Genomic DNA, 72,089 nt, shown 5'->3' on the forward strand with positions numbered 1-72,089 from the left:
TCAAGTCATCGACTTGGATTACGAGCTCGCTTGTTGGAAGATTCTATGGCAATCATCCCAATATTGATACTATTAGAAGATGGATCCTTCTGGTATGAAAACTTGGTGACCATGTAGAGCTTTTTGCGATGTTGAGTAGTTTTTCCTTTCTTTTTTTCTTTGTCCTATTTGGAGGATTGCTCTAGGATCCTTTTAGATGGCCTGTGTTCTCTAGGCATGAATGGTCTTTGTCTTCAAAGTTGATCTCCTAGTTTTAACCCAATGACTAATATATTCAAGTTTCCTATCTACCAAGGCTTTATCTGAATTTCCCATTTGGGTTTGTGTGCCAAGGTTGCCCTTCAAGTGTTGGAATGAAAAGATTTTTATGGTTATTGTCAATTCTTTTGGGCAATATTGTGCTACTAATAAAATCACAAAATTCATGAAACATTTGTTATTCACTATATTTTGTGTTTGTGGGGAAAAAAACCAAGTGCTCCCCACTTGGATTTCCTTCTCTTCAAAATTTAGAGTTTGGGTGCAATAAATTGAATATGAAGACTCTAGTTAATTTCTATTCTTGTGGTACAATAGACCATGCCTCCAGGACTTGCTTGAGAAATAAGAAACGCCACTTTGTTTGAAAGTGAATAGAACAAATGTCAACTTCTATGGAGAAGTGTATTACTTCCCATGAGGAAGTTTGAAATGAAAATTATAAAGAGAATACAATTTGTTTGATGATGGACACCTATTATAAAGCTTCAAGATTGGATAAAGGCTTTGTCGATGATCTTATGATTATCGGTGTCTCAAGAAAAAATAGATTTCAAGAGAAAGATCATGCAACTGGAATAAATCAAAAACCCTTGGAACATTTTTTTTAACCACCATTGGATTTGTAAGGTTTTTTAAGGCTCGTCTTTTGTTGCCTCTTAGTTGTTCCTATTGGTTGTTCTTTGGTGTCTAGTTGTGTTTCATGGTATTTCTTTCTCTTTGTACAAAATTCTAGGCTCTTTCAAAATCCTACTTACCTACTCAAAAACACATAAAACTATTATAACTCAAACAAGGGTCTCAAATATATTCCCTCAAATGTACAAAAAAAAGTGGTTCTTTTATAGAAATTATCTATACAAGTGACATGCTCATGAAAAAATTTATCAATACAAGTTGCCTCAAACTGTAGGTGCCATTCAACATGGTATCCATTGTACAATAAATGGAATGATCAAATCTACAAAATGGATACAAATGCTACAATAGATGGAATTATCAAACTAAGATTGTGGAAGCTAATGTGCTTGTTTGTAATAGTTAAAAATTCATCTTTACAATGGTTCTTTAAGTGCATTCTTGGCTACTAGTCTTTGAATACATTTGTTTTCTATGATGTACTATTATAAACATTATTGAAACTACTCTTCTATAAAGAGTAAAGAAGTGAAGGCATGTGAAAACATAGACTAAATAATCCAGAAGAATGTCTCGTGTAATTATTTCTAATGGTGTTCAAATTGGTGAGTGTTTCTTTCTTGTTAATAATGAAAGAGCAGACATGAATTTCAACTTTACAAATCTTTCTAAAAGTGTTGCGGCCATGAAGTCATGGTTTTCTTTAATACATGTTTGATGTTTATCTCTTCCGCTCATGATAGAGATCCAACTTATAGAGATCTTGCAAATGCATGTTTACTAAACATGTTCATATTTCATTTCAAATGAAACTAAAATTTCATAAAAGCCTTTCATTCTTCAAATAAACTTTCAATATGAATGAATACCTCTAAGATGCTTCTTTGTTGTTTTAAAACAATATCTCATGATTTGAAGCAATGCGTGCTTCAGTACTCATTTCAGTCATTTGAATTGAAACCTATCTTTATGTGAAGAGAGGACATTCAAAATTCTGCAATATAAGACGATTTAAAGGTTTCAGTTTTGTCTATATATACCCCACTAATTCTTGATATTTGAAGCCACGAGAAACAAAAAGGTAAGCACCAACAGGCATTTATGAAAACATTTCCAAATTTCCAATGGTAATACACAAATCATTTTTTATCTGCAATGCTATATCCCTGTAACCTCACAAGCTGAAAGAATGAATTTTCAAGGCACACAGATTGCTGAAGGATGGTGATTTTTGGTTGCTATTTGTAAGCTCCTGGAGTGTTGACCAAGCTTTCCGTTTCCTCTTCTTTGTACTCGAAAGATTTGCTGAAGTTGGTGTAATGGGAGTGCTCCCAGGGGAAGGACTAGATATCGACATAGAACTCATGACATTTCTCCTGTCTGCCTTCTTAAAACAGTTCTTCTCTATGGGAGTTGATTGGATTGCATTAAGAGCTTTTTGAGCTTTTCTTTTTTTGAGGTAACCTTCAGGGGTGCCAGGTTTTATATTTTTGTGTGAACAAAAATTGCAGGTATACACAACAGCATTAGCTAATTTGGAAAAAGAACGTGGTTTATGTCTTGCTTTGCGAGGATGCTTCCAAACACGAACAAAACAGTTAAGCCCAGGCTGAAGAATCGTCTCACACCTGTGAACAAAAAAAGTTGAATTAGCAAATTTGAATTCATGTCTAAAAGGCTTGTACCCAAATAGTACCAGAAGTAACAGCATTGTAATCCTAGTTTGAAAAGCTACAGACAGTTGCCAGCTTTAGTAAACTTCTGCTTCATTTAAAGAAAACAGGCATAGAGAATGAAACAAAGCAATTTATTTTATAGTAAAATTGTAGATAGGCCATGATATATTATAACCCTAACTAATGAGCTCCCTTGTCAATAACCCAAACATGATTTGAGAGATTTTGATCCCAACAAGCGGAAGATTTCTACCCCCTACTCCCCTGATTCTCAAATTATCCTATTGTTCAATCATGTCGCTATGGCTGACTAAATTTCAGTGCCTTCATGCAGCAAACTATCCTTCCAGGTGTTCATTACATTTTAAAAATCATAGATCCAATTTAGGTACAATGTTGTTAATGTTTGCATACGCTTCAAGAGATTTTATTTATTTCTTCGATGGTTGTCATTCCATTTTGCTGTTCCTTATTTCTTGTTCAGCGATTAGCTGGAAGTATTCCGTCTCCGTATTGTGTATTTGCTGGCAGCATTTATTCCATCATGGATTTCATCTGTTGAAGTTCTTTGGCTCTCTGTGTATGTCAGTTGTGTCATCGACATCTTCTTTTGGTGTTTGGCCTTCCACCTTTCTTCTTCGTGAGATATATCGGGTCGTGTTGTGTGTTATATATATGCCGAGGGATGTGATGTTTAATGTGATCGATATTCTGATGTATTTGATGATTATCGATGAAAAGCTCAGGACTTTGCTTGCTGCTGTGACCTTTCATCATCTTCAGTCTTCTGATATAATTATTATGTTCAGCTGAGATCATTTGTGTGTGAGGATTTGATCTCTCAAGTTCTATACACAATTTGTGCATTCAATAAAATATTTTTTTGTGTGGCTGGGTTTTTCACCCTCAAGTGGAGGGTTTTCCCAGGATAAATTTTGTGTATCTTGTTCTTGTGAGATTTTCTAAGTTTCAGATTTTTGTGTCTTATGTTTCTGGTTCTATCATTAACATGGTATCAGAGCGAGTCTGAAGCCGTCTCCCTCACAGGAGGCCTCAAGATTCTGAGAGGGTTGCTTGTTTATTGTTTGTTGTTATTCGATCTATGTTTTCTGAAGACAACGCCATTCTCTAAGTTGCGACTTCAATTCTGCCTATTTCGGATTTCGCGAGCAGCCCTACAAAACACGATGGGATCTCTGTAATGCGACTGATCTAAGGGTATCGCATCATGTGAGGTCCACTTTATTGTTTTGGAAGGACAAGATCACGGCTACTCTGTGTCATTGCTCTTATCTGGCATCTGCATCCTATCAGCTTGTATTTGCTGTGATCACTTATCACATTGTTGTCATTGCTATTGTCTGCAATCTTTGTCTTGTTCAAAAGAGAGAACACTCAGTATGTGGTATATTTGAGCAGACCTTAATGCATACCAAAAGATTCCTGATATAAAGAACAGTGTTGGAGGAGTCTTATGAGAAGATAAGACTCAGCTACATGACTAACTCAATGGGAACCGGCAATAAAGAGGTGAAGGCTTCACATTTTCTAGGTCCCGGGATCGTGATCTTTTCAACTTCAGAGGGAGCCTGACATCCAGCATCACAAAGTGCTTGTCATTTCATTAAAGGCAACCTTGGACGAGGAGGTCAGAAGGTTGATATCAAAGAGCCACATCATCATGAAGATTTTGTAATGCATTTTTCTATGATGGAGAAATTTGAGGTGCAAGCACTTGTTAATGCATTCTTCTCTGCTAGAGAAGTTTGAGGTGAAAGTTCTTGTTCCACCCTCTGGGATTAGCCATGGTGGATGTCATGTTGAGAGACTCCATGACAACATCACGTTGAGTGACTCCGTGATGAGAGCTTGTGTTTATTTCACTCATGGGAGTAGCCATGGTGAACATCATGTTGAGTGAATCCATGATGCTATCACGCTGAGAGAATCCGTGATAAAATGTTGTTTTTTACACATATGGGTGTAGCCATTGTATTTGTCATGTTGAGAGACTCCATGACTTGAAAATCAGAAAAAAATCTCTCCTTTGCTAAGAGGGAGTATTAATGTTTGCGTACGCTTCGGGAGATTTTATTTATTTCTTTGATGGTTGTCTTTCTATTTTGCTGTTCCTTATTTCTTGTTCGGCGATTGGCTGGAAGTATTCGGTCTTTGTATTGTGTATTTGCTGGCAGCATTTATTCCATCATGGATTTCATCCGTTGAAATTCTTTGGCTCTTTGTGTATGTCGGTTGTGTAAATGACATCTTCTTTTGGTGTTTGGCCTTCTGTCTTTCTTCTTCATGAGCTATATCAGGTCGTGTTATGTGTTATATATATGCCGAGGGATGTGAAGTTTAATGTGATCGATATTCTGATGTATTTGATGATTATCAATGAAAAGCTCAGGACTTTGCTTGCTGCTGTGACCTTGCATCATCTTCAGTCTTTCGATATAATTATTATGTTCAGCTGAGATCATGTGTGTGCTACGAAACCCGGGGACGCGTCCCCTACCTGAAAACCCCCGTCCCAGTCCCAGGGACGTTTCGGGGACTTGGGGACGGCCAGGGGACGTTCCCCCCCCGTCCCCAAATTGTCAGAATTTTGAGGGGACGTCCCCGGGATGGGGGGATGGCTGGGGACGGCTGGGGACGGATTGGGGACGGCTAGACGTCCCCCACATCTAGAGCTAGGGAAAAATATTTTTAAAAAAAGTCGTATTTTCAATTTTTTTTTTTAATTTTTCTAACATGGGCCCTCTATATTGAAAAAAATTTTAAAATGACTATCAATTTTTTTATTATTGAATTTGAATAGTTATGAAATCAAAATACGACTATCTATATTTTATTATTTTTCTAACATGGGCCCTCTATCAAAAATTAAAAGGCAACATTAAATTTATTAATTCATATCAAATATTTATAATTTTAAATTAATTCATATTATAAATTTTAAAATTTATAAATAGAAAATAAATTAAATAATAAAATATTAAATAATAAATATTTTACTTTGCTTTTTAGTATTTACTTAGTACTATTTTGATTTCCATATCGCAATTGACAATGAAACAATATGGCAGCAGTGTGGCCTTTGGGCATTTTGTATGTTATTTCTTTAATATCTATTATGATATGCATATTGACAATGTGAATGAATTGAAATTCTGAATTATGAGTGCATATTGAGTATTGAGTCTATTGATAATGTTGCATGTTCGATGTTTGCATTCTAAAATGTTTTCATAGTATCATACACATGCTATATCCATGTTTTCATATGAATATAATGTATAGATGCATGCTTTATCCATGTTTTCATATGAACATTTAGAATTTTCCTATATATTTTAAATTTTCCCTATTATTTATATGGCCGTCCCCTTTGCCGTCCCCCCCCCGTCCCCAAATTTGGCAAAAAAAATTGCCGTCCCGGAAACTCGTCCCCTCGTCCCCCCGTCCCCCCGTCCCGGAAACTTGGGGTAACGTAGTGTGTGTGTGAGGATTTGATCTCTTAAGTTCTGTACACAATTTGTGCATTCAATAAAATATTTTTTTTGTGGCTGGGTTTTTCACCCTCAGGTGAGGGTTTTCCTAGGATAAATTCTATGTATCTCGTTCTTGTGAGATTTTTTAAGTTTCAGAATTCTATGTATCTCGTTCTTGTCAGATTTTCTAAGTTTCAGATTTTTGTCTTATGTTTCTGGTTCTGAATCCTCATTACTATTTCCTGGTTAACAGGCAAAAGCAAAAACAGAGAAGACAATAAATGAGAAAGAATGATTAGTTTTCACTTCTTCAACTACATAGTCTCACCTTTGTCGTATATCGTGTATCACACAGCCACTCCTCTACCTTTACACTATCCTCTTCATTCGGTCTTAATTTCTTTTAAAATCAAAAAACTTTTAACAAATGGATTTAATTATTTATTTATAATAAAAAATTGCAATTTCTTTTAATTATTTTTATAATTAATTTTCAAATATCATCTATTATATAATAATTTGTGCCGACATCCTTAATTTGTGGGGCAAAATCTATCTTACAAAACCTATCCCTGCATCCTCCCATTCCAAAACTCAGTGGAAAACTGCTTCAAAATGCAGGGCACCAAAGAAAGATAGAGAATCCCTTGGGTAGCTTGGGAAAAATGGCTTGTCTTCCTAAGCTAATCCGAGGAGCTAGAATACACAATCTGAAACTTGTGAATAAGGAAGGCCCTTCGAAGATAAAGATCGTTAATAGAGTCAACTATTAAGGTATAATTTGCTGGACAGCATGGAAGCTCTGAGAATCTTCACAATTGTAGAGCGAAATGAAGAATCTGCAGTTTTGAAATTTATTGTTATTATTTCCTGAAGTTTGAATTCGAATGAAGGACAAAGTGATAATGTAAATTATTGGGAGGACCCAGGACGACTCCTAATCCCCTCTCCGAATTGCAATCCTTAAAAGCTCTTGAAGTTGAAACCTGCCTACTTCAAGAATGGGGCATGAAAAATGAAAACGATTCGAGGGTAACTTGGGAAAGACAAGGAGAAAATGAAACTCTCCTCCTGAGAAAACTAGCACAAAAAAATATAAACTTTTTTCGAGGAGGAACAGATTTATTTCTTGTCTACGACACTTGACAAAACACTGTGTCAAACAAGTGCCTGCAATTCTCTAACATTGAAATGCAAATTACACGATCAATTACTTTAGATATTATTTACCGCGAATATCTTAATTTCATTTCAGATGATGCCAATGTTTATCAAGTTAATGAATTGGAAAAGGAAAATAAATATATAAAAAATCATGGAACAAACCTTTCACAAGTAAAAAATGGAGAATCGGGTAGAGGGATTCTCGAAATTTCTCCAGCAGCTGCTAAATGAGTGCCCAGAAGAGCTCCAATTGATGGAATGGAGCCTTCTCCAGCAGCCCAAACTGCCAATTTTTGTACATGTTGCATCTTCTTGATTGTACTTGTATAGGCTAATTCACTTAGATTTGCAATGGCTTTTCCACCTTCGCGTAAAGGCCTCGAAGGGCTTATGTCTAGGGCATCTTCCTTCTTTTGCTCACCCTTACCCATTGTGATCCTTCAATAAGCCTTACCCAGTATTTGAAAGTGGAAACTGAAAAAATCAAATGACAAGATAAGAGAGATAACATAGAACAGGAAACAATCTAAATAAAAAGCTCAGTTTTTTTTCCAATTTTAGAGCAGATATTTCCACGGAAAAGTAAATCAACAACATAAGTGCAATCAATATACTTGAGACTCTGTTCCACTCCAATGAACAATAATCACGGAGCACAATTTGCATCAAGGGAAGTCCCTCTTTCAAATTATACATAAAACTTATATCGTGTTCTAACCTTTGTCTAAATCTGCAGTGGACGTGAATACAGTAAGCTAAATTAAATTTTGGTCAGACTCTAAATTGTTCACGGATTGGGCACTGCCAACTGTGCCACGACCTAGGGTTTCAATAGAAATCTAATGTTGGGTGGAGCCTTCATTTTCTGTTCCTGCCAAGATACTTATGCAGAAATTAAAACTTGAAATTGAAAACAATCACAAAGCAATCCGCATAGAGATAACGCAAGTATTTCTTGTGGAAAACCCTTTCAGGTAAAGACCACGGTATCAAGAATTTTTGTTAACTTCGAAATGGGCTACAACCCAAATTACATGAGTGAACTACAACTCACTAAGAAAATACACCTTCCAAGAGCACCAACTTGGCACATTAGAGGCACCAACCTCTATAAGATCACCAACTCAAAATAGACGAGGCACCGACCTCAATTTAAACTTCAGCCTTTTAAAAACTTAAATTTGGAATGACTTCCAATATATATTCACTCAGAACCAGAGCATCAACCAATATTCACAATCTCAGAAATTGAAAAGAAGATCAGCTACTTAAGCCATGGGTTTTGGTCTGTTGTAGTTACAGAATTTTTTTTGGTCTGATGACTAAAATGCATGAATAACTAATCCTGCAGGCTTGCAACTCAGCTTTGACATTTGATCAAAGCTTTCAAAATTGATGTCCTTTACCTAGATGCTTGAGCAACATAACAAAACACACAGATGTGATTTCTTTTTCCTTCCTCATCTGACATATGTAGGTCAATAAGTAGTTCTTGTCCCCAATTGCTAGGAAATTCACTATATCAATCATGGCTTTGCAGATATACACCTAAGTCCTGCAACAAAGACTTGGAAAGGGCTAAGATAGGTGATAGATAGGAATTGACTCAGTATCTGAGCAGTAACTCATTAGACTTTGAAATATGTGAAGTAGCTACTTCATAAAATACTCGTAATAATCCATTGTTGTCAGTTTTTTAATAAGTTTGAGAATTGACTACATGTTTTTCTGAGCAAGTTCAGGGTCTCATAACTATTATATTCTTGAAACTACAATTATATTTGTCAAACTTTTACAGTCAGCCAAAGAAATTCCAAAAGCTTCTTCCTGCGGTGGAGAAAGAGGCCTTCGTAGCGAGCTTTGAACAACTGAAGCAAAATTAAATTGTAACTTATCCTACGAGGAAGAACAAAAACATTATTGTATTCTACTTCCATGAAATTTCTTGATATTCATGATTCTTTAGCTATACTGACATTGAAGAAAGGTGTATTGTAACTTATCCTACAAGCAAGAACACAAACATTATTGTCTTCTACGTCTATGAAATTTCTTGATATTCATGATTCTTTAGCTATATGGACATTGAAGAAAGGTGTAGGTGAGAAAAACTATGCTGCAAATAGGCATAACTAAGTTGTAGGTAAAAAAAAAAAATTACAAGAACATAAATGATGCTATAGGTACAATAATCATGCACATAAGGAACCCTCAAATCTTAAACTAGAGTTATAACTACATTGTAATAGAATTATGGAGCTTAAAAAAATGTGTGCATACCAAAAAATTATGGTACAAAGAGGCCCTGGCTTCCCATGGAAGAATCTCGGCCCATCAATTCGATCACTCCTACAATCCACCGATAGATCAACAACAAATTATAATCATTGGCATGATGGACCTTGCAAGCTTCATTTCATATACAGGGAAAAAATGAAATTACCAATTACATGAACATAGAAATTATAAATAACACGAGCAACCAAAAGTCCAAAAAGATTGTAATGTTCCGGACCTGTACAGTCCCGAAAAACCGGTAGTCCGTACGGTGGAAGGGACACTCGTACTATGGCTGGGTGACCATACGGTGACTAGGATTCAATTGTACGGTGTTGAATGGTTGTACGGTGACTGGGGTCACCCGTGTCTTGGGGTTCACACGGTGACTAGGGTCACCCGTACGGTGGCTTGGTAGTCACCCGTACAGTGGCTTGGTAGCCGTACGATGACTAAGGTCACCCGTACTGTGGCTTGGTAGCCGTACAGTGGCTACTCTCCTTTCGCGTGCCTTACACTTGCACACCCTTCTGCTGCGTATTTGCCTTCGTCGATAATATAATTGCCAGAAAGTAATATAGTTCAAGGTCACAGAGATGGTGTGTTGCGTCGAGAAGAAATGATGAACAAAAAGCAACCAAGGCAAGATGGCAATAATGATAATACTTCAGATTTCAGATTTCAATATTCAATAATGCTGAACTAAGAACAGAGCAGAATAGGGTGAGGGATGAGTCCCACCGAAACTGCGGATACCAAGTAGGGAGGGTCTTTCACCTCCAAAATGGTGGACAATAGAACTCCAACTGGAATTCGTACAAACAAGAGAAAATATCAAAATCACACACCTACAACTATGACAGACTCGGCCATAAATATGGGCTCCGGGAAACTTCCCGAAGGGTTACAAACGGACCGACACAAACATAGCTTAACTAATAAAAAATAATAAAAGGGGGCCCGACAGATTTTATTATTAAATTTAGGGCCATACAATAATTAATATTATTTAATTATATCGGGGACATTACAAATCCTCGCCACCCAAAGATTGCTTGCCCTCAAGCAATCCATCATTAAATAGTTTGCCCACTACAAAGATCCAGAGTCCCAAACCAAGCACGCACACGGATAGCCATATCTGAAATCTCCATGCCACAACATGACCACGTGCCCACACATGGAAGTACGTGAGAAGAGTAAACCTCCCTCCAACTTCCACTGCTCCACTCTAATATAAATGTTGCCATGCCTGGAGTCATCAGGATCCCACTGAAACGAATCATCAAACACATCGATGCCCGAATCCGAAGTTATCATGCCATCATGCCAATCAATCATTTTCCCATAGTGGTCTGGAATCTCAAAACTCATCTGCAACAAGTTCTTCTCATGTAGATGTCGCTCTTCCTGAAAAGTAACGCTCATGTCTATCGCATGTTCTTCATACCACTGTGGTGTTCCAGAATCCATGTCACTCATTATGTTCTGCGGAAGATTATGCAGGCCACTTGGGTTGCCTGGTGTCTAGTGGAGATGGAAAAGAAATGGGCATACTTGGCCAAACGATCTGCCACGACGAAGATGCAATCCTTTCTTTGCACTAGGGGAATTCCAGTAATGAAATCCATCAAGATGCTATACCATTTCTGGTTAGGGATTGGCAATGGTTGCAGCAGTCCAGCGGGTAAGGTGTGCTCAGATTTGATTGGCTGACAGGTGGAGCATTTCCACACGTACTGTAGAACGTCATTCTTAAGTCCCTTCCAAGAAAACCTCTCCCAGTCCTGTCTGTAGGTTTTCAAGTATCCCGGGTGTCCGGCCAGGGAAGAATCATGCATTTCCTTCAGAATCGTATCCTTTATCTTGGAAACGAGAACCAAATAGATTCTGTCCTTGTAGTAAATGATGTCATCAACCACCTTGTATCTGTCATCCTATATTTGACCATCCATCAGTTCGCAGGCAAAAGTATTCTTAGAGTATTCAACCAACAGATGTTCCTTCCAATCCGCCAAAATCTGGGATAGAGAACATATGGCAAGCCTTCTAGCGAGGATCTGGCAAAGCTCTTGCTGACTTCTTAACTCCTTCGACGCATCTATCAATCCTTCATTCGATGTCATGATTCTCCCGACAGGCTGGCAGAATCACCAGCTCTGATACCACTGTAATGTTCCGGACTGGTACGGTGCCGAAAAACTGGTAGTCCGTACAGTGGAAGGGACACTTGTACTATGGCTGGGTGACCGTACGGTGACTAGGATTCACTTGTACGGTGTTGAATGGTTGTACGGTGACTGGGGTCACCTGTGTCTTGGGGTTCGTACGGTGACTAGGGTCACCCGTACGGTGGCTTGGTAGCCGTACGATGACTAAGGTCACCCATACGGTGGCTTGGTAGCCGTACGGTGGCTACTCTCCTTCTTTCGTGTGCCTTACACTTGCACACCCTTCCGCTGTGTATTTGCCTTCGTCGATAATATAATTGCCAGAAAGTAATATAGTTCAAGGTCACAGAGATGGTGTGTTGCGTCGAGAAGAAATGATGAACAAAAAGCGACCAGGGCAAGGTAGCAATAATGATAATACTTCAGATTTCAGATTTCAATAATGCCGAACTAAGAACAGAGCAGAATAGGGTGAGGGATGAGTCCCACCGAAACTGCGGATACCAAGTAGGGAGGGTCTTTCACCTTTGAAATGGCGGACAACAAAACTCCAACTGGAATTCGTACAAACAAGAGAAAATATCAAAATCGCATACCTACAACTATGACAGACTCAGCCATAAATATGGGCTCCGGGAAACTTCCCGAAGGTTTACAAACGGGCCAACACAAACATAACTTAACTAATAAAAAATAAAAAAAGGGGGCCTGACAGATTTTATTATTAAATTTAGGGCCATACAATAATTAATATTATTTAATTATATCGAGGACATTACAAAGATAAAAAGAAAAACCCACTAAAGAATAAATTGAAAAATGATGAGAATGCGGGTGGATGCACAGATCTGGAACTGAAAACACATAAATTGGAAGGTCCTGCTAAACCAAAATTACAATCAGGCGATTGAGCCACAAACTCTAGTACAAAACTGGGTCCCTCTCTCTTTCGACTTGCTCAGGCATTTCCTTGTCTGATGCATATTATTGTTATGACATTTGAGCACAGATATGAAACATTTATTTCCTCAAAATGGGTTTCTGAATGTCATACCAACTCGACATTTGCTTTAGCGATGTGTTAACAAGAAAATAAAGATGAATAGCTTCTTAAGAAACATTGTTCCACTTGCTAGGCTGCATGTATTTGCTTCTGCTCAACTTAAATCTTTTTCATCTTTTGTCCACGTGTTACTCTTTCTTGACACATTTTAATGCACTGTTTTGGACATGTTCTCTTTTTGTTTGGCTCCATAGTCTCAATGCAATGCACGCTATTGAGTGTACCCATAACCTAGTACATTAAATATTCCCTGAAGCTGTTTTCCGGTGTTTGAAAAGGCGAGTCTTCTTCTCTCTTATCGCATAAATGGTTTCAGTTCAAGTCGGGAAAGTTGCTGCCGTAGATTTCGGTGGGCTTTGAGCTTATGAATTTTGTTTTCAACTAATTTTGTTCTGATATATCACTTGATTTTCAACGAATTTATTTTCTGTTTAAGGCATCTTACACGTGTTAAGTTGAAAAGCATGAGGTCTCTGCTAAGTAGTAGTTGAATAAATGAATTTGACCATATAAAAGAAGCTTTCAACGTTAATAGTAAAATAAATTTGATCATATAAAAAAGCCTTCAAAGTTATAGCACTCATTTTCTTGAAAAGTCAACCATTTTGGAAGTAGCATTATTTTTGTTTTTCACTATCATTTAACTTTCTTCATTGCAAGATTTTGGATGAAAATTGGTAAAGTTTTAGTTCTATAGCAGATTTGACTCGTGAATTTTCAGTTTTAGCAGGAAAATAGAATGATTAAATTTGTTCCATTCAAAATTTTTGTGTAATGTGGCTTCCTAGAAATGCAGTGGTCTATTTTTGTTGGGAGACGACATCAACTGAATGATAGTTTGTGCAGAAAAATTTCACATGCATTTTTTAGAATTTTGAGGTAAGTCGCTTGGCATGGTTTCAGCTAGAGTTTATTTTAATTGAGGGCTCTGCTTCAGTTTCTATTTCCGTGCATCCCAGATTTGGCTGTACATTATGGTGGCCAAGGCAAACCTAAGACTTTCAAGGAGTTTGGTTCTGTGAGGATTTATGTTTTGTTTCATGATTTAAATATTCACTTAAAGTCTTGAAGAAAAATGACTATATTTCAATTAAAAATGTTGGTGCTTTATTTGTACAACTTATTTCTCATGATACTTAAAAGGAATTTAATTTTTTGTGTTAACAGTGGCTATGAACTCTGTCATGCTTGTCTAGTTTCTCAGTTCTACGCTCAATTATAGAATTGGTTATATGTATAATTGAAATACTATTTCTCAAACATAGAAATGATGGCCATTTGCTATTTCTCAAACATAGGAATGATGGCAGTTTCTGGAAAGGTCTTTGGGAGAGACTAACTAAAAGTTTTCTTGATAAAGAGTAGATACTGCTATTTTTTGCTCATGAGCTCCTCTTCCTTTCCACAGCTATAAAAGTCTTAGTAATAATATTTGTCTTTGTCGTCAGATGGTGCTTAAATTTTTCCAATGTTAAATGCAGATTGGATCCAAACTTTGTATCCTTTATATAGTATGAACATCTTTTCCTTAGCTTAAGGTCGGTGGTTTTTTGGTGCAATGTGACCTATGCAGTTTCTGATTGTACTTCCATTTAAACGTAAGTTTTACAGGATCAGTAAGTAGCTTTCTCATTATTATATTTTTTGCAATTGAGCATATGTCAATTTATCTTTTTACCCTTGTGCAGCTTCCTATCAAACACCAAGCAACATTGTACCACCTGCTCCAGTTTTACCGATAGATGATGTTTTGAATATCACAACTGTAAGTAACCATATGTAAGTGCATGTACAAAGGGTTTTTTTAGGTTTTTTTCTTATGTTTTTTCTTCCTTGTGCAACTTCCTATCAAACTCCAGGCTACAATGTACCACCTGCAGCAGTTTTACCGATAAATGATGATCTGAATAACACAACTGTAAGTAACCATATGTAAGTGCATGTAGAAAGGGTTTTTAAGGTTTTTTCTTGCATTCTCTTATTAATTTATATGTTGCAGACATTTGTTGGTGCATTGGATCCAAACACTTCAGAAGATCTGAAGCAGATTTTTGGGCAGTTTGGTGAGCTTGTCTATGTTAAAATATCGGTTGGCAAGGTATGTGTATTTGTGCACTTTGGTAACAGGTACAACTTTTGTTCGTTCATGGTGTATCTGTTTATTGGTATATAGCACATACATATTTGAAACATTTTTTTAATATTGTCTAGGGTTTCTGTTGATGATCTTTCCAAAGGGTAGATGGAACTGGTATTGGTCATCAAACTGTTTGTCTGTCTTGTGGTTGAAGTCCTACAATGAAGCATTACCATTTGGGGCAAAGTTTTGACCATGTGCATCAGCATGCAACAATTTGTACTTAAACTGCAATAAAGCATATATGGTACACCCATATAACATGATCGAGATCAAATCAGTTTGACTGGCTTCTCATAGGAATTGCCTACAGCTATTCTGGCTTCAAAATGATCAAAACGTATACCGTGATATTGACAACTGAAAAAATCACAGCCATAAATTGCGAAATCAACAGTCAAAAACATGTATAACCTTTGTGTTATTGGCAAAAACGTATTTTTTATATGTTTGTTTGGAACCAGACTAGCTGGTCCGGCGCGATTAACAATTCAGCTCGCTTGTACTTAAACTGCAATAAAGCATATATGGTACATCCATATAATATGATCGAGATCAAATCTGATGATAGTGTATAAAACATTAACCAAATAGCATGGGAAACGTTCCTTTGCAATCTATTCACCATTCATGTCCACTCGATTGGCATGGCCAAGGGTTTACAACATAAGGGTTGAAAATTGTGATATGATACAAAAAAGTGCAATTCAGCTGAAATATGTCAACACTATTGCTGTTGTTCTCACCAAGCCTCTTTTGCTCAAGTGAAGTTTGTGTACTTCAGGGAGAGACTTGGAGTGGTGGAGAACACAGCTTTGGCTAAGAGGGAGTCTCAGTCCTAGTGATGCATTAAGTTGCATCTTCCACCCTATGTGGGCAATGCAAGACCTCCTCCACCCTCTGCGGGCAATGCAAGGTGACATTGGATCCTTCTCTAGGAGAATATTGAGGTGAAAGACCTCCTCCACCCTCTGCGGGCAATGCAAGGTGGAACCACCCTCTGCCGAAAGCAAGGTGGTAGATTATTCTTCTTAGTACAGAAGTTTTGAGGTGTAAGACCTCTTCTCACCCTCTGCTGGCAATGCAAGGTGGATCCATCCTCTGCGGGCAATGGAAGATGGATATCATGAAAGAAGTTCATGATGTGTATTTATATATTTGTGTGTATTCATTTCTTGGAGGTGTGCATAATAAAGTTTTGAATCCATCCTTTGTGGGCAATGCAAGATGGATATCACGGAAAGGTCCATGATGATTTGTTATTTGGCTAGAATCCTCCCTAGCTAAGTGGGAGTGTTGAAATTATAGCTAAGTTCGGATTACATGTAATTATAGCTTGCTATGAATATTGGGCAAGACCTATATAATGTAACTTGTAATTAAGCAAGACCTATATGTAACTTGCAATTATATTGGACAAGACCTATATGAATGTAACTTGTAATCTATAGGTTTGATCCTATTCTTGGCGACAAAACAATAAAGCCAACCTAGGTAAATTGGGAGGCTATGTCACATATATATACAAAGCATCATTCATGCTTATTACACATTCATTTCCACACAGTGATCTCCTTCAGCGACAATCAGAGAATACATTCATTCAGCAGTAATCAGTGAATCCATGCAGTCATCAGCGAATACATTCTTATCAGCAGCGAATCATCTTTTATGCCCAATACATTCATTCAGCAGTAATCAGCGAATCCATGGAGTCATCAGCGAATACATTCTTATCAGCAGCGAATCATCTTCTATGCCCAGCGAACTGCTTTCTGGAAGGAGCGAACTCCACCTTGAGGACAGCGAACCTTCTTGAGGCAATGAATTGATCTGCAAATGGTGTCTTGAATCAGCATTCAAGTGTACTGCAGATAAGTCATTTCATTACTGTGTATGCCCTAGTTTGAGTACTCCATACTCCTGTTCACATTCTGCAGTTCTGATTGCTTCAAGTGTTGAAGCAGATTTGTAAAAACTCATACTGATTTGTCATAATAAGATTTGAGATTATAGCTGGGTTTTTCACCTCCACGTGGGAGGTTTTACCAGGGTATTCTGGTGTTCTTTATGTGCATTGATTTTTTGGTTTTCTGATTTTGCTATCTATATATTACAGTCTGATCCTAAAACTAACAGCATTGCATGGAAAAATTACATGAATTAGTTTCGAATGGTACAGCAGGAGATTATGCAAGGCTTTTAAGTCAGAAAGAAACCAAATTAGAAGAGAAAAATGACATCACTGAAAGGTTTGATGAAACCATTATCTTTAGGATTTCATTGGTTATTTTGAATATAATCATTTTGGTTTTTTAGCAGACAATCCATAGTACTGAATGCTTGATAATGCTACTTCCATGAATATCTAAACTTAAATCCATTTTGCAGCATATCAGAAAATCTGCAAGGTCAATCGTCCAACTTGCCTGAGCCCTCAGAGAACACAAGTTTTGGACAAGAAGACTTCTCAGTTTGCTCCAGTAAGGGAACTGAAGCCAAAAATTATAGAAGAGGATTGACAAACAAGTTGAAAAAAGGATCATATCTCGATTCTTTAAGCCCAAATACTTTTGCATTTTATAGAAAATTAATAGGGCCAAACTTGCCTTCTCTCTGTATAGGAACCACAGGAGCCATATTTGCAGGCGCTGTGAATCCTCTGTTTGCTCTATTTAAATTCGTCAAAGACTTTTCAACTGGAAACATTTGAAGGTATTCTCCAACAACACATACTCTGAATTCAACTCACATGTTCTTACGCAAATAAACTTCTCCTGAAGGTACCTGGTAAAGTGAATTTGAAAAAGAACTTGGGCAGATCCACAGATCCTTGTTTTCATTTTACAAAAATTGGAATTTTCCCATAAGAATTTGGCCCCCAAGTTTTAATTTTTCTTGGAAACTAACAAAAGATATGCTAACTTTTGACTGAGATGAAGAACAGTGATATGGAACTAGTCAGAGAAAAATGAGCATTTGCAGTTATTATATACAGGGAGAATGCAACCATGAATATAATAGTCTTAAAGATTTCCAAAAGACAGTTCATAAAGTATATTAACAGAGAAAAGAGTGATTAATCATTGTTGTCCAAGCCCCATGAACAGTAAAACACAGTCATAAGTGCCTTTTGAGGCACACTAAAGAGGGTTTATAAGCATATACAGCCATAGTCCACAAAACAGGGCATAAATATTTCTCAGCAAAGTGATCAAAGATAACAGTGAAAGGATACCACTGAGATTGATAAAATCAGAAGAAATGACAAGGACAATACCCTTCAAAATCTGGATAGTAGGGTTTTGTTTTGTTCTCTTTTCATTATGATGATATAATATCACTAGATAGTGTTGTTTATAACTAGGGATTTATAGGGTTCGGATTGCCTCAAGGCAACATCCGAACCCTTTAGGTCTGAGCCCTAAAGGGTAACGTGACCCCAAGGCTAGGTCCAGCCCTACTTCTCCCACGCTAGCTTCAAATACTCACGCCTTAATAAATTTGGCATCAAAACCCAAAGGAGGCCGACTTGAAATAAATGTTACAAATGCATATAAATAAAGAACTTTTCTCAAGCCATAATCACCAATTCAACATCAAGCAAACAGCGAATTTAGCTCTGCTGCTAAAGTGCAAACTTTCAAGGAAGGGTGCGAAATTTCCAGACTTGTGCGAAATTGTCCAAGAGGACATAGTGTATTATTGATGCAGTTTTGAAGCATGCAAAGGGACAGATCTGATATGTGAAGATCAGATTTAAGCTAAGTATTTGTACTTATGATTTAAAGGAGAATATACAATCTGACCTATGGGTCTTTCATGCTGGGTTTTTCCTCCTTGGAGGTTTTCCCAGGGTATGTCTATTTGTCTACTGTTTTATTTCTGATTTTACTGAATATTGGCTTATTAAAATACCGCAAATCTGATTACAATCTAGGGCATAATCAATTATATAAATCTGATTAACATACCTAGGGTATAAAATTACATGGTATCAGAGCTAAGGTGTCACTAACTTCTGATTTAGCAAATCAATGGTTGCATATAGCTGTTATTTGTTTTCAGATTAATTGTTTTCAGATTAAAAATGTCAGGTTTGAAGGCTGAAGATAGACTTGAGGGAGCCATTGATTTTGCTGCTTGGAAAGTTCGTATTCTATTGATCCTTGAAGAGAATGATCTATTGAAATTTGTAGAAGAAGAAAGGTTGTCTCCTCCAGAAGATGCTAAAGAGCTGAAATTGTTCAAGAAAGATTCCCTCAAGGCTAGAAGGGTCATAATTGAGTCCATCAAGAATCATCTTGTCACTGTCATATCAAAGTTTGTATCTGCCAGAGAAATGATCAAACACTTGGAAGGGATGTATGAAGTCAACAATCTCAGCAGGGCTCTTGCTCTAAGACAGCAGCTTCTTCACATGAAAATGAAAGAAGAAGACTCCATCATAGCCTACTTCATGAAGATCAATGAACTAAAGGAGAAGCTAAGCACTCTTGATTGCCAAATCTCAAATAAAGATCTTGTGATGATTGCATTAAATGGTCTACCTGATGAATGGGAACCATTCATTCGTAGCATTGGTGGAAGAGCCGATCGTCCCAACTTTGAGCGTCTTCAATCTGATTGCATCGAAGAGGAATCTCGAATTGAGGTAAGAGGAAAACTCAAGAACTCTCTCAAAGATAATCATGTTTTCTTAACTAAATCTAGGAAAGGTGGTCATTGGAAGAAAGAGAAGAGAAGCAAAGATTTTAGATCCTCCTCATATGATCCAAGGAAAAAGTCAAGAGATTCCTCTCACATTCGTTGCTTCAGATGTGATAAGTATGGTCACTATGCCAGAGATTGTTAGAATGACCCAAAGGAAAGGGAAGCCAATTTAAATGAAGTTGCCGAACAAAGTGAAAATTACCTTCTTATCTCTGCTCTATCCAGCAGTGTTTCTACGGACAGCAATACGTGGATACTTGACAGTGGTGCCTCCAGACACATCTCAAGATTTCGTGAGCATCTCTCAGATCTGATTGAAAAGGACACCAATCTTCATGTAGTAATCGGTGATGATGCTCGATACTCGGTAAAAAGTTCTGGCACTACCTCTTTAAAACTAGATTCTGGTATCTCCTTACAACTCTGTGATATTCTCTCTGTACCTGGTATTAAAAGAAATCTTATTTCCATTTCTGCCTTAGAAGATAAGTGTTTACAAATAGCATTTTTTGAAGGGAAAGTACTCGCTTGGCCTAAGAAATCTAATTTCAAATCTGCTCGTATTATTGGAAATAGAAGTGATAGTTTATATAAGCTTGCAGCTAATCCAATTCAAGCTCTCATTCATGAGACCCCTAAATCATGCAAGCTATGGCATAGAAGATTGGGTCATCTTCACTTTCAAGCTCTTCCCACTCTCGGTAAAATGGTCAAAGGTATGCCTAAACTCAGTTTATCTCATGATGATGCTCGTAAAGGTTGCGCAATGGGTAAGAATGTAAAAAATCCTTTCCATAAAAGTGATAGTAGGGCTAAAAAAAGGTTAGAGCTTATTCATTCAGATTTATGTGGTCCTATGTTTGTAGCATCTCCTAGCGGTTTCCTATATGATGTTATCTTCATAGATGATTTCTCTAGAAAAACATGGATCTATTTTCTTAAATCTAAAGAGTCTGAAGAAGTCCTAAATAGATTTAAAGAATTCAAAGCCTTAGTTGAAAATACTACAGGAAATCGAATTAATGTTTAAGGTCTAAAAATGGGGGTGAATACACCTCAGGTAGTTTCTATGACTTTTGTGTTAACGCAGGAATTAAGAGGGAGTTCTGCATTCCCTACAATCCTCAGCAAAATGGAGTTGCTGAAAGAAAGAACAGGACCATTGTTGAAGCTGCAAGAGCCATGATCCATGATCAAGACTTGCAACCTTTTCTATGGGCAAAAGCATCCAAAACCGCAGTTTATATTCAGAATAGATGTCCTCATCGCGTCCTAAAGGATGTGACACCTGAAGAAGCCTTTTCAGGAATCAAACCTGACATCAGTCACCTAAGGATATTCGGAAGCCCTGTGTATGTTCATGTGCCTAAAGAAAAACGAACCAAGTTGGATCCATCTGGAAAGAAAGGCATCCTAGTAGGATACAGCGAATCTTCCAAAGCCTTCAGGATCTACATTCCAGGTCAAAGGTATGTTGAGGTAAGTAGAGATGTAACTTTTGAAGAAGATATTGCTTTCAAAAGATCTAAAGGTTCATTAAACAACTGTGATGATATGGTGATTGAAAATCAAGATTCAATAGTTGATGCTAACCCTGAGTTACAGGAGGAGTCTACTGACCTTCCAGATCAGGAAGCTCAAAATGACCCATCAGAACCCATGCACTCTACCGATATACCTCAGGATATTGTGGTCCGCAAGAAGAGACCACTTTGGGTTAGAAACACGATTCAAGATGCTGAATGGTTTGCTGCTCCCAGAGGAACCTTTAGAAATAGCAAGAGTTTCCAAAATCACGCCAACTACATTTCTGTGATGTGCAATATAATTGAGTCTAAACGTCACAATATCAAAGAAGCTATGTCCCATCATGCTTGGAAATTAGCCATGGATGAAGAGTATGGGTCTATAATCAAGAATGATGTCTGGGACATTGTACCCAGACCCAAAGCCAAAGGTTGGGAGCTGCATCAAATGGATGTTAAGACAACTTTTCTTAACGGTGTCATTGAGGAGGAAGTCTATATTGAGCAACCAGAAGGTTATGTAATCCATAAAAGAGATTCTCATGTTTGCAGGTTGAAGAAAGCCTTATATGGGCTCATACAGGCTCCTCGTGCTTGGTATGAAAGAATTGATAAGTACTTACTAAGTTTAGGATTTTCCAAGAATGATGTTGATGCTAACATTTACTTGAAGGCTTACAATGATGAGATGCTTATTTTAGTTTTGTATGTGGATGACTTATTTCTCACTGGTGAAAGTAAATTAATCATAAGATGTAAAAAGGAATTAGCCTCAAAATTTGAAATGAAGGACTTAGGTCTAATGCATTACTTCCTAGGGTTAGAAGTATGGCAAAGAGCTGATGAAATTTTTCTAAGTCAAGGAAAATATGTTATTGATATTTTGAAAAGATTTAGAATGTTAGATTGTAAACCTATGCATACCCCTATGGAATCTAACTTAAAGAAGTTAAGTGTTTCTGCAGCTAATTCTGATTTTGCAGATCCCTCTGAGTACAAGCAGTTGATTGGCTCCCTGATGTACCTAGTCAATACAAGGCCAGATATCTGCTATGCTGCGAATGCTCTCAGCCAGTTCATGAGCCTACCTAAACTTGTTCACCTGGTTGCTGCCAAACACATTCTAAGATACCTGCGTGGCACGATTGGTTATGGGCTGAAGTATTCACTTAATACCTCAATCCTCTTGGAAGGATACTCAGATTCAGATTGGGCAGAAAGTGTCAAGGACAGGAAAAGTACTTTAGGTATCTACTTCAACTTGGGCTCTGCAATGATCTCTTGGGCATGTAGAAAGCAATCTTCGGTAGCATTAAGCACTGCAAAAGCTGAGTACATCGCCGCATCTGTTGCATCCAGAGAAGCAGCGTGGCTTCGTAAGCTCCTTGTTGGATTATTTGGTCAAGCTAGTGATCCCACCACCATTCATTGTGATAATCAAAGTTGTATAAAGATGTCAGTAAATCCTGTATTCCATGATCGGTCCAAACATGTGGAAACTCACTATCATTTTATTCGGGACATGGTGCAAAGAGGTGCCATTCATCTTAAGTACATTAGCACAGATGAACAGATTGTGGACATCCTTACCAAACCTTTATCCAGAGTGAAGTTCGAATACTTCAGAGACAGGCTTCGTGTTGTGGAAAACGGGACCTTGATTGAGAGGGAGCTGCAATCTCAGTGACTCTATATGCAGTGTTGTGAATCATCCTTTGCTTGTGTGCAAGAATGAATCATGTCCAATCTATGCTTGTGTGTTAGATGGATGATTGTAATTATGTAAAGACCCACTTGTGTATTACACTTTCTATGCTTGTGTGCTAGAACCATCCTATGCTTGTGTGCTAGGTGGAAGATGTAATTCTATGCTTGTGCGCTAGATCCATTCTATGCTTGTGTGCTAGATGGAACTCTAAAGGTTCAGATTATGTATTCTCCTCCTCCCTAGTTAAGAGGGAGTGTTGTTTATAACTAGGGATTTATAGGGTTCGGATTGCCTTAAGGCAACATCCGAACCCTTTAGGTCTGGGCCCTAAAGGGTAACGTGACCCCAAGGCTAGGTCCAGCCCTACTTCTCCCACGCTAGCTTCAAACACTCACACCTTAATAAATTTGGCGCCAAAACCCAAAGGAGCCGACTTGAAATAAATGTTACAAATGCATATAAATAAAGAACTTTTCTCAAGCCATAATCACCAATTCAACATCAAGCAAACAGCGAATTTAGCTATGCTGCTAAGGTGCGAACTTTCAAGGAAGGGTGCGAAATTTCCAGACTTGTGCGAAATTGTCCAAGAGGACATAGTGTATTATTGATGCAATTTTGAAGCATGCAAAGGGACAGATCTGATATGTGAAGATCAGATTTAAGCTAAGTATTTGTACTTATGATTTAAAGGAGAATATACAATCTGACCTGTGGGTCTTTCATGCTGGGTTTTTCCTCCTTGGAGGTTTTCCCAGGGTATGCCTGTTTGTCTACTGTTTTATTTCTGATTTTACTGAATATTGGCTTATTAAAATACTGCAAATCTGATTACAATCTAGAGCATAATCAATTATATAAATCTGATTAACATACCTAGGGTATAAAATTACAGATAGAATACATGTCATGGCTATGATAAATGCAGGCCAAGGATTGAAGTAGAGTAGCAGGGTAGCAACATCAATAAGCCAAATCTAATATCATTCATGATGATTACACATTTCATGGTTGATAGAATAGAGAAAAAAAAATTGTGAATTGATTTAATTCATTTAGTTGATCCTACTTATGTTTAAAAACATTAAAAAGAGAAAATGAATTTATGGTCCACAATTAAATTAAATTAAATTATTTCCATTAATGTTAAATTTATGAAATTTCCTTCTTACTCTGTATTTGAAGATGAAGTAATTAACTAGTTGCTAAACATAAATTCGATTTAACAGTGATTACTAGTTTTCTGCAACTGAGATGCCACGTTAATGCCATTAACAGAAAATAATTAATACGCAATTATGAGCTTTTGATATTTATTTTTTACTAAAATGAATTCACATGTATTTGGAAATTAATAAACCCATTGCGAGTAAAAAACAAGGACTTGGAAAGAAATATAATTTCATTTAGCAAGCAGGTGAAGTGGGGAAGTCGAATTAACAAGAACAAACTTCCAGTTTATCTAAGTAAAATACAAGAGGAAGAAATTACGGTGGAATTGAGGGAGAGATGACACAAATGAGGAGGGAGCCTTTATTGTTAACGGTAGCATGAGAGTAAATTTAGGAATTCAACATAAGTTTAATAGAAACTAACTGCCACCTCTGCACAGTAAACCAACTAATCACCCAAAAATTTGGGTAGGAAATCACATCTCTGCTGAATACAGGGAGTTTTTTTAAAAGCTTCCACAAAAACATGAAGTGGTTCGTTTCGGGGAAAGAATTATATTCAGATTTTGGTCTAGTAGATCGAAGGAGGAGATTTGAACCAGAATTGGAGGCTCATAGCGGAAAATTGCCCTAACGAAAATGTTCCAGGTTCCTCCTTATCGTAATTTTCAGTTGAATTATGTTGCTAATCTTTATTCCATTGTAAGAATTCATTGACTTGTATCAGGAAATCAAATTTAATGATAAAACAAAATTTCTAAATTCTGGAGATGAATTCAATAACCATGCCGCAGCTGTATTTTATAATGAGATTTACCATAGTGGAATTCGTGCAATTACAGATCCAACATATGTGCAGCATAATTTTATTATGATAGAAAATAGAACTGGAACAAAATTGACTTGAAAGAGAATGACCAATTTAAAATGAAATTCTTCACATAATGAGTACCCATTTTATTCCAACATTGTATAAATATGTGGCTGTAAACTGTTTCATGTTTGTTTTTTATATTTGAGATGTCGGGATTTCTATTTTGTTCTTCACAAACCAATTTTAGGATATATTGGAGGAAACAGATACAAAAAATAGTGTAAATCATTGACAATATCATTGTATAACTATGAACATCATTATGACACTCCTATATTGCTTTCCAAAAATGAATAAATACAGAAAGGGAAGGAGACATTGTAGTTACTTGATATATGCGATGTGCACTGAGAAGTATGTATGCAAGTACTTGTAGAATCTGTTATAACCAAAGCAACCAAAGTCATGTGAGGAAGTTGAAAGTTTTAGAAATCATTTAAGTTATGGTTATTAAGATTCCAAACACTAATTTTGCTTCTTCACACATTGCAAGCTCTATAATATATGCATATTACAAAGAGGAAAAACAGAGCATAACAGGACAACCAAGGTACATGAACAGCAGGAATGGGAGATGTGAAATTCGAATTGCACTGTTAAAACCGCGTCTTTTTTTTTTTGCCACTGACAGATAATAAAAACAAGGATGAAAAGAAAACAAAAAACAGTTCCTTTTGAAGGGAGTCCTTCAGTAATTTTAAGTGTAAATGATAAATAACAGTATGATATAACAGCGGAATTCATGATTATGGAAGCATTTCAGTTCAGGTAAAGGTAACAAAGCAGTAAGACAGAAATTCTGGAAGCATAGATTCAATGATCGTTAAAATTGGAGTCTAAAATTCAATGTGGGTTAATGAATCAGGGCAGTAGAATAGTGGTGAGGGAATTATGTGTAATGAAACAGGGTAGTAAAAGCAGCTTGCAGATGTGAGAGGTAATAATAGTGGTAAAGGATTTGTGAGCTTGAAAGGGGAAAAGAAGCACTACAGTGGGACCTAAACTACTACAAAAAGATTATTTTTTTGTTTGATAATTTGTGTAGCTATATATAGTCAATGTTTGATTTTAAGACATGCTTAGAAATATGTAATTGTTAATGACTGTTTAGAAATGTTAGAGGGTATACCACTTGTCACGAGGCATGCATTAATAATGACACATGGATAACAACACTATGCAAGAAACTTGGTGTTTGGTGGCCACGCGTATTCTCAAGGTGGAAATCTTTATTTTTTATCACATATAGGTGGTGAGGAGAACAGACAGAGATCTAATTGTGTTTGATCGTATATTCAGGTTGCGAAAAGTCCCAAAAAATGAATTTGTATCAGTGTATGATGCTTCATATATTTAACATTGTTCATATTTGCTTGTTTGCTTGGTCTTCTGTTTGTTCTTATAAGCTTCGTCCAGCCATATTTAAGGACACTACCTGGTCCTACACAGAATTCATACACTGCCTTTGGGTCCATAGCTTGTAGAGGATAATTGTTCGCTATTAGCATTTCATGGAAACCATCTCCTGTAATTTTATTTTGTCCGTACTTTATATTCTATTTGATAGGTTGTATAACTTTAGCATGTGATTCAGGGAATTTGATGAAACAGTGACCAGTAACTAGAATCTGATACAAGTTATTTCATTTTGATTGTGTAAATTATTAAAGTTAAGCCTCCTCATTTCTTCTTTTCCTAATCTTTGGTTGATGTCCTGTGTTTATGAAATCAGGGAGATGGAGAACACAATGAAAATGGTAACGTGCCAATGTATAATAAAGTTCATGAGTCTGCTGAGCCTATGGAAGTTTACCCTGAACCCATGCAAGTTTGTCCAGAACTTATTCAAGCAAGTGGGAAGACTAATGTAATAATTCAGATTTTTGATATCTTGATTGTACTGAAAAGAGTAGAAGAATTATTCACTTGGCTTCTGTTCTATAGTCTTTTTCTTTGCAATGCACATCATTGCTTTGCAGAAACTAATTTGAATACTAGGGTTCGCTGTTTGAGCAAAACCCATATTATGGGCATCTGCAGAAAGGTTAGAAAGACAGGATTCAACAACATATAACTCATTCTGCAAAAAAGTTGTCATATCCGAGTATATCTTAAAGAAAAATTGTAGAGTACAAAAAATGCCAGACCAATGATATAATATTCAGAAGAAAGCCATAGTTTTAAACAATAGGAAAGAGTAGATTTATCATAACACAAACACAATTCAAAAAACTAAGAAAAAACACAAACCCAATTCAAAAAACCAAGAAAACTCTCAGACACTAGGCATTAGAATTGGAGAAATTGAGAACCACATTAACTTAAACAGAAGAACGGAACACAATACCCGTCATTACATTCCACAAAAAGCTTGTTTGTGGAAAAGAAAATACACATTTCAAAAAGACATTACAAACTGAGGGACAAGGGTAACCATAATTTAGGGCAGTGGTGAAACACTCTGTTATTTACAACAGGACTAAAATAAAAAGCAGCAGGATAGTTTCATATAGAAGACATTAACTTTACAAATATTGTGCCATGAAAGCTACAAACTGAAAATTTATGTGCTTGTCCCAACGAACTGTCCTTGAAAAAAGCAGATTGTATTGTTCCTTCATCTGGTTTGAAGAAAGTTGTAAGCAGATTGTACTGTTCCTTCATCTGGTTTGAAGAAACCCTAAACAACTGTGCAATAATAAGAAATGAACCCTAAGAAACCCTAAACAACTGTGCAATAATAGGAAATGAACCCTAACCCTAAACAATGTTCACATAAATAGAGAAGAAATATTATCACCCCATTTTCATAAACAACTTTATCTCTGGTCATAGTTTAAAAAAATGCTAATGTAATGCTTACATTTTGTATTCCCTGTAGAGGAGGTTGATGTATGAAGCTTTCTAAATCGAATACCATTCCAGCACGAAGTTTAAATAGGAAAAAGAGACGCCGATAGTCAAGGTAAAAGATTATACATAGCAGACAGCAAAGCAAACAGCAAAGCTTAACAAGGAGGAGTGGCATCAAGAAAAGTGGAACTACTCCAAAAAATAACAGAGATTATCCCAAAAACCCTGTATAACAAGAGCTGCGATGCAGCTGGAGTCCCTGCCCGCTTTAAAAAAATTGGAAATTTTTAGCAATTCTAGAGCAGAGGAACAAGGCAATGGTAAGAGTTTATATACATAAATTGGTGGGACTTTACACAAGAGCTAGGATGATAGCATGTGGTTACTTCAGAGATGCTTTTTCATTAAAAGCTATCAAACAATTCTTAAGGATGTTATATGTTAGAAGCTTATTCAGATTTTGAATAATAAGCAACCATATGCTAATTTAGATTTTCTTAGCAAGTTCTATTATATGAATCTGTACATGCTATACAAGTGAATATGTAAAAATAAACAAACAGATCAAAGTTAAGATATCAACGAAACTGTTAGCCCACAAGGGAATTTGTAATGAACCTTTGATGTACCTACCTCGCCTTCCTGATAATTAGGGCCTGATCTATCCACCGAAGGTTGGATTTAGGGTCACAAAAGGAAATTACAGTTTCCTGCAACATTTAGATATTTTATTTTATATGTCAGCAGTAATATTAGATCAGTGGCATAATTATTGCAGCACAAAATACATACACGACCCATTCTAGATTTTGAGGATTTTCCAGGTTGGCTGGGCTACCCATCCAGACCCATCCCGTCTCTTAGGGCTAATAGGGCCACCTGAGGATGGGCCCAGCATACCCCTGGCTTGCACTCATTATCTTGAATGTACTAACAAACAGAGGATATCAGGAAGATAACAAATGCATATAGAAAACATAGATTCATGACCATATTACTTGGTTAACATTTATCCATTATATATAAATTTGTAGGGATTAATTCATTATATTTGTGCCTAGTTGCAGAAACATGACTATCATTAATTAGCATTCCTTTTCTTTATTTATTAGTTGTGTCTGAGAATGAATGAATTATTTTTATTCTTCTATCTATCACTAAAGTGTATTTTAATGCAACATACTAAACCTGATATTGCAGGTTACCTATCTGGCATGAAGAGTAAGTTCATTTTACCCTTTTGTACATTACAAATGTGCTTAGTTCATTTGGCAAGACATTTTTTAGGCATGGCACCGATTTAGCAATTAATCCAGGCCACTAGTTAAATTATATTCATTACTGTTATATGAGGAATGAAAGCAGATTTAATACAACTTGCACAAAGACATACTTCATCATTTCAACATTTAAGCGGATTGGACTCTAGGACATACCAGCCTGCTGGCGATGGGGAGAGATGCTTACTAGGTGCTTGTCCTTCATCGCTGGGAAGAACAACACCTAGCCCTTTCACATCGTCTGCTGACTGATGCATTCCCAGGGCAGTCCTCATGGTTGTCTAGGCATCATAAATTATGAAAACTGAAATAAATATTATTACTGAGTAATTAAGTTACCTGCTGGATGCTTCTCCTTGCCCTTCTCTCCTTGTCGCCTCCTCTTCCATGTTTCCTTGGGGTATGGGTTTATACCTCTTTGAAACCACGCGACTCCCCTTGAAACATGGCATCTATTCCGGAGGTGGCTTGGGAATGGACGCGTCCTTTCATTACTCCCACTAGTTAAAATAAAACGTATTTTAAGTGGTAAAAATAATTTATGTATTGAAAATATATATATTTATGTACATGTATTGTTTAATATTTCTAATCATTGTCTGCTGTCTACATGGGAATATGACAGAATTTTGAATTTTCCGGTATGCAAATAAATGTGTAAAAAGATCAAATAGATTGTCAACGGCTTGGAGCATACTTCATGAGCAATAGCACAAACTGCATCATTATAAATTTTTTCTGTACTAAGGAGTGAACTCACCATTTATATATGCAGCATATTAAATACATGCATAAACAGTTCAAGTTATTGCAGAAAACAAATTGTTCACAAAAGTTACTATAGATAAGAGCAAGTACAGTACATGCATAAACATTCAAGTTATAGCTTGCAAATTCTAAGAAAATTAAAATATTAGCAAAGTTACAACAATTTATACAAATAAAATTATTTAGATTGAAAAGGTATTAATTTTTTTTTTTCACTCGCTTCTATTGTAGTTATATGTAGTACAACAGTCTTTGAGAAAAAAAAATCTGATTTAGTCAAGTTTTGATTTCCCATTTAAAAATAATGCTCATCTTCTCAAACAAGAAAAGCTACAATGTCATTCGCAAATATGTTTTAACAAACAGCTAGATAAATCATATGTTTGCCACTATAATGAGTAGTGGCTATCATTGATTTTGTAGAAATGACTTGATGGATTTTCTGGTTGTGCAGAAGAAATTATATATTCTTGAAAAGCTATAAGTCTAGTGTTTAGCCCCAAACTATCAAATCTGCTGTAGTCTAAGAGCAATATTTATATCAAAATTTGAAAGCTGCAATAAGTAGAAAATTCTTAATTTTGGTGCAAATAAATGTATTGCAATCCACAAATGACCAAACAAATTACTAAGGAGGCAAAACTAAGGTGTGCAATTATGGGTAAGACAACTGTGGAATTGAAAACATGTTGGGAGATGAACATGTGTGTAGAATTAAGAACATACATCTAAACACTCTGAAAACTTTGGGAAGACCACTTGGATTTTGACGAAATATTTTTAAAAAGAACTCTGTATAAAAAATGTCATGAGATTCACTATTGTTAGGCATCACTAATTGCATACCATTTGTCAGAGAATTTTTCTAAAGACAGGTAAATTGTTCTTATTGGACTTTTTTTCTTTTCAAGGAAAGAATACCTATTCTATAATGTACCATCTTTGGAAGTCAGTTAACGCTCATTCTCTCAGACGTCATGCATAATTAATGACTTGTACAACTTAGACATGAAATCTCTTTTTCTATTTTTCCAATAAGGACTATGCACATTGCTACCATCAGAAAAACCTACAACAAATTAATATGTACCCTTTAACAGCGGCTTGTAAGACAAATTGTATTTAAATTCGACAGTGCACTCCCCATTACTAACTTACAAAGCACAAGATGTTGGCTCTAAGCAATCAAAAAAGAAAATTTAAAACTATCATTATTACAATTCATTTCAATTTTAATAAGTTGGCAAAGGTTTATTTTCTATGGTAACAGTAGCAAAGTGCAAAAGTCATTTAGATTTGCTTATTTGAAAATGGCATATGTGTTAGGATTTCAGTGGGACTATTGAATGAAAGAAGAATGGTTTCTTATTTTATTTTGGTGTTTCATATTAATTCAGTGTGGGATTCATATTCAAGCATGACTTTTCTTTTATTTTACTAAAACAAAAGCTCCAGTAGTATTGTTGCATACAAGTGATTTGCAGACTTGCGGTCGTGGTTTTGAAATGGTTTCAAGAAAGATAAAAATAATGAACACTAGAAAAATCATGGAATTTGAAATCTCATGCAGTAATGGTATTGAAACAATCATCAAGATTAATATACATGTAATCAGAAGCAATCATTTACAGAGGAGAGCAAGGGACTGTAAAAAAAATATAGTGATTCAAAATGAGCTATCCTTCATATTGGAACGCAGGGATGAACGAGAGATTGGGAATCATGGATCTGCATTCAGGTCAGGAGGATCACATGAGACTTGATAGTTAACTTATGGGTATTCAAAGAGGACGTGAGCTTAATCATCAAGTCATTTGCCTGTAAGGGAGACATTTTTCCGCTCATTCCCTTGCAAACTGTCCAACGCAGTGCTATTTGGGACTGATTGAGGACGTTTTTATGGAGCTTATGTTTGGCTTTTCCTCTTGATTTTTTCTGAGACAATATGTGATTTCAACAGTTTGATTGGTGTTGTGAAGATTCAAAAAGTCGTAATTGTGATTTCTACTTAATACCAGCACTGATGTTAGAATCTAGTTATAATTCTCTGAGGCTCAGCATAGGTTTATCGTTAATCTAGGCCACTTGAGGCTCAGCATAGGTTTATTGTTAATCTAAGCCACTTGTCTATGCTTGTATCTATTATATTGTTCTGACAACCCATTAATTCTTACTGAAGATAAGGCAGAGAAGAACTTATTCAAGCTGTAGGAAAAAATTTATAATTTGCTTAGATGGATAAACATCTACTCGTTACAGGTACAGTAAATACTTTATTAACCATATATTGCCATTACATGAGCACCAATCAGTCACCCGAAATCCATTTTATTTTTCACTCCATGGTTACAACTCACCTTGCATCCGTTGGTATATATTAATCAACATTTGTTTGGCCAACATGGTAACTGCCTTAGTTACATCAGTTTGGTGAGTTCATCCCTGTGATTTTGTTTATCAGCTTTTTTAATAAAATATCAAAAATTGTTTCTAAGTGCACCTACACTAGGGAGAGAGATTAATTACTGCAAATAGGAGGCAAAGGGAATTAAAAATAAGCTTTCCTTCTTGATGCCCTGCCCAACTGGAGAGAACGACAGAAACTTGGGTAAAATTTTCTTACTATTCGAACAGTACCTGTATCTGGTTGTAGCCAGACATTCAAAATCTGAGGGATTTTGGGCCATTTCTTAAACCCCATCCTTCTGAACCCCGTCACAGTTTCTTTGCAGCTAATAGGTTTACTTTGAACCCTAAGCATTTTTAATTAAAAGCGAAAAATATCGAAGTATTCTTACATTAAAACTTGCCCTGACTAATGTTTTTTCCATAGATGAGAAAAGCCAATATTGTCGACGCCCAAATGCAGATAAATTATACCAGAACCCATTATCTCTCTGATTAAAGAACTATGTCAAATCGTAGCAAAATTCATAAAGCATGCAAAATGTACCATTTTCTGAAGAAGAGAACAAAACATTGTTTGCGTGATAGTTTGATGCCTGCGTAGGGCTTACTACAGGAACTGCTCCACCGAATGGCAGTCAGAGGCTAATGCGGAGGGGAACGAATATGTGGTTGCGAGAAGAGTGTGAAACCAAACTTGTGTGGGCAGTGTGTGTAAGAGGCATGTCTACAGTCCAAAACAATTGAAAACAGAGCAAGAGGAAGAACACGAGGAAACAACAAAGCATCATAGAAACTGGAAGACGCATCGCTGAATTGGTCGCTAAATATGCAATTAGCTCCAGACAATGTCAATAAAGTCGAAATCTTTTATCATTAATAAACTGTAGAATATTGAAAGAGGGTTCTCACGGAAAGTGATTGAAAGTTGCATAAAGTGAACAAAAGACAAAACCCTGTATGCAGTTTCAGAAACAACGAAAAATTTTTTGGAATTTAGGAAGCAAATCATACCTAAATCTCTATCCAGATGACTACGTAAATCTCTGTTGAGATGACTGCGTGTAGAATCATCACTTGTTTTTTATTCTCACTACCACTGAAAATACTCTTACCTCTGTTATCAACTAAGAGTATTAAGGAATGATACAAATATCTAGAATGCCAGCTCAAACCAGTGCTCGTACAATCACGTAAGAATACATTAATAATAATCATAAATATTTTTTAAGAAAATAAAAAACAAACCCCAGCGAAAATGCAAACATCCAATGATAAATAAAAAAATTAATAAATTTAAAAATAATTTAATAAAAAAGAAAATAAAACTTTACCATAAGCTTAATTTTTTCACCTTTCCACAATTTTCAAAATAAACTAATGCTTTTTTTGTAATAACCCACCATAATTAACTCAACAAAATTGACCATTCTTTTTTTTTGTTTGTTTAATTTAATCAATGTGTTTGATTCAATCGCATACTCTGGGCATCCATCCATTTGGATTAGGCATTCATCCATCCGGGATGAGCATCTAACCATACGAGTTAGGCATCTGTCCATACGGGACATAAGATTTCATCTATCCAATACGGGATAGGCATCTACCCATACGGGGTAGGCATCTATCCAATCGGGATAGGAGGTGCTCTGGCCAAAGACTTAGACTCATTGGGACCATTCGAGTCCTGAGCCACTCACTAAGTACGACACTCTTCTAACAGAAGTGCACCGAGGTCGTCGTCCTTAGGAGTAATTAAATAACATAATACAAGCTTGAATTCCGCCTCGAAATTTGGCTTAAAGCCTCGGGAAGTCAAGTGAATCCATACGGGATTCCTTCCGAGCATGCATTGAATTACTTTTTCCATTTTAATTATCTTTCAAATTAGGATTCTATTCAATCCTTCTATACCAAGCCTAGACCCCACCCACGAACGCCTGAGTACGAGGGACAGCTCCGTCCCAAGACTGCCTACATACCCGCTTCGGCATGGGATCAAAGCGTAAAGTATGTAGTTCTATTTTCTACTCTATGGTTTGATGTAAACTGATTAGTAGATACACAACCCTTTCTAGGGTCAATGTCCCAGACAGTTTCTCTGCGGTTGCTACCCACGGTGGTAGCGCTTAAGCAAAGGCTCAAGATACCCTATTGCTTGTGGCCTAAAACAACTAGATCCTAATTCTTATCGCAAGCGTCACCCTTGACCAATTGTCAATCGACAACAAATCTTCGAGATTAAATCAATTTCATAAAAGCATTTCACTCATCATCCCTATAGGGGTTTACTATAGTTTAACTCAGCGGATGAAAGATCGTTTTAGAATTATCTTATTAAATTATCGATCCAAGGGGGATTACCCGCCCCTTGGATTTTAACTTCCAAGTGTCCCTTATTACTCCCCAATGATTTATAGGGATGATGTCACATACGTCGTTGATGTAGCTTTATTAGGCATTAAGTGCAGTAGTTCAACACGACGGCATTACCCGTAAGCGTGACCCAGAGGCACTGTATATACCGAACGCTACTAGGTTTTGGTTTCCATCTTCCTTTATTTAGTTTTCTATCTAAGAGCTATGAAAACATCATACTTGAAAACAATTACTAATTGAAGTGTATAATTTAATAAATTGAAATAACTACTTGATGAATCGCGTAGAATAAAAACCATAACTAAATTATTTATTATTCAAAACTTGAAATATAGCTTGCGTAACAATGACCATTATGAGCTTGTGTAACTTGCATGGAGATGAAAACGTCAATAAATGTAACTAATGTATAAGTAATTTGCATGATATAAGAATAGTGTAACTTGCGTGCATGATTAAGCAATGCATGATTCCTATGGTCATAGGTTCCAAGAATAGCGATTAATTTAGACATTAGATTCAAATCATGATAATGTGCAATAATTGCTTTCAATGAGTCCAAATACCAACTAAGTAACCCAACGAATTTTAAGTAGTTTTCCAATTATAAAATTTAATACAATTTTAATTTATAATTTGAAAATTGCAAAAGGGAATTTAATTATTATTATAAATTTTCCTAAGGGCAATTATACAAATTAATTTACAATTGGAAAAAAAAAAAACTAAAAACAAATACTTTTCGAAAATTACCTAAAATCTTTTTATTAAACAAAAAAAAAGGTATAACAATGGCCGAATTTATAGTGGTATTATTTTTTGAAAAAAATAAAGAAAGGGGAGTACGTGGGAGTGGGACCCATGGGTCCCATCACCACTACCGCACGCCACCCGATACCCAAAATAATTTTCGAGAATATGGCGCTTGCTAAAATATAATCCCTTTGCAACATTTAATACATTTTATCATTTGAAATAAATTTAATATATATAGTTTACATTTCCAATTATTTAATGATATATATATGTGAACAAAAAGAGTATTTATTTATGAAAATAAGAACATGAATAAAATAGAAAATCAAACAATTGTTTTAGATTGAATTTACAGTAAACAGGAGGTTAATATTTCCAGTATTCACAGGGGGATAGAGAGTTTATTTCCAGTATTCACAGGGAGATAGTGAGTTTATTTCCAGTATTCACAGGAAGATTTTATTCAACTAATATTCACAAGAAGATTTTATTCAACTAACATTCACAGAGAGATCTTATTCAACTAATATTCACAGAGAGATCTTATTAGACTAATATTCACAGGGAGACTTATTTAAAGAATGAGATTCAGATTTCCATTCGAAGAACCAAAGAAATGAATTAGAGAGAATAAATATTAAGATTCATATCATTTAATCACATAGGGAAGATTTTTAAAGAGAGAGATTATTTATTTTTATATTCAATATCATCTCTAATTTTCAAGAGAAAACGGAAAAGCAAAAAAAATGATTTTCTACCTTTTAAATAGATTAAATAAAATATGCAAGAGAAATCTACATATGTATTTAAAAGTAAAGAATTATGTCACTGCATTTCTTTAAAGAAAACAAAATAGATTTTCTTCCTATCTAGCAATTAAAAAAAATGATTTCTTTTAGAAATTATATTCAACTAAGGAATCTAGAAACTATATATTTTTTTTTTTATAAATACAAAATCCTCATATGACAAAAGGAGAGAACCTGGTTTACTAAAGCTCGATGTTGAATCCTCTAGCTATCATTTGATCCTTCCTTGCAACTTGGGAGAGATCCTTCAAACAACAACTTAAAAATCCTGCAACAAAATGAGACTACCAAAGAAAAACTTGGGAAATTTCCTTCAAAACATAATCAACCCCTTTCTTTGAAACTTGCATATCATTTGATAAGAAAAATCCCTCCATTCCACTATCTAGAAAATTTAATTAAAAAGGAGATTTTTTTCCAATATTGGACTTCATGAAAGTTGATTAAACTTAGTGGGGGAGTTACATGCAAGGTGGTGGAGATTCCTCTAGAAGCTTCTTATTCTTCCTACAACATGTGCCATAATTGGGAGTGGAAAATGAATAAATAAAAATAATTATATTCTCCATGTGTGTGTGTGTGTGTATTCATTTTATTCTTTTATAACATTTATTCAATCATTTAAATAGTTTAACCAAAAATATAATAAAATTGTATTTAAGTCAAAAAGTGATAAAGGAGGGTTGTGACATTTTTCCATGAAGATGAAAACATTAGTTCCCTGCTTAACTGCTTAAGGCAGGGACTAACAATGAAAACGGTGTGATACAAAACAAACTAAAAGCCAATCATTTACAAGTAAAATATTTTTTGTAAATTATAAAGTTAAAAAACATGCATCTATATTATATATAAAATTAAAAAAAATTAAAGAAACGAAAATATTTTGTTTTCATTGGTCTAAATAATTATATTTAATAACCATTTAAACATGACAAATGAATTTTCATTATAATAGAAATAAGGAGATTGACAGATAGAGAGAAAGAGGTAGAGGGAGAGGTAAAGGTAGAGTGAGATAAAGAGAAAGAGATCATGAGATAGATAAGTATATAGGGAGAGGGAGAGGAAGAGGAAGAGGGAGAGATATGTGCGGCATTATGATAGAGGGATAGGGAGATGGAGATAAGAATATATGTTGTTTGCTTTAATTTTAATAATAGCGTGTGGGGGAAGCCCATTTGGAAAAACATATTTTTGTACGAAAGGTGGTTAGATATGATGAGTTGTGTAATTTGTGAGAAGTTATATTTATGTTTAACTTTTTTTTGTAAAATTTCAATTATATTTATAAAAAAAAAAAAAACGTTTTATGGATATTAAGATCATTATCTAGTTGTACAATAAGAAAAAAGTTATTTGATGTAAATCTAGATTAAACAAATAAATAAAAATAATGATCTAATAATTTAGCTAGGATAAATAATTGAGATTGAAGTATGTATTTTGTGATAGTTGAAAGATTTGTTTTAGTTTGATGAATGTTTCAAACTTTATATTCACAAAGAGAATGATGTAGATGGATCTCGAGCTCAATGAATTTGATCTAAATTGATAAACGTAAAAAAGTAAATTTATTTTTGTATAGCTTGAGTTGGCCTAGTGGTAAAGAACTTGTGCTCTTAAAGAGAGGCCACAAGTTCAAATACCACGAGGGGGTAGGGTATGTACACCTTATCGGCTTAAAATTTCGTCAAATGAAACCATTCCTAAATAAGTATACCAAAATATATAAAGCACATTGGGAAATCATACATAGAACCAAGATTAATATAGATAAAAAAAAATATAAAATAATTGTTAATTTAAATTTAAAATTTTATATCTATACATATCTAATATATTTTTTTAAATAATATAATTATTTCTATGTTAAATTTTATATTTATTGGTTTCACAATGTTTTGAAGGTAAGATTCAGTTATTGAGAGCATAGATAACATTTTATATTTCATTTAAACATTTAATTTTTGGATTAAATTCATTGTTTAAACGTGTAATATAAGAAATGCAAATATTTTGTTTATTCATCTAACATTTTATTTTTAAATATGTACTATCACATTTTGAAGTAATATTAAAATTGTATTTCAGTAAAAAAATACACTAAATAATAATAAACATTTATATTATAATATTAATAAACAAATTGTAATAAAAATGCTAAGGGTAGTTTTATGCCTTAATAAAAAAGTATGAATGCTTGGTTCTTAAACACTTTAATTATAACACTAATGCCATTTATAGGATGGTAAGCTACTTTATTCCTTAATAGTGGATAGTATCAAATGCCCCAAACTCTTAGATTAGCATTAATGACAAAGTATTAATATGTCACTAATAAAGATGTTGCATGGCACTAAAATGATTGCAAATTGTATGTCAGCAAAATAAAAAATTAAGAAAACAAAGAAAATAAGTTTATATTAAAGTGTTGTCTTTGACAAGACAAAAAGAAAATGCAACCTTAATTCTAATAGATATTATTAGTGTGTGTCAAATCTTCCTTTCATTTATACACACTCCAAAATTTAGAGGTAACTTTGAAGTTTCTCTCTATGCTTTCGTACTATATTTGATGACTTAAATGCAAGAAGAAGATAGCATATGATTTTTATTATTTTTTGGAAAATTGAATTTTGCACTTATATAAATCAATGAGAATAAAGAAAAATGGCATTTTTAAAATCATTTAAAATAAAAATTAAACTTAAATTATAATTTTTTTGTTGAAATGTTTTAATTCTATGCAATCATTGATTAAACTAATTAAGAAAAAAATTCAATGATGGAAGGATGGATAGTGATATTGAAGGTTAGAAAGTGAGCCATTGCTCTCCTTCATTTGATATTTAGATACTTTTTTTTATCTGCTTAGTATAGTCTGGTAGTATATGTAATCGATGCAAGTAGGCGATATAGTATGACCAGAAAACAATATGTAGTCTTTGAATTCTTAGCAGTTTAGCGGCCCGGGGCTTATGTTAAATCTGGTCCATTTTGTAAAGTTTTGTAATTTCTTTAATGGTTGTAGTCATATGTATGCAGTTTTAATAGATGCTTGCTTATTATGAGCTTAAACCATAACTTTATTTACAGTCGAGAGACACTTTATATCCCATTGGAACTCTTCGATCATGATGTATATTTTTATTTTATTTTGAATGAATGGGGACTGGCCCTATCTAGTAGTTTAATTATAAAAAAAAAAAAAATAGTATCCTGCCTCTTGGCAGGAACTAAAAATTTATGTAAAACATAAAGAGAGATATCAATTTAAATTACAAAGAGACATAAATAGTGGCATAGCTATATTTTATAAATAAAATTCATGTAAAGGACACCGAGAGATATCAATTTTTTTTTAAAAATATAGCATTCATAAATATAAACAAATGACAAGATTTACTATTTAAAACAATTAAAACAAATATAAAGACCATATTGCATTGATCAATTAGTAATACAAGGAACAATCAATTTTTATCAAATCAAATATTATCACTTCATATCAGCGGAAGTAATGAGGTAATTAATATTTTTTAATTACTAACAGACTAAAAAGTATATGTATTCATCTTAACTTCTTGGAGTAGGAGTACATCAATCATCTTCTCAAGGAGAGAATTCTTAAGAGCATTTTTCTTTTGAGTAATATTGAGGCCTCTCATATTCTAGGAAAGGAACTTCATTTATATATCTTTGAGGAGGATTACAAGATCTTCTTCCTTCCATTTTCAATTTCTCTTGCAACTTCCTTCTATCATGTAAGGCATTGGGAGTGGTAGTCAAATTTTGCATCCATCCCCACATCAATTTTCTTATTCTTGGTCTTTCTTTTCAGTGTTTTTAACATATTGCTAATTTTTTTTCCCTTGCTAAGGTCTAAATGTGTGAACATAAAGAAAATTTAAATAGGAAGGCGATATTTGTAACAACCCTAGAACAAAAGAGATTTAGAATAAGCACAAGATTACACCAATATAACCAAAATCGACCAAGTAAATAAGATGGAGAAGAAGAGTACATATAGCAAGAGTGATTGGGTCAAATCAGAAATCGAACCCAACACTCAATGAGTGGTGGCAAGTTGCCTCCCACTAAACCAATATGAGGTGTCGAAACTAAGTCGACACCTCTCTGATCAACTCCTAAATGATCTTGACAACTTGCATGAACAAAAGTTAAGTAGATATGGATGACTAAGCAGGCTTAAGTAAGCCTACGTGTCATTAAATGAAATAAATACACTAGAACATACCCCTTTAAGCATAACTTAGGATGACAATAAGAAAAATGGGTCCTGGCTACTAGCCTGGTGAGGTACCCATATACAATGAAATCTCTCATAAGTGGAGAAAGATGGAAAACCCAATGGGAAAAAATTATCCTCCAAAAAAGAGATAAGAAGAGAAGAATCCTAGAAGGCCCCTCCAAAGGATTGTGATGCTACTGATATAGATTGCACAACAAGAAGAGCTCATTGATGAATGAATTTTCTCTCTAAAGAATGGCAAAAGACTAAGTCAATGATCTTCCCATGAAAGGATATTAGTTGATAGTGAAGGCACACTTAGAACATTTTAAAATGTTCCTCCTTCAACTTCAACAAACCCTCTCCCTTTGTCTAATGTTGGAGTATCATCCCCTAGGGTGATCCATGGAGATAAAGATGGTGACGTAGCAACTAAGGCCTTGCCTTTTAATTTCTCTTTGTCCTTAGTATTTTCTTGATTTGAAGAAGATGCTTTAACAGAATCAGTTATCCCAATATTATTCCTTTTTAGTAGAAAAGTGAGGTGCTCAATTGGTTTTTTCATGCACTAATGTTCTTCATGACCATTTTTGTTACAAAAGGAACACGTAACTTTCTCAATAGTTGATTTACTTTGTTGAGAAGAGTTATCCTTTCTGAAGTTGTCAATTTTATCTTCTTCCTTCCCTTCATTGTCCTTTTTAGTGTTCTTCTTCTTTCCTTTAACATTTTGTTGCTTTTCAATTCGCCCATTTGAGTTAGAGCTTGGGGCTTGGTAGATTTCAAGGCGCCCATTTGAATTAACTTTTCTTGCTCCCTTGATAGATCAAAAATGAAGTTATCTAGTGTGGGAATTTTCCATGAGCTACCAAGAGCTCTTTTAGTAGAATAAAAAGTAGAGACAAACACACAAAATTCAGGACCTAGTTTGGAAAGTACAAAAAGGATTAAAAATGATTCTCTTTCTTGTCAATTCCACAATCTTTTAATTACAACTTCAAAGATTTGAATTTAGTGAAAAAATCATCTAAAGTAGTAAAATCTCTATGACTTAGACCTAAGAGTTGATTTTCCAACTCATGACTTATAAGTTCATCAATTGTCCCAAATAGATTTTTAAGAGCTTCCCAAACTTCGTTGGGTGTTTTCAAGTTCTCAACATGAAATACTAATTCAGGAGATAGATTTAAACACTAGAAACCAAATGCTTGGTCACACTTATTGAAATACTTTTCTTTGTCTTTAGCTACATTAGGTTCTTTTATGTTCCCTTTGTTACCCTAAATAAGCCTTTATTCTCAAGTACAAGAATTACTTTCAACTTTCAATCATGATAATTGAAAGGTGTTAGAGATTGTATAGTCGCATTAGAATCCATGTTGCTAGACTTAGATTGTTGCTTTTGAAGAATACAAAAATGAAGAAAGCACTTCTTGAGGAAGTGAAAAAAATAGACCACACACAACACCCCCTTGATTGTCTTTTTGTTTCCCCCTTATTTTTAGCTTTATCGAAGGAGTGCTTTGTAACCAAAGCCAAAAAAAGCACATAAATTATAACTTTATAATGAGATTGTGTGAGTGTTCTCATTGGATTTGTGGCCAAAAAAATGCACTTTTTGCAAAAAACAACACTCAATTTTGAGTTGCCTAGCAAAAGTTATGAGCACAATAGTTAGAATAAAAAATGCCCCAAAAAGCACATGAATAGTGTGCATTTCACGTTCCCTAAATTTGACGGTTGTCGCTTTTGAAAATGATTTTTCAAATTTTGAATGACCCAAGGTAAGGGCGCGCACGTGTGGGGTCGTCCCGAGGCGTTGCTTTGGTTGTGTGGTCGCTTCTCTACTCGCTACTTCCTCCCACACCCGCCTAATCTGTAGCTCGCTTTTGTTGCGCAGGTGTCGCCTGTGTGAGCATTGCCACTCTTACGTAGAGGTGCACGCCTCCTTTGCCCTACCTTTCTCATGCAGAGGTTTGGCAACTGTCAATGGTGGCAGGGTCGTGAGTCGATGCAGGGGTTTCGCAAGCCGTGGGTGGAGCACTATATGCCACAGTGCAAGGGTGCTTCTCCTAGAGTGAGCCACCACAGATCTAACTGCGCCTTACAATCTGTCTTGCATCACTACTCAGACATCATTTGTTGAATCGGTTCTTGACTTCCAAAATCTCAAACCCGCTCTGATACCATGTAACAAACCTGGAAAAAAAGAGATTTAGAATAAGCACAAGATTACATCAATATAACCAAAATCGACCAAGTAAATAAGATGGAGAAGAAGAGTACATATAGCAAGAGTGATTGGGTCGAATCAGAAGTAGAACCCAACACTCAATGACTGGTGGTGATTTGTCTCCCACTAAACTAGCATGAAGTGTCAAAACTAAGTCAACATCTCTCTAATCAACTCCTAAATGGTCTTGACAACTTGCATGAACAAGTGTCAAGTAGATATGGACGACTAAGTAGTCTTAAGTAAGCCTAAGTGTAATTAAATGAAATAAATACACTAACAATATTGAAATTGAATAATGATTATAGAGCCTGTATTAGGTTGACTTCATGAAATAATAGACTATTTGCAAGCTTGAACACAAAGACCTCCTACATAAACATAGAATCATGACTTGTGTGGAAGAGATTAGAATTTTGCAACCTAAGAAGAATGGTACACAAATTTCTAATATTGGGTTCAAGTTTCATAGGGCAAGTAAATATTCTCTTAAAATCAAATGCAATGGGTTGAATTCCTTAACAAATTATGAACATGAAATATAAAACCAAAAGCATATAGAAAACAAGTTTCAAATCACAAGAAGTTTATTACTTCTTTTTATTTAAATAATTGGATCGGGTTCACTCTGTTATTCCATGCTTAGGGTTTCTTCTCCCTTTTCTCTCACATTCTGGTGTGCTCCTCTATTTCTTCTCTACCTCAATAGAAGAAAGCGAATCAATTCCAATAAATTGTATTGGTCATCTTCCTTCTTTCTAATCTCCACATCCTTTTGAAGGCATATCATTGTAAGGAGTTGTAGTGGTAGATACACAGGTCTATGCTAGCATTAAGACTCTCAAGACTCCTTAATGTTGTTGTGAATAAGTTATTTTCCCATCCCTTCTCCTAGGAGGATTCAACCTACAATAAGGGATCTCCCTCTTCTTGTTCCTATCACTACATTCCTCTATGTAGCCATCTTCAAATATATTTCCATACTTCCTACTAATTACAACTAGCTATGCTCATCGAGAAAGTCTTTTCCAAACTGTTGATTCCCCCTCCTCTTATAGCAAAATATCCATCTATATTTTGGCTTCTATCTTTGAAATGAATAATAATTGAGGCCTTCATGTGAAAGAAAATTCTTACATGTGTTTTCTCCCTACCAAATAGAAAAAGATTCACTCACGATGATGTTCCACTCTCCAAAAATAGCTATCCATCCAACTAAGTGCAACCCATATGCAAGGGAACACTTAACTTTATTTTCCAAAGTCTCCTTCATATGGCTTGCATTTTAGTTGGTTGCATATCCATTTGCCAACTCTCGCCATTAGCACTATGAGTTTTTCCCTTTTTCTTGGATGTAAAATCTAGTGCATGTGAGAGTAATTCACAACAACCACTACACTCACCACTAATAGGCTATTTTTAGTCTTTATTTGTATTTACAACCCACTCCAAATGTAATTGAAAAAGGTTCTCCTATATTGAATTCTCAAAAAAATGCAATGATATAGAAAATGAAATAATAAACACTCTTTTACGATTATTAAATCAATTAAATTATTAAATGGTAATAATTAAGATATTAAGGGTTGTGAAAAACCTTAAAAGATGAATTAAGCAAAAAATGAATCTAATAATGAGATTAACCTATAATGATTTGAATTATTACAAGAACTACAACAAATGATTATAAAAGCATAAAAATAAAACCACAGATCTAAAACTAAGTGAGAATTAAATTAGAACGTGACAATTGTCCTCATCCTATGTAATGAGATAATGTGGCCTATAATTAACTCAATCTAATAATAGAAAAGAAATCTTAAGTTTAGCTCAATTGTAATAAAGTAATAAAAGGTCTAAGTAATTAATGATTATATCATAGCTAACTTTAAAATTAATGTTTCCCGAAAATACGAATATACGCAACTGAAATCCAAGTATTTAAAAAATAATAAAAAGATTGCATCCCTAACATGTCATTCACCTCCCAACGAATGGAAGCATGAACACATTATAGAAGAAAGCAAAAATCAAATCACTCAAGCACAAGCACTTACTGTAGATTGTCATCTTTTTCCTCCTTAATTTCTATTATTACAACAAAGTGTGTTTCATGTTTTGTAATTAATGTTCATTATGATTTATTTGTTTAATATATTAGAAAATTCAATATCAAGTACATAGATCATGAAGTGAAATGTTTTTCCATTATACGTCAAATGTTGATACATATGAAACTATTTGATATAATCCAATGGAAAACCATGGAAGAAACGTTTGGAAGAAAATATATTACCATGTTCATTCATATTGAAAAGTCTAAATCAAGGGAAATATAATGTAATAAAGTTCTAGATTTAGGATGGAAGGGGTCATTTTATTTTATATTTAACTAAAAGTATATTGGTGTTGGTGGAATATAGTGGATACAAATAGGATTCAAGTATTTCACCTTGATTTTTTTTGTGGTCAAAGGTTTTTATGACTTTTTTTTGCAAAAATTAAAAGAGAGAGTTCATTATATATACATATCTAATTTAAAAATATTTTATCTTGTTTATTTGAGAGACAATTTTTTTTAGAAAATAAAGAAAATATAATAAATAAAACCATACAATTTTGATGTGTTAAGACAAACAAGGTATTAAGAAATTCATTTAGGAATATTTAAAAAAAAAATTATTATGGCAAAAATAGGTTTTGAAAGGACCCGAAACCCATTACACGGAAGTTACAAAAGATATATTTGTGTATGGTGAAAAATGGATAATGGAACGACAATATTGAAATACTAAATGAATTCAACCACAAAACCCCATCCTAACAACAACAAAGATCCAACATAACATATGAAGATTACCTAAGACAATGCAAATCAACAAAATCACAAAGCTTATACCATCACATGTCCACTAGGGTTTGAATTGTTGTCCTCAATTTTTTATTTCAAAAATTGGACTATCACATAGAAATTTTTGTTAAAAAATGAAAAAAAAATTACTCTATGGCACGCTTCTCGAGGTAAAAATTCACCCCATCCTTGGACTGGATTGATCTTTGATCCATTCTCAAGCTACGTTTCGAATTTCATCGCGTTTCGAGTCCGTTTGCTATGTTTTCACTTCAATGTAGGGGAATTTTTCGATGGTTACCAGTAACTGGTAATTTGTTTTTCAAAACCCCCTTTAAGCTTTTAAACTTGTAGGGGAATTTTTTGTTAGAGTATTCGGGTATTTACTTGATTAATTAAACATTATTTGTTTAATTATTTAAGTTCCCTTTATCTCTTTTACACTTAAACTAACTTTAGGTGCATATAATTAATTATTATGTGCAAACCTAGGTTTTCTCTTTTAGGGTTTCTTGACCTATTAAAGGTTGAGTTCTTTCTTTTCATTGTATGAAGAAGGATTATTATTGACAATACATTTTAGAGATTATTGAGCTCTCATCTTTTGGAGCATATTTTTCATGTGTATTCTTTCCTTCTGTGATTTGCTTCCTTGCTTCTCCTTATAACAAGTTTTTCAGCTTACAGAGATTATTTGGGCTCCTGTGGTGTTGTATTTTTTCAACTCCTATATGGTATCAGAGCTTCAGATCTGCAACTACCTGTTCTTGTTTTGAGAATTTTTGGCTTTGGAAGCAGATCTGGGGTTTTAGGAATTTTTTATGTACCTAGGGTTTGACCTTTTTTCTGAGCACTTTGGGCCTAAACGGACCTCACCATCGTGCTCAGAAGGCCCAAAAACCCCTATGGTCATATAAACTTCGACCTATTCTGGTTCCTGAGCCTCTGGGTGAATTTTTTTCTCAGATTTAGGCCGTACGACCCTGACATGCAGATCGAGAAAAAAATTTGAAAAAAATAAAATAAAATAATTGCCTTTTTATGGCATGCAGGCCGAATTTTTGCTTTTTTATTAAAAAAAAAATCTTGAATAAAAAAGCAAAGAAAAAATAGGGTTTTAAAAATCAAAAAAAATTTGGGGGTTCCCACGGTACGCAGGGTACCGTGGGGCCCCTGCAAGTGTCAGTACAACCCCTACAGCTGGCCGCCCTCAGGCCCCGCGCCGCCATTCTTCGGCCTCTGGCCCCCACGGCTCCGTTCCGGCCCCCGACGGCCCTACCTCCGGCCCCCGCAGCAGGCTCTTTCCAGCCCCCACCGGCTCTGGCCTGCCAGCCCCGTCGGCCCCTCCGGCTCCCCCGGACCCCGACAGCCTCCGCTGCACCACCGCCTGCTAGTCCCCCGCCACCTTGCGACCACCGTTGTTTCTCCCGTCGGCCACCGCTTCTCCCCGGGCGCTGCCTCCTCCGCTCCGCTCGACGCTACAACCCCCGCCTGGCCGCCACCTGCAGCCTGCCGCCCCAGCGGTCCCCGCCGGTTTTTTTTCCGACCGACCACCGCCCAGCCACCGGGCCACCACCGGAGTGCCGCTCCCTAGCCACCTCCGCCCAAACAAGCCACCAGACTCCCTTTTTTGGCTTTTTCAGGGGGGGTTTGGTTTTTTGGTTCTATCTTGGGCATACGGAGTAGTTTTTTCGAAAACGAATAGGCATCAGAAAGCTAGTTCCGAGGCCGACCTCATGGTATTGGTTTTTTTTTTCCAATTTTGCTGTTTGATTATTTTTTTTCCAGTCAAAGTGAGGTCTAGTTTTTGCACTCCGGGAGCCATAGAATGAGCATCCGACCTCTGTTTTTTGAAAATTTTATATTTTTGGAAAGCGTGTGTTGTGTACTTTCCAGCCATCTGAGCTTTATTTCCAGATTCTACTCCATGCATATTTTATTCAGTTTTTTTCTTTTCAGCACTCTGGTGGATATTGTGGTTGTTTCAAGTCCTGGGATCTCTTCTCTGAGTAGGGTGTCTCTATTTTGGTTCACATTTCTATTTCCAGTCTTCTTAACATTGTAGCTTGTCTTTATGCAAATGCACTGAGATAAAGTGCCATCATGCATTGTTTACTTTGAATCTTGCATATCTTGTGTCTTGTTGTACATGCACTATTGATCAAGTGCCATGAGGGGGTTGATGTTTGCCTGTTGTTTGCCATCTTCCTTTGTCCAGTGAGTGTTCCTTCCATGACATTCGCCTCATGATTATGTGTCTCAGCACCTTTGATGTTCTTGGTTCTTTGTCATGCAGTTTTTTTGGCTGTCCTTTTTAGTGTTCCTGTCCCTCTCCCACTTCCGCATTATGGGGAGGTTTATCCTATTGGTTCTAATGCTTCCATGGTTCGATTGATCAGCTCTTCAGGCTTTGGTGTCTCATGCCATATGTATCTTCGAGTTCAGTTGTTTTCCTTTGTTTTCCATTTGATTCGAGTAGTGTCATTTGAGGGCACTCATGCAGATTACAATCTTCTCTACCTGGTCATGTTCTATTTCAGTGGAGGTTCTCTAGATCAGCAGTTATTTTTCGACAGAGTTTGTAGGTTCTTCATGCTTCAGTGATATTATTTTCCATCTCTTTTTGGAGTAGAGTTTTGTTCCCATGTGGTTTTATCTATTTCTCCAGTTCAAAGAGATTTCATTGTATTTGGGTTCCTGATCAGGCCTTGTTGTCGGGACCCATCTTTATTGCTTTCAATAGTTGTTCCAGGTTTTAGCTTCTCCCTAAGTCTAGCTTAAGGGGGGTGTTAGAGTATTCAGGTATTTACTTGATTAATTAAACATTATTTGTTTAATTATTTAAGTTCCCTTTATCTCTTTTACACTTAAGCTAACTTTAGGTGCATATAATTAATTATTTTAATTAATTATTATGTGCAAACCTAGGTTTTCCCTTTTAGGGTTTCTTGACCTATTAAAGGTTGAGTTCTTTATTTTCATTGTATGAAGAAGGATTATTATTGACAATACATTTTGGAGATTATTGAGCTCTCATCTTTTGGAGCATATTTTTCTTGTGTATTCTTTCCTTTTGTGATTTGCTTCCTTGCTTCTCCTTGTAACAGGTTTTTCAGCTTGCAGAGATTATTTGGGCTCCCGTGGTGTTGTATTTTCTCAACTCCTATATTTTTCTCCAATTGCAAGTTTTTGTAAAACTAGTAATAAGGGTTTTAAAACCCCCATTACCAGTGGCATGACTTTAAGTGTTTTAAAACTTGTAAATGAGTTTTTAAAACCTCTTTACATGTCTTTATAACTTAAAGTTATTTTTATAATTTTAAAATAGAACTTGTAAGTGGGATTTTAAAATCCCTTTACATGTTTTAAGTGAAATCACTTGTAAAGGGAATTCTATTTCCCTATTACAAGTAATTTTACTTGTAATTCCTTTTCTAAAACCTGAAATTTGTCTTAGAGGCAAAAATATGAACATTTTTTAAAACTTGTTGTTTTGTTTCCAAAACCCGAAATTCTTCCATGCCATTGCAAGCTGATTTGGGTTTGAATTTTTTGGAGGAAACTTAGGGATTCCTTCCAAGTGTGGATTTGCTGCAACTTTGAAGGATTCAAAACCCATTTTTCACACATCTATCAAACCGTTTTTTTCCATTTGTCTTCTTCAAAGCGTTTTTTCTCAATCATGCATTTATGAGATTTGCCATGGTTTGAGGGTTTGAATTCGTCTTTTCCTAAGGCGTTTTTAGCTCAACCATGAATGTGTTGGATTCTACGCATTTATCAAACCATTTTATGCGCATTTATGGTTTCAAATTTGCAAAAGGGCCCTAAAAATAGTCACATTTTTTGCTAAATTACGCACCCTTCTCATTTGAGGTATGCTTTCAATCCTAAGTTGTTTTTGCTTTGTCTTGTATTTAATGATGAATGAAATCAGTTTCGAACCATTTCCTTGGCATTTTTACATGGCATTTTTATAGCAAATCGGTTTTGCTTTTGTCACAATGCATGGCTAAGTTTTTTCCATTGTTTAAATTCTATTTAAAGGGCTTCATCTTCCATGTTTGGTTGATTCTCCAAGTTTGGATTTCTTCTCAACATTTTAAGGTAATTTTTATTTTTGTCTTTCTTTTCATTTCTTTCCTTGCATTTTCTTGTTTAGTTTTAGTTTTGTTCATGTTCATAACGGGTTTATGAGAGGAAATTCCTCATTTTACAAAGAAATTTGTAAAGTAAAGTTGTTCTTCCCCTTTGGAATTTCTCCTTCTTTACTTGCATTCGGGTTTTAAAGACCCGATTGCAAGTAAGAGGAGAATTTGTGTTCTTCCCTTTTTGGACAAAGACTTAACTTTCTTTGGTCCAAAAAAAAAAAAAAAATTAAGTTTCAAAATAAGAAAGATGTGTTCTTCCCAATTTGTAATCTCCCCAATTTACAAAGAAATGTGCAAGTGTAAAAAGTTCTACCTCTTGAGTTCTTCCCCTTTTTGGATAAAGACTTAACCTTCTTTAGTCCAAAAATCAAAGCTTCAATGATGAAAAAATCAAGTTCTTCCTAAATTTGGGTTTTGAAATCTGGATTGCAAGTTGAAAGTCCTTCCCATTTTTGCATGGCAAAGGTCCAAGTAATCTTCTTGAAATTCATTTTTACCTATCCACTTCCAATTCCCTCATCCGTACTTGTCATCTTCGTCATTTCCTGCATGCCTAAATACCATTTTTCATTCACTCCTTCGATTTTCAGTTTGTAAGTAAATTTGGATCTGGATTTAGAAAACCAATTGCAAATATGTTCTTCCCAACTTCCAAATTGAAAATTCATTCTCCTTTCATGCTTCGTGTTTTGCGAGTATAGTTGCATTCAGAATTTAGAAATCTGATTGCATGTTTGTACTTCCCTCTTGTGTACTTGCAAAACATGTTTCAAAACCCGAAATAAGTCAAAAGCTTGCCTTTCCACCTCTCATATTTCCTCTCACAAAGCCCAAGTACAAAAGTTGAACTTTCCCATTTGGAGGAGTAAAAATGTCTAAAGATACTAACTTTGATATTGCCTTGATACTCTTGGATTTACATTGCAGTATTTCCATTTGTTTTCAGATGACAGATGTACCATCATTTCCCACTCCAAAAAAGATGAAATACAGGTATGACAAATACCAAAATGAAGTCCCGCAGTCACAGGTTTCTTCCTCCCTTGATCATATCAAGGATACTGAGATAGGGCATGTTGACATGTCTGAATTCATACAAAGGATTGAAGATCCGAAGGAGGGAGACATGCAATGGTTGTTGGATAGCCATATCCATCATGCCGCATCCTGTAATGCCCCTACCCTAGTCGGACTTGTAATACCCGTTTGACCTTGGTTGACTTCCTATGTGGCATTCTTGAATGGTAGGTTAACCGTGATGCAATGTGTAGTTTAGATAATATAAATAATTGTGCATACTTATTATTGTGCTTTTGCATCGATTCTTGTGTAAATGTAATTGTTTCCTAACTCTTGTGATAAATCTCGAGCTAACGCCTTCATTGAAAATGTATATGTATATGTATGTTTGCTTGAATTCATGGGTGCAGGAGATTGTAGGTACAACACTGCCTAGGGCGAGCTTCATCTCCTTTGGGATTTGCAAGGTTGAGTATGCTTCCTTCATCCTTAGAATTCAGATTTGGTGGTCATTAAACTCTCGTCTTGCCTTAGCCATGGTCAGGTGAGCATCGTGTGTGGATTCATGGGGCTTTCTTTTCATTGGATTGCGTGTCGTGTGATTTGGTGGACTTCCTCGATTTGCATGCCTTGTGCAGGGTAAGTGGAGTTTGTTACCCTAAGTATTTAATTCAATTTAATGAGTAGAAGTATGCACTAGTATTTTGGAAATTTAAAATACGTAGTTCTTTTATATGAATAATCGTTAATGTAAAAAGAGATCGCTTTAATTATAATTGTAGCAAGCTTAAAGCATTTTAATTGAAATAATGTGTTCATTTATGCATTAAAAGTTGAGAAATTAGAATAAATAAGACTCTTGCATTAGATTAGTCATTTATTTAAAAAGGTCGCTTTATTATGTTATAGCGAGTTAATTTAATAGCTAATTTTAAAATAACGAATTTAATGAGTTATGCGTTTTAGAAAGGAAAGATTTAAAGTCATTTGGGAAATAGAAATAAATTCATCATTTTCGCATTTTGGAATAGAAAGGATAAATTTTATTATTTAAAAGAAAATTATTATTCTTTTTACTTGCAAAATTGATATAGTATAAAGGATTGATTTTTGAAGTTTAAATTAATTTAAATATCTCACCCTTGCTAACAGTTCAAAATATAAATGTAGGCCTAAATTGATATTGAGAGATTAAAATTAGAATTAAATAAGAAATAGAGGCATTTTAATTTTAATTAGAATAAAACAAGTTAGATTTATTGAGCAGTGGAAAATAATGGTTTCCATTTTCATGTTTCTTTTATTTTAAAAATAAAAATGCCTAAATTCGAAATTGAAAATTAGGGCAAAAATAGGGTTTCTCATTTAACTTAGTTTTGAAATGTTTTTGGGGGGTTCTTTGTTTTTGGGGGATCTTTTTTGGAAATGGAGGGGGAAAAATGTTGGAGAAAATGGAGTTCTCTTGCTTGGAGTTGCAGGTGGAGCTCTTCATCAAAACTCTTCCCGGAATGCGTTTGGAGGTAGGATTCAAATGCACCGTTTTTGTTCCTTTTAAAATTGTGGGTATATCTCCGAAATTTGTCTTGAAGATTTCTTGCTCCAAAACCTCCATGATTGTTGTTTAAACGTAGGATTCAGTTTTGAAAACATGGGTAGTTCTTGGATCAAATTCTTGTTTGTTAATAGATTTTGTGGTTTTAAACTTGATGAGGAAATAATCTTCCCATAATGAAGATTTTGGAAAAATCTGGAAAATGAATGGGTCTGTAAAAAAAATAAAAAATGATGGGAGATTTCGTTATATATATATATATATATATATATATATATATATATATATATCTTCTTTTTTTGAAGATTTTTAATGATTAAATCCTACTGTAAGTCGGATCATATATTAACCAAAAATAAATAAAAAATAAAAATTAGGGTTTCGGGGGGGGGGGGAGCCGAAGCTCAACCCGCCCCTCCCCCGCGGCGCTATTGTGGCTCGCAGTCTACCTGCGACCACAATGTGGGCCGCAGGGAACCCCACGTCCACAACGTGGGCCGCAGGGAACCCCGCGTCCACACTGTGGGCCGCAGGGAGACCTGCGACCATAGTGTGGCTCGCAGGGACCTGCGTCCACGTTGTGGGCAGCAGGGAACCTGTGTCCACAGTGTGGCTTCGCAGGAACCTGCGTCCACGCTGTGGGCCGCAGGGACCTGCGTGCAGGTTCCACCCACTCTCGAGATGGGAGGTGGGGCCCGTAGGTAGGTTTAGAATAAAATAAAATAAAAATTGTTTTATGATATTTTTTTTTATATATAATTTGTTTTAAACAAAAAAAAATATATTATAATATATGCCATGGGGTATGTATAAAAGGATTTTGTAGTATATTTGTAGAAAGGTTTATTTTATTTGAAATTAGTTTTTAATTCGCTAAATATTGTTTATATATATATATATATATATATATATTAAACACGAAGTTTGTGTATATATGAATTTGTTGATTTATTTAAGAAAATAAAAATTCATTAGTCATGTATTGTTAAATTTATATTGGTTACATTTAATTTTGGAACCAAATCTAATAGGGAAGTATCCTTGGAGAAGAGATCAAATATTGTCTGTATTGGAGTCCTTTGAAATAAAACACCATTGCTAACATTATGAAATATATTTTAATAAGACGTTGTATTTCTTTTAAATGAGCATTGTCTTTCGATTTGAATGATTAGGATCTTCCGAGAATTTTAGAAATGGAAACTACAGTATAGGAGAGTATGAAATTTAAATCTAAATTATCTCTGTATATTTTGTTATTACTTCATCGACATGCTAGTAGAATGAATGGAAGTTTGACAATGTATCAATTTGGAAAGTTATAAGTTTAAGTTTTGTATTTGCTTTGTTAAAGTGATGGCAAACCTTGATGTATTTGTTTGGACCCTGTCGTGTTGTCATTGGGACACCTGTTAAGTCTTAGGTCTCTAAATAGGGTACTGTTGGGCAATGGACCTTGTACTTCCTTTTTGCATGCTCTGTTGGTTCTACCTCTACGTGGAAGTCAATTAGGATTTGGGGATCAAAGTGGTCATTTGTAAATTGGTTGTGTTCGCCTAAGAGGCAAGGATGTAAAAGACTTATAAATTATGTATTCCTAACGATATACTACCAAAGGGGTCTTGCAGTTGAGCAGACCCGGAGATGTAGCCCTTTACGGGTGAACTCCGAGATCATATCTGTGTTATGCAATGTTTTAGCTTCCTATGTTTCATGCTTTAAATTATCATGGATGGTTGTTATCTTGTATAAGTGTATGATGGAAAAAACTAACGAATTTAATTCTAAGTGCATAAAATTATTCATCTTGGCAAATGTAGTAATCAGGTTCATGGAAGATTGTAATTAAGATTATGGAAAAAGTATTTTGATAATGTTAATTAAAAGTAGTATTAGTGGAAAGAATCTTGTTGGGTTACATTATTGGATTAACTTGTTATTAAGCATATAAATTGATCGAATGTGAATGGAAACCAAGTTGGAATTAATGTTTTAAATTCTAAGTTGAAATTTAAAGGATGAACCTCATATTGATATTTACCTTTTTACCTTAGTAAGGCCATGTTAATTATGCTTCACTATATTGGATAAAGTTGTTTAGTTATTTATGCTTTAATCTTAACAAATAATCCTACCATAATTAACTTGGAAATTGGGTTAACTCAACTATTTATCCATAATTGTAACCTTAATAAAGGAATCTCTTATGATTGTTAATATTGAACTAAAAGGGAAGTATTTGTATAGTTGTTTATATCTCCATCTTAGTAAATGTATCTTTCATATTAACTTCATTTAACTAAAAGGAGTGACATGCAATAAGATGGTTATATTCTAATCCTAAAGAAAGAACGTCACTATGAACTTATATTTTAATCCTGTAATGATGAATATCATCTTGCTAACTATATTTTAATTTAAAGGATGAACTCATGTGTCCTAATACATTTCCACTTTAATAAGTTGAGCTCCTTCTATTTGCATTATTAAAACTTCAATGAATGAACTCTATGGCTACTTGCATTCTATCCTCCATAAAGATCTACAACTCATTAGTTGGCTATGCATGAAATCAAATGAAGGGACCTCACTCTATTAATGGGAGTTTAATCCTTAATGAATGAATTCTTCTTATTAACCATACTTTTAATATTCAAGAAAGACATCAATGTGGGTGATTATCTTAAAACCAAATGAATGAACTTCGTTATTTAAATCGCATTAAACCTTAAGGGAGGCCTCTTAAATTAATTAGGTGTTAATGTGCATTGAGTAAATAACCTCACGATGACCTCCTAACCACCCAAAGTAAATGAACGCTTTCTAAAATTATAAGATGTCAAATCATTGAACATATATATAATCATGTCATATGCATTATCTCGTAATTAAGATATCCAGCTTAATTGGATCATTTGCCGCGAGTTGAGTTAGGTGATTGGTTACGTAATCACGTTGGGAAACTCCTTAGGTTCAGTTAGTCTTCCGCTGTGTTATCTAAGTTTTTAGATAACTCCAAATTATCTTAATGTTGTAACTTTTCATTAACGCTCTTAATTATTATTTAAAAAAAATATATTTACACTCTATTCGAGTGTTTTTAACTTAAACCCTTAGGGGTTTCCTGGCGGGGCATTACACATCCTTTCCAGTTGCTGCCCTAGAACCGGAATTTGTGTTAGCATGTGCCCATCATTTTGATAAAGAGACAGGAGTTATTAAGAATGATTATGGAGAAGTGATCATTCACCTTGATGCAGAAGCTATAGAGAGGGTTTTCAAAATACCTTCTGAAACCATCTATATAGAGATCTCCAAGCAAAGTGCAGCTGAATACTTTGCCAGAAGGGAAAAAGACTATAAGCGGCATATCAACAAATGGATTCATGAACCTCGCACTATGCTTACTAGATGGGCTAAGTTATATCGATCTGATTTCAAGAATGAGATTGGCGATACTATTACCCTTCTGAGTCGTATGATGGGATTGGAACATTCCAATGTTTTTGAACGTTGGATGTACCAATTTATTATGTTAATAAGGCAGTCTCAGCACATCTGTTGGGGTGAGATCATCAGTGATGCTTTGTGTGAACAACTTGTAGTCGTCCCTACTACTTTCACCTTCTACATGAATTCATATCTCATGTATATTATTGCATCACTTAGACATTTTCCAGGTCTTTCCACCAAGGGTGACCGCATGCTTGTACCAGTTTGGGAATACTATGATTAGTTGCCTCTAAGGCCAAGTAGGTCTCATTTCAGAAGAGTTCAAGATGCTTTCTTTGGTCATTACCTATGTCAATTTGACAAAACCCTGAAGAACAAAAGAGTCTCAGATGAAGCATGGGAAAGGGTGAAAGAATATGGTTGTTTGTTTCTCCAGTTTCCAACTTTTACCTACATGAGAGTTGGATGCTAAGGCGGGCAGCCTTATATGCTCCCACGATACCCAACCGATAAGATTATTCTTATGGAATTGGGAAGACAGATCATGGTTGTGCATACACATCAGTCAGTCATGCACAATGTTGGTATGGGTATTTCTTCCAATAACTTATTGAAGATTGATCGATATTCTCTAATGACTTCAATCAAGGCCAAGGCTATGGAGACTGAGTTGCAAGAAATCAGACTCAAAAGATTCAAACCTAGAGCTGATTTTGATTACTGAGGCATGAAGGAAAAGATCAAGAAGACCTTCATTCATGTGCATCGGATAGAAGATATCTGGGTTGATCTTCGTACGGAAAAGGAGATTCACAAGATGGATTACTGTCGGCTCACTGTAGAACAAATTGTGGACCTAAACCTCGTGGACATGCCACAAGGGATGATTGATGATGGAAACATTCTTGATTCCGAGTTTGTCAACCAACATGTTGATGAGGCTCCAATTCCTTCTATTCATTGGTCCCATAAGGAAAACAATTCTATCTTGGATAGATTTCAGTCAATTCTCGCCAATACCAATATCTGGCTTAAGAAAAATGGTGTTAAGCTCATCAAGATTAAGGTTGGGAAAGAAGAAGATTCTACAGGTCCTCTTGGGCGGAAGTCTGAAATTCAACTGGACAATAAAGAAGGTGCATCCTCTTCTAGTACGAGGATCAAATTACGAGCCAGCCGTGCAATGGTGCTTCCTCCCCAGGAAATAACAGTCCAAGGCAAGGAGAAGTCACAACTGGAAATTCGTGTGGTTGATCTTGAAGGTTCAGGGGAAGAAACTCAATCTGATAATGCCCCTCAGTCGCCTTCTACGAAATCCCCACACAATTCCCTTTCTTCACTTCCTATTGATGTACCCATGTTTCCTTCTGTGATAGATGTGAATTCTCAATTAGTCCCTTCAGTTTCAGAATCTCCACAGGATGTTCTTCCACTTTCAGCAGCAGAACCATCTCAGGATCGTTCTTAGGAAAATTTGTTGAATATCTTTTCGGATGATCCTTCATATGTGCCTTTGTCTGATATTGATACTTCCATGACTTGTTTTGCTGAGTTCATGACATCTTCATCACATCCTGTCGTCACTTAGCAGATTATGGTGGTTGTTCAGACAAACACTTCTCCCAGGGTCACCGCAGTTGTTCAAACAGAAACTGCTTCTCCCTCTTTTCCAGAGTTAGAGTTAATGGCTTTACCTCCATGGCTCAGTTCCTTTACTACAAAGAGGAAGAAGCAGGTGATCTCACCTGATGCCTTTGACTATCGACAGTTGAAACAATCAAAACCTAAAGCTGTTAAGAGGGCAAAGACAGTTTCAAGGGTGACCATTGATGAAAATCGGATGAGAGTGGCAGAAGTTGTTGAACCAATATCAGATAAACCAGTTGAAGAAATGCAAGCAGCTAATTATTGGATCACAAAAGTGCAACTGGGTAAGCAGACTCATGAGGTTGTCAAACATGATGCTCAACAAACAATGGCTACATTGGTACAACGGTATGATGAAGTTTTGGCCAAGAAAGATCAATTGGAAGTCAAGAATCAGAGACTTATGGCAGCCATTCAAAGTATTACTCAACCTTCAAATGGAGAAGGCCAAGTACCTGTTTCTTCCAGTGTCAGTGAACCAGTCCAAGGTGTTGAGAGAGCCGCTCAAAAGGTTCAAGCCTTAGACACCTGGGTTGATCAATTGCATGACTTATGTTCACAAGTCATAAAATAGGTATTTGAAACAATGGTTAAATTGGAAATCATTGAAGATAAGCTGAATCAAATCTTGGGTGCTTTCAAACTAAATTTGGAGAATGTTGAGAAAAATTTAGTTTCCTGGCAAAAGATGCCTCAACAATAACTGAGCGTTCTTCAGGTGCATGATGTAATTCCTTCCAGAGTCATGTACATTGAATATGAGGAACTTTTGGAGAACAAATCCCTTGTTCTTAAGTCACTCATTGAAGAAATTGATGAGACCTTAAAGTTGCGTCAAGCAATCTTTCAAGATGTTACCTCCCACTGTAGAAAGGCATCCCGCGACATTATAAATCAGAATGATGAGTTGCTTCCTGAGGAAGAAGTTCTTGCAGATCTACAACTCAAGATTCATGATGAATGGAGAAGTGAACAATTTTCAGCCGCTTCCATTCAAATATTGATTAAATATCAAACTGAGTTGCAGGAAATCCGGTCCGCGTTGGAGAAGGGCAACTCCACGCTATGCCAATGCCATGATGTTGTCGTAAAGACTAGGGTGGTGGCTATGAATACTCATGAACCAGATCCTGACGAATTGCAGAAAGTTATTCAGAAGTTCGAATTGTTCATGTCTTCAAGAGTTGCAACTTAAGTGTTTTTAATACTGGGTGTAATTTTAAAATTGTAATTTCAGAATTGTAGTTTCCCTTTCGACAAGTTTACTTGTAAAAACATTTTTGTAATTGCAAGTTGTCATCACTTGCATTTTTGTAATTACAAGTAGGCAGGTTACAAGTTTATTTGGAATAGGACTTGTAACCTTGAATAAGTCATCATTAGTTGTTGAATAGGTCTTGGTGGTTGAGGAAATTTCTCTAGTTAGTTAGGATCCTCCCACCTTTTTCTCAAGGCTCCTCTCCTATAAATAGAAGAGGGGGTCCATTGTAATTGTTATCTTTGTGAAAGCAAGCAAAAACTCTGCCAAATTTACAGCAAGAAGTCTTTGAGCTTATGTATGTGAATTGAAGGTTTTGAAGAATAATAAAGAAGGATTACTCAAGTTTTGAGTCTTTGAGCTACATGTTTGAGTTTGAATCTTTTTATTTCTCCCATGCAAAGTGTTTCTAAAGGAGCTTAGTCCAATCTGATTTGAAGTCTTTGAGCTGCAAGTAGAGAAGATTAATTAAAATAGGAAAGTCTATAGAAGGAGCAGCAAGTCTTTGAGCTTGCGTCTATTCTTGAGAAAAATTGTTGTTTGATAAGAAATAACAGCAAGTCTTTGAGCTTGTATTAGTTCTTGTCTTTGTGTTAAAAGAATAGATTATTCCAGTCTTTGAGCTGTTATATTTTATTCATTGTAAAATTTAGTATAGCAAAGGGTAGATAGGACTCCCAATAGTCAAGTCTTTGAGCTTGATATTGTTGTCCCTTCCCGAAGGAAGTGATGGGAGTCTTTGAGCTTTCAGGAAACTTCATTTCCTTTCTCTCATTTTATTTGAAGTTGTTACCATTATTATACATTTTCTTGCTATCACTTTTCTAAGGAGAGAAAAGGATATAGGCTTCCTTGAAGGAAGAAGGAAGACTGCTGTCTCACCCTATTTTTATTTCAGTTTTAGATAGATAGGGGGAGCCTTCCCTTAATTAGGAGAGTTTCACACTCACACAACTGTGGTTGAAGCCACAGTTTTGTTTGCTTTCATGAGTGCACAAAATTTTCAACCAACATGAATCTCCATTTTTCCTATCTCCATTGATCTTGCTTGATATGTTTGCTCTCAGATTTTATGTGTGCACAAGAGCTCAACAAGGAATGGAAATGTGGTTGATAACTTGATCGCAAAAAGGCTTGATTGCATAAGATTGGCTAGACAATTAGAATGCTTGGGATTCTTCGGAGGATTGATAATGAGAGAAGCATCTCCTTATATAGAAGACACTATAAGAAATGGAGGGTTAAGATTAAGAGGTGTAAAAGATAAATAGTCGGCTAGGATTAAAGGGTAGGTAGAGGAAATAAGAAAATTGTTGGTGTAAATAATTATTCATCATGGATATTATTACACCTTACTTAAGTTTACTTAGGAAATGCATTTCATAGTAGTTTGGGTATGAGACACTTGGGTGTTTGTGTCACAATGGGATAGTGTGTGTAGGAGAAATTCCACCTTTTATGGTGTTGATCTTGTTACTACTTTATCATATCCACTTATTGTGGAGTGATAATTCCACCTTCGGTGGGTGATCCACCTCATGTGGAATATGTTATTGTTTCTCCTACCTACCACACCTATTTCCTACCTACCCTTGTTTCTTATTGAGCCACATGTCATGATTGTGTGCTCACATATCCATATAGCCTTGCTTATATATGCAGGTTCATATTCATTGTATGAACAACTATTGATCTTTTGATCATCTATCTATTGATGAGATTACAGTTTATTCTTGTCCTATATTTTGTCTCTATTTTGTACATTTCTTTGAGCTCTTGATCTTGGCAAAATCTCACCTGGTATCAGCCATTAGAGTGTCATTGATTCGTCTTTGAGAGGCATTATTGCGACGTCAAGAGGCAGATCTGAGGAGCAGCATCTTTTGGAGGCGTCCTAGACCAGATCCGACCTCGCCAGTGCGTCCGGGTGGCCGTTTCCGCCAATTTTGCTATATTTGTACGAATTTCAAAAAAAATAAAAATATATATATATATTTTATGAAAAAAAAAGACGAAAGGGATTTAAAAAAAAAAATTAAACAAAAAATCTTTTTTGGGGGGGGTCCGCAGACCCCCGCATGACCTGTCGTCCTACAGGTTTCCATCGGTCGTGCAGCTGTTGACCCCTCGACGTTTGTCCCATACCTGCCGCCTGACTTTCCGGCAACCTGGTCATTGTTCCCTCCACCGGTCGCTACTTCCTCCACCGGCCACCACCCCCAGTCTTCCGACAACCTTCCCGAACTCCTTTTGGTCTTTGTCGCTGTCGTGATCACTCCTCCTAGTAGCCCCGAGTGAACACTACCCATGCCCTGACTGCGTCATCCCATGTCGTGTAGTCTTCGACCGGGACCCCTCCCGACTGCCTCCCGACCACCTCTTGTTAGATGACTTCCTCCACTGACGACAATCCTTCTCTGGTGTCGTTGACCTTCTTGTCGAGCCCTTCTTCACGTGGACCACGCGACAGACTGCCACGCGGGCTCCACGACACACCATGTGGAACATAGTTAGCATCGCCTCCTTGCCACGCGAACTCACCATGTGGTCTCACTTGCCACCTGCGCGCCATGTAATTAGACAACTCAACGATCCGTACTCTACCACATAAACTATTCCATATGACACATGTCATCCTTTGATTCGTCCACGTCAGCAGTCTGTACTGTACAAACGCTAGTCAGTAGGGGAGGCAAATTTTTGGTGACGACCATACAACTGTCAAATTTAGACTCGCAGTTTGCTGACATCATCATTTTTTTGAATTTTTGTAGGCTCTCTTCATTGGGCTTTTTTATTTTGCAGTTCAACTTCAAATGGCCATATCTTGCTTATTTTGGCTCCTTTTTTAGTGATTTTTTTTTTGAAATGGGCTAGAATTTTGTGCACTTTCTCATGGTGGAATTATTTTCTGATTTTGATGGAAAGATTTTTCAGAAATCTCATTTTTTGGTGACTGTACCTGTCTAATCCTCATTTCTACAAATTTCGGGACTCCGTTTGGGCTCATACGAACTCCTTTTCAGGTGTTGTTTTTTTTTAAGTGCATAATTTTTCATCTACTCTCATAATATGCTATCAGTTTGCAGCAATTTTGGGTAGAAATTATACTTTCAGCATATGGTCTTTTTTGGCCAATTTGGCACTTGTATTGCATAGATCTATCTTGCTGGTCTTTTGCTTTGTAGTTCTCAGCCTTTTGGGGCAGTTGTAAAACAAAATCAGAAGCCCACCTTGCTATTATTTGCAAGTGGCCTATTGTACACGAACTACATATAAAGTGCCAAAATGATCATTTTTGGGGGGGTACTTTGATTGAGTGAATTTGGGGGGTGTCTCTTGTGCTCTTGTGTTCCTTCCTTTTTGCTGCTATGGGTTCTCCTAAGTTTCCTCTCTTAAATCCTCATAATTATGCTACTTGGAAAATTGATGCATGGAGTAAACTTATGGAAAAAAGGACTAACTCATTATATTGATGGAACTATTGTTGCTCCCACTGATCCTAAGGTTGATCTAGTTGGTCACTTGGATTGGATCACTAAAAATATCATGGCAATTGGTACCTTAAGAAAGTATGTATCAAAGGATCTCATTTTTCATATTGAGAAATGTACTCTAATCAAGGATGTTTGCCAAAAATTTCAAGACTTGTATGGTCAAGTTGATGAGATTAGGGGATATCAAATTGATAGTGATATCACCATGTTAGATCCAAAGAACTTTGATACTATACAAGATTATGTCACTAAGGCAAAAGAGTTGAGGACACAACTCAAGGATCATGGCATTGATAAGAAGGATACTCAATTGATCTTCATTTTAATAGGCAAGCTTCCACAAGAATATGCAGGATTTGTTTCTAGGTCCCAAACCCATAGGATGACAATAGGTTCAAGCTACACAATGCCTACATTTGATGCTTTCACTGAAATGTTGATGATGGAACAAACTAAGTTGATAAGCATGGGCATTCTTAAGGCTTCTAAGTCTCAAGCATTAGTGGCAAATCAAGGGAACAAAGGAAATCAAGGAAAGGATAATTCCAACAAGAAGAAATGGCAATCAAAGCCTAAGGACAAAGCATCACCTTCTCCACAACAAGGATATTCATCCTCTTCCAAGAGGGACAATTCACCAAAGAGGGAGAGACCTACTTGTGCCTATTGTAAAAAGTTTGGTCATGAGGAGCGCCAAAGCCATTCTAAGAAGATTGACGAGCTCACACATATCCTCAAAAAGCACAACATTGATTTGTCTAATGCCTACAAGAAGGATGATTCATCAACTTCCACTTCCTCACATTCAAAAGGAAAAGGGAAAGCATTCATGGCTTCTACAAGTGGGAAGACTCACTCTTTTGGGACAAGAAAAGGAAAAGCTCTTTGTGCTACTATAAGTCATGATTCAGGGAGATGGCTTCTAGATTTAGGGGCTTCTCATCATGTGGCATCTTCGCAGTTTATGTTCTCTTCATTTGAGCCTTGCACCATGTCGCAAGTTTTGATGGGCAATCATACATACATGGATGTGATTGGGAAAGGATATATTGCCATTGGGGATAACTCCTTCAATGGTGTGTTGTGTGTACCCCATTTGACTAACAATCTCCTTTCCATCTATCAAATCACACATGGCGCAACTAACAGAATTGTGGAGTTCACACATGAGTCAGTTTTCATTAGAGACTTGGAGACTAAAGATATCATTGCGACTGGGGTGGTTGATCATGCATCTCAGTTATACTCCTTTTCAAATTTTGTTGATGATAATGATTTCACATATGATGATTCTACACATGATGATCACACATCTTGTGATGGTTCAAATTTTGAGAACTTTGAGTACTTGAACTTGGGGATTCACACATGTGACCCTGTTCTTGAGCCTTGTGCTTCATCTCCTCCTATTGATATCTCATCACCTATTGCACCTGATGATGTGGATAGTGCAACAATTTTGCCTTCATGTGATTCAGTGCAACAGGATATTCATTGTCTTCCAACTTCAGTTTCCTGGGATGAGTACTTGACAAACATTGAAGGTTTGTTTGTGGAATCCTACATTGTAGATTTGGGAGACATCATTGATGATATTCATCTTCTCTTTGATGAAGATGATCCTTCTTCGATTGTTGTGAGGGAACACTCTAACCCTCTTGTTCATTCTCTACATGATTATTCTTTTGAGGTTGATATGATTGTGGATACTTATGTACAACAGTTGGAGGAGGTCTCTTTATGTTTAGAGGAGACATGTGAGTCTTTGGGACTTGTTCTACTTTCATCTCCACTAGATCTTGGAGTGCCTTTTTTAGCAGTGTGGAGCAGTTTACCACCTTTGGAAGGGGTAACCTTCTGCATCGACATGGGGACACTTGAGCAGTTTTCAGAGACTTCATTCATCATGAGTTTTTTTCACACATCTTCCATTCATGATTGGGGAGACTTCATGGATACACCTATGGTTTTGTTTCTTCCTAAGGGGAGGAATGTTGTTCGACATTCGTGGAACAGTTTCTTCATTCATTCTCGAGCTTCTATCATTGGTGCATATTCCACATTGAGGGGGGGGCTACCTAGCTTCTCTTCTTCTCTCATATGGGGGGAACTTTTTCCTCACATGGGGTTTTGTTCCTCACATACTTCTATGAGAGTTCTCTTATATAGCTTTCATCTCTCTTTTGGGGGAGGGTTTTTTCCCATTGGGGTTTTCTCTCTTTCCTCACTTTATGAGAGATTGCATTGCATTAGTTTGCATGCATTTGCATTTGTACATGGGTACCTAACATGGCCTAGTAGCTGAGATCCATCTTGCATTGCTTAGTTGCACTGTAGACTTAAGTGCATCCCAGTAAGTTGCACTTAAGGGGGGGGGGTGTTGGTGTAAATAATTATTCATCGTGGATATTATTACACCTTACTTAAGTTTACTTAGGAAATGCATTTCATATTAGTTTGGGCATGAGACACTTGGGTATTTGTGCCATATTGGGATAGTGTGTGTAGGAGAAATTCCACCTTTTATGGTGTTGATCTTGTTACTACTTTATCATATCCACTTATTGTGGAGTGATAATTTCACCTTCAGTGGGTGATCCACCTCACGTGGAATATTTTATTGTTTCTCCTACCTACCACGCCTATCTCCTACCTACCCTTGTTTCTTATTGAGCCACATGTCATGATTCTGTGCTCACATATCCATATAACCTTGCCTATATATGCAGGCTCATATTCATTGTATGAACAACTATTGATATTTTGATCATCTATCTATTGATGAGAATACAATTTATTCTTGTTCTATATTTTGTCTCTATTTTGTACATTTCATTGAGCTCTTGATCTTGGCAAAATCTCACAAAAATAATGAGAGGGTAGGTAGTGTGGGAATTAAGAAATGAATGACATGTGTCATGGGTAGAAAAGGCTAATGAATTAATTAAATAAATAAAGATTTATTTAATTAATAGAAGAAGTGGGATCAATTAAATAAATAAAATATTTATTTAATTTAGGGGAAAGATAATTTTTTGGATTAGATATCATAAAGTCATTACATATCACCGGAAATGTCTGAGAATAGCCACATCTAGGCACCGTAGGAGGGTGCAATCACCAAAAATATACAGTTCCACGAGTACCTCCACTTATGGGAAGATGATTACAATAATTACATCATAACTTTATGAACAAAAAAAGATCAAAATAGAGAGTTCTAACGGACTATAAGAAAGAGATTTCAGATTTTGGAGCAAAGTTGTCTCCCACTAGTGGGATCCAGGCCACCCAACCCATCTTTCCATCTTGCCATAATTCCACACAACCATCAAGTATATCCTGCTTGTGGGGGTGTGAGGTGTGCTCATGTATCAAGTCAGCTTCCTCCCGAGAAATCTCCATGTGTAGGTGTCTACGGTCCATCTGTCTCATGAAGGCCATGAGTGCTTTCTCGAATGCAGCCTTTCCTAGTTCATCTCTCCCTATGTGAAGTTGTGGGACAACTCTCTGATGTAAACAATGGTGGTACCTTCCTTTATCCATCTATCAAACTTTTTTGAGTCTAACTTTATAACCACAGTGACCTGCATTGAAACAATATAAAAAAATGAGTCTCCTAAGAGACTCAGTGAGGTGCCTGGTGTTGTTATTCAAGACATCATCATTATGGTATTTCCAAATGAGCCAAAGAACTTCTAAAGATAAACAGGACCAAAAGATATTTGCAGTTTTCATACAACCCTTAATGTAGCCTGAAACAACATTTATGATTTCAACACAATTAGTTTCCAGATTCAGACCGAACAAGTTCCATATTTCCTTTGCAAAGTGACAGTAAAAAAAGATATGTTTCACAGTTTTTGGAATTCTACATATTTTGCAATTTAGGTAATTACCCTCCTTGTCTTTAATGGGGAGTTTATTTAACATTAGTCTCCAGCCAAAGAATTGTTTTTTAGGTTCATTTTGAGTCATCCAAAATTTACCTAATCTATCTTTCCATACCTTTGGTTCCCATTTTAGATCCCAATAGTTATTTAGGTGAAGAGAAATGGTATATACCTTAGTAAGGGATGCATATATGCCTTTGGCTTTAAGAGAGGGGAGAGGTGTGCCATCAACCCAATAGAGCGCAGAAAAGGAGAAGAGGGGGAGAGGAGGGTGAGGTGGGGGAAGAGTATTGGCTATGGCCGACTTAAGGATGTTATAGGTTCTGCTCTGGGATAGCGGGATAGAGAAGGTAAGTTTCAGATCCTCCCATGTTCTCAATTGGCCATTCTCCGGAATCTGATCAAAGTACTTGATTCCCATATTGTGCCATTTAAGTGCAGAGTAGCCTTGAAGAGCTACCAATGGTTTCCCATTATGAATTACATTCCACCATATAGATCTATCACTGGTAATCTGCTCCTGTCTATTTCTATTTACATTGTATTGAACCAAGTGCTTCACCTGTTCCCAAGCTTTCCATAGGGACTTAAAGACCCCTGACCCAGCTGGGGCTACCTCTATCTGTCTAAGAAGAAGGTCAATCATGGGGAGATCTTTCCATTTCTTGGCTTTCTTAGGAATTGAGGATGAAATATTGTTCCTTATTAGGATTTTCCATGGCTCGTCTCCATCCATGGCTTTGAGGATCCATTTGGATGCGAGGGCTATCCCTTGTATTTTAAGATCTTTTAGCCCCATCCCACCATAGAGTTTATGCATAGTGCACCACTCCCATTTCACTGCATGTTGCTTCCTGGTACCTTTTCCATCAGACCAAAGGAATTCCCTTATCTATTTTTGGATATGGTTAAATTGATAGTTCTTGAAGAGCCAGGCAGAGGAGAAGTAGATGTTATAGGATGCCAAGATCTTTTGATAGACCTCAAATCTTCTAGCCAGAGATAGATAGTTCCTATCCCATTTAGAGAGCTTCTTCTCTATCCTTACCCATTCCCACATTTCTTTTAAATTTGGAAGGACAGAGAAGGGGATGCCTAGATATTTTACAATATGGGTAGGACCCAGCCATTTGAGAGAGAATTTTGAGAGCCAGTCTGGGGGGCTATCATCCCAGCCAAGTAGGTTGGATTTGTGCATAGCAATCTTACTTCCAAAGGCTAGGCAAAATATATCTATATTTTTCAGCAGAGCAGTAAGGTTCTCTTCATCAAGTTTAATTAAAATTGCAGTATCATCAACAAATTGGGCATTACAAATTTCCTTTTTATTAGGTAAAGATATGCCCCTGACAGGAGGAGTGACAAAGGAGTCTTTGAGTATATAGAACATTGCATCAACAGCTAGGACAAATAGGGCAGGGGCTAGGGGGCAACCTTGCCTGATCGATTTGGTTAGTGCAAATTTGGGGGATCTCATTCCATTTACTTCAACTGAGGCATTAACATCACATAATAGTGTTTTGACCAGTTTGCAGAACCCAAGGGGGAATCCTAGTGACTGGAGCAGGCTAGTGTTCATTCTAAAATTTGAGTTAGGACTTGGTAGGACCATTTTACTATTAGTTACCTTTAGCCCAATCATAATGGGGTGATGATCATATAGTGTATATGGTATGGCAACATACTGAAGCCCCTCCTTATTTTTAATAATTTCAAAATAATCCTTGTTGAAGTAAAATCTATCTAGTATGCAATACACCCTCTTATTCTACTATTGGTGGTTACACGGGTTGTACCATATTGAGTTGTGTTCTCCTTTTTAACTTGCTACTGGGTCATTCAATCTCAATTTGTTGACCATCCTCTCCTAGTGTATTCTCTCCGCACCTTTCCATTCCACTTTGTTCCCTCCTTGTTTATCTTGTGCATTGATTACCATGTTAAAGTCCCCTCCCAAGAGCCAGGGGATGTCTTCTAATTTTGCAATCCATTCCCACATCTCCCCCTGTAGTCATTAGATGCATAGATTGAGCAGAGACCAAATGTAGTACTTTCATTCTGTATTATTACCCATACTGCCCTATCACAAGGGGATTGTCCCCATTTGACAACCTCGTTCGTCCATTTAGGACTTAGCAATATTGCAGCTCCACCCTTTCCCTTAGGGTGATTGGTGAAGAAGGGGGTGGCTTCCCTCCAGATGGATTTTAGCCCAGTTTCTAGAGAAAATCCCACTGATTTTAGGTCTTGGAGCATAAGGCAATAAATTTCCTTGTGCATATTTAGAAATATTTTCACCACATATTTCCTGTCAAGGGCCTCTAATCCCCTGATGTTCCATGAGATGGTTTTCATCATTGAGGGATTACTTCAGAATTTTCCCCTAGGGATTTAAACCCTTCAAAACATTTGGGCCATTCCTCAGGTTTAGAAAGATGGCTGGCATCAAAGGCCACAGTTGATGGTGGTCTACCTCTCTTTTTCCTGAGTTCAGAGAGCTGTTCAGGTTCTAAGGACTCTTTCCTAGCTGTATTGTCCTTATTTACCTTAGGAGATCTTTTCCTCCTTTTTTTTTTGTTTTATTACCATCTAGATCTTCTCCCCCATCATTAACTCCAACCTCAAAGGTTCTAGGATTAGGGGAAAATGAAATCTCCCTTTCATTATTGTTAGTCACAGTTTCATCCGACTGCACCCCAGGTTCAGTACCATACCCTTTCTCAAGGGATTGGTCAGAAGGAGAAGTGGTAGGCCCCACCTCCCCATCAGTGTTATCAGAGTTCATTTTAGTATGATTGTTGGAGTGTGGTTCTGGCTCCCCTCCATCCTTAGTCTTGAATGGAGTATTTTCAATATGAGAGAAGCTCATATCCCTTGAGGGGACATTTATATTTGTTGGCATATGCACACTCCAATGAGACATTGTATATGATTGAAGGTTTTGTCATTGATGGCAACCTTTCAATCCTATGGCACCGGCAAAGACATTACACTGACATCAACAGATCACAGTCTACACCGGCATTCAGGACACCGACACCGGCACAGAAGAAAGGAAGTATACCGACATAGAGGCAGATAGGATTTTGTTATATTTTATTTTGTTTATTATTATAAAAATGTGTAAGCCAACTTGGCAAATTGTAAAATGACTCTTATATATAAAAGAGATCATTGTAGACATTTGGAATGTGATGTAGAAGATTTATAGGAAAATATTAGGCAAACCTATTGTGCGAAATATAGGTTAAGGGGTATATGTAAATAATAGAGCAGGAACCGGTATTGAATCAGGCATTGAAGATGCTATTGTAAAGTAGTACAAGTTATTAGATTTGTATAATCCTTATTGTAAGTCAATGAGACTTCCCATTGAGCAGTGAGCTCTAGGCAGTTGGCCTTCCTGCATGTGCAGGCCCCTATTGTAAGTAATATTCTCTTATTGGCCAGTGAGTGAATATTGTGGGTCACAAATCCCACCAAGGTTTTTCCCACATCGGGTTTCCTCGTTAAAATTTTGTGTTATGGTGTGCTTTTCATGTGGATATTCTTGATTCTGTTTATTGCATTATCTCTTGCATACCGGTACATTGTTATATTATGTTCTGCATGTTTTAAGTTAAGAAATTCCATTAACCGGTTAGATACTAATTCACCCCCCCTCTCAGTATCTGTGGTATCCCTAACAATTGGTATCAGAGCTTGGTCCTATATTTTCAGAAGCCTAACAGCTTGAGGAAGATCTTGACACCGGTAAAGATGGAAAATCTAATGAAGCAGCTTGAAGGAGCTCTTACAGACTATGATGCAGAGAAATTGAAAAATATCAAACTAGAAGATGATTTAAGGGCAGCTCAGGACATCATTCAGGCACTTCAAGAAAATTTTACTGTTGCAAGAAATAAGAGAAGAGAACTTTGTGAAAAATTGCAAAATGAGAATGATGAAAAGGAATCACTTAACGATATGATAAGCAAGTTGAAACAAGAGATCATGACAACAAAAAATGAAATGCAGGATATGACTATGAGATTTTGCAAAGAGATTGAGGATAGAAAGAAGAATGAAGAAGAATTGACCAGAAGACTAAGTGATGCAACAAATGAGAACACAAGACTTAGCTATGAAAATGATGTGTTGAAGACAGATTTGATGCATACTCAGAATGACTCAAATGAACTGATGAGACAAAAGGAAGTCTTAGAAAGAGAACTAGAAACTGCAAATCAACATAAAGAAAAACTCAAGAAAAGCTCAAAGGAACTTGGTACCTTGTTGAAGAATCAAAAACCTAAAGGTGACACTTCTGGAATTGGCTTTGAAGTTGGTGAAAGCTCCGGTACTGCAAATACTTAGGATCACAGCAAACTGGTAAGACAACCTAATGCTTATAAATTCAATGGAAAATGCTTTAACTGTAATAAGTATGGTCATAGAGCAAATGAATCTAGATCTAGAAATTATCAGAATATCAACACACCCACTAGTCAATGTTCTAAATGCAACAAAGTAGGTCACAATTTTGAAAACTGCAAAATGAATGTGAGATGTTATGTTTGTGGAAGATTTGGACATTTATCTAATCAGTGCAGAACACAAACCAACATAGGTTATGGAAAAGCTATTCAGTAGAATAATGTAACTTGTTATGCATGTAACAAGATTGGGCATATTGCTAAATTCTGTAGAAGTAAAGGAACACCGGTAGACAACAAAAGTTCTAGCTTGAAAGGTAAAGAAAAAGTTGAAGAGGTTAAGAAAGAATTCTCAAAACAATGGATTAAAAAGGCTGATCTAAATATTGGGAATACTCCTCCACTGGTAGAACAAACCAATGCTTCACCGGCAGGATAGAGTGATGCTTCACCAGAAGGATAGAGCAGTGCTCCACCGGCAGGAAGTTCTTCATCTAATTGAAGAAAGTTTCTTTGAGGGTTTGGCAATCTAATGACACATGTATTATTATTCCCTCAGTTAGAGATAAGAAGTTGAAAATTACTTATTACCAGCAAACAATGTTAAGTGAATACTTAACTGACATGCAATTAATGTGGTAGATGGCGAATAGACACTATAAAATTAAGGTTTTGGCTCCATTTCATTTCACCGAGATTTCAAATTTACGAAGAGCGCAAAGATTCTGAGCTAAGGCATTTCGAGGAAGTAGCAAGAACACTCCAAGCAATCATCCATCCAAGGCAATAAAAGGTATTTAATCATGGCATCCACCTCTGCAATTGAATATATAGCAAACCCTACTATTGTTGAAGTAATAAAAAGACCTAGGCCCGTATTTCAGTTAGTTCCCGAGATAGCAAAGAAAGATGATACCTTAGGTGCTTTCTCTCAAATTCCTAAAGGATTTGTTTATGCTGAAGACCCTAGAATGTACATCCACTGCAACATTGAAGAGTTAGGAGATGAAGAAATTAAAACCATGTTTAAAATTGTGATATGTGATAATACCGACAATGTAAAAGATGAACACAAGATCATTGAGACCTTAGGATTTACAGAGATCCTTAGCATTCTTGAATTCCCCAAGGATGTGATTAGAATAGTCTTAAGCAGGGTACATTGTGAATTTTTCTGGTTAGATGCAATCCACAAGATCACCAAGGAAGATGTGAAAGCTGTCACAGGGTTACCGGCCACCGGTAAAAGACTAGATAAAACCAAGAAGGTTTCCAATGACCTAGTTATAAACCTAACTGGTGCAACATTCGACAAGAGGTCCCTAAGAGTTAATGATGTAACAGATATCAATGTGAAATTCATCAACATGATATTAGGATATAAAGCTACTCATGCAAATATACTTAATTCAGTTTCAAGCTTATGCATTAAGAGTGCTTATGACATGGTCATAGACAATGCAAAAATTGATATATGTGAATGGTTAAAAGATGAATTAATTGACAACCTTGGAAAGATCAAGAAGGACAAGAAAGGAACTTTCAAGTTTGGAAATCTGTTAGTATGTCTGATGCTACACATAACAAAACAGGTTCCTAGTATAGGTTACAAAGAACTTGGATATGATATACCGGTAGGCAAACAATTAACATAACTATTCAATAATATGGGTGAGAACAAGGAAAACAATATTCATGACTTTTTTCAAGCATTAAAGACCAAAATGAAGAAAAGAAT

General features: G+C 36.0%; 1 protein-coding gene across 1 annotated transcript; it reads right to left on the reverse strand.

The window, feature by feature from the left end:
• Positions 1–1,488: 1,488 nt before the first annotated feature.
• LOC131064531 (uncharacterized) lies at positions 1,489–52,737 on the reverse strand. The gene is made up of 5 exons (XM_059210416.1): positions 52,598–52,737; positions 29,345–29,399; positions 28,359–28,435; positions 25,201–25,251; positions 1,489–2,525 (listed from the first exon to the last, which is right to left on the reverse strand). Exons 1-5 carry the CDS (start codon positions 52,735–52,737, stop codon positions 2,072–2,074), a joined length of 777 nt encoding a protein of 258 aa, XP_059066399.1. The 3' UTR covers positions 1,489–2,071.
• Between the last annotated feature and the right edge of the window lie 19,352 nt (positions 52,738–72,089).

This window comes from Cryptomeria japonica, chromosome 1 (genome assembly GCF_030272615.1).
Source record: "Cryptomeria japonica chromosome 1, Sugi_1.0, whole genome shotgun sequence".
Lineage (NCBI taxonomy): Eukaryota > Viridiplantae > Streptophyta > Pinopsida > Cupressales > Cupressaceae > Cryptomeria > Cryptomeria japonica.

What these genes read in the sequence shown, in the direction of transcription:
- LOC131064531 (XM_059210416.1), bottom strand. Translation starts at nt 52,737, where the DNA reads ATGGTCGCAGGTCTCCCTGCGGCCCACAGTGTGGACGCGGGGTTCCCT. An exon ending in GCGCCGCGGGGGAGGGGCGG is followed by an intron (nt 29,400 to 52,597) that starts GTTGAGCTTCGG and finishes CCATACCCCAAG; the next exon opens with GAAACATGGAAGAGGAGGCG. An exon ending in CAAGGAGAAGCATCCAGCAG is followed by an intron (nt 28,436 to 29,344) that starts GTAACTTAATTA and finishes TAAATGTTGCAG; the next exon opens with GAAACTGTAATTTCCTTTTG.